The sequence below is a fragment of the Nymphaea colorata genome, chromosome 6 (genome assembly GCF_008831285.2).
Source record: "Nymphaea colorata isolate Beijing-Zhang1983 chromosome 6, ASM883128v2, whole genome shotgun sequence".
NCBI classification, from domain to species: domain Eukaryota; kingdom Viridiplantae; phylum Streptophyta; class Magnoliopsida; order Nymphaeales; family Nymphaeaceae; genus Nymphaea; species Nymphaea colorata.
Window position 1 is genome coordinate 8,173,800 of NC_045143.1, and position 72,089 is coordinate 8,245,888.

Genomic DNA, 72,089 nt, shown 5'->3' on the forward strand with positions numbered 1-72,089 from the left:
CACAAAAAAGTCGCAGAAAAAATGGGTACTTTTTATTTCTGATGTCTTTTTGGAAAAGATGCGCTTTATTGATGTTTTATACGGCTGACATGTATTTAACGTATTTGTCACATTTTTTTTTAATAAAACATGATATTTGTGACATTAGTTAAAAGGATCTTTCAAGTCTCTCTCCCTCTCTCAACCTCCCTCGTCCATTTTTCTTTTTAAGTGCTTTCATGTTCTAATTATGATTCCTCCTCTCTCCCTGCATCCCTTTGTCAATAGGGTGACACCCTAAGGTCCGCCTTCGATCTAAGGTATCCCCCTGCATTCCTTTGTCAATAGGGTGACACCCTAAGGTCCGCCTTTGATCTAAGGTGGATACAATGCAATATAACATCTTGAAGTTAGGGCATAGAATAGCTTTGATCAAGAGTGCTGAATTTTAATTTTTGGGACATCAACTTTCTGTGTTGTAAAAAGATGGCACTGTTATGTAAATTGAAATATGGTGAGAGTGTCATATCAAGGCACCAAAAGTAAGTTGAGTACCTTAGAAGGATGAATAAAATGGGTGGGAGCTTCGGCTTTCTTCTTAAGTGGTGTGATGAAATACTCATCTTGCTCACCCAAGTATTTAATACATGGCCTTGTGTTTCGACACTAGTTCTTTAGTACAATACAAAGATCTTACATTCTCAAACCTTTTCAGATGGTAAGTTATGTATCAAATGAGCCTTGGATTAGGCAAAGAACTAAAAATATGAGCCTTACAGTTTCTAAAATTTGACTAAGCTTACGCATTTTAGGGTTTTGAGTTGTATGTGTTGAACTTGATACTAACACATGCAAACAATGACGAACACGTATTTCTCGTGCAGGCTTGGTGGTGATGCTTAGGTGATAGGTCCATGCATGAGAAGAGACAAGGGATGATAATTTACATGCATTGGCTTTATATGCGGCTCACCGATTGATGCTTAGAGTTTTCACTCTAATCCCCACGCCAAAGTTTGAACGAAATTGAGGAAATAAAAGGAGAACAAAGTGAAGCAGAAATAACGACAAAGGAAAACACAAAGAAGAACTACGGTCGATTAAACTGATGGCTATGGCTGATCACAGATGAGCGCTAAGACCCTTTATATAGATTGAAAGTGGATCTAAAGACCTGTATTCAAAATAATAAAAACCAAAATTTCAGAACTTGATCTTTTCCGATTCTTCTCTGCGTCAATTTTCCTGTTTTTCAAAAAAGAACTGTCTTAACAAATCAAATCTCTTACGTTGCCAACTAATTCATTCAGGGGCAGCCTTTGGCGGATTTGGACTGGAGGAGGATCGGGTTGTATACTCCGATACCGAGGGGCTTGTGGAACTGGGGGCCCAAGACATGTACTTGTATGAGGAAGATATTGGATTTAGTATCATCTGTTTCAAACTTGGATTTGGCTTTATGTTTAGATATTGGTTTATGCAAGGATTTATGTTTGGATTTGGGTATTGACATGGACTTAAAAAATAGGAGTGAAGCGTGGATTTGGGTTTGCATTTGACTGTGGTCTTTGGTTTGGGTTTGGGTAAAAAAATAGGTCTGACCGGAATTAGGTTTAGGGTAAGGGATATTGGTTCCACCCTACGACTGCTTCGTAGGTTGAAACAACTAGCCTAGAATGGACTGCATTTACCTTTGGAAGGGGCTTGGTTCGGTTCTCGGACCAACCCGTGTCTCAGATGAGCCGAATCCGTACAAAATTTGGATTTGGATCAGTTCCAGATTGTGAATCAGATTTTGGATTCATATTCAAATATGTCTTTTGTTTGCATTCGAATCAAAATTTGAATTCGAATACATGAGTATTTGAAAAAGTATTGGAATACATAAATATTTGAAAAAGTTGATACACAATTAAGAGTATGTCTTATTTGAATAAGATCCATTGACATCCTAGCCCCCAGCACCTCCAAACCACCAGATCGGACTGTCTGCGGCAAACCTTGCTTTGGCTGCCGCTGTCCACTTCCGGTGCAAGCGTGCTGCTTACAGATGCCCGCCCTCCCAGCTGCCTCGATAGTCAGCGGTGGGCTCATCTCCCTCCACCCACCGTCTTGCTGGCCACCCGTGATGGAGATCGACCTGGTTGCCGGCCTTCTTCGTTGCTTGAATTTCCCCCCTTTACCTCAACCGGCGGTTTCAACAAGGGGTCTCTCCTACGCCCAATCGACACAAGATACTTTGGTCGCCAGAAATGGCCAGCATCCAGCTCCAGTCCCGGTCTCCGACGGCCACTGGCTATAGAAACTACCGTCTGATACCTGCCATTGGCTACCCATTATTCATCGTCCATGGCAGTTTGAAAGACAACTCCAAGCCGTCGGCATGCACGACTGGTTGCTGCAACACCGTCCATGGAACCCAACATTGGTGTCAGGTGATGTTCTGGCTTCACTTATCCGTTCACTGCACATCCTTATCTGTCTCGTGATCGAATTCATCGTTTGGTCGCACTGTCGCACAACTGAGGCAGATTCGTTGATTGTGAGATTCATGGCCTCTCTCATCTGGGATTCTGTGGGCTAGCCTGAGGGTCGGGTCGGGTCGGGCTGCCTACTGGTACCCGATATCTGGTTCGGTACGAGCCTGGGTCCGGTACGGGTATTCAGTTGATGGGCGTAAGGGAGGGGGCAGAGCTAGGATTTTTTTTAGAAAGATCTCAGGGCAGGTCGACAGTCCAACTTCTTGATCTAAGTCACGAACACACCTCATTTCGCTGGGTAAGGCCAAATTCTGGGTACAGGAACACACCTCATTTCGCCTGTTGCACCCATCTCGGCCCAGAGCTTTTGCCCCTCGCGCCCGGCCGACACGGGTTACCTGACTTGGCCCGTTTTAGATCGAAATGTAACAAATGTTAAAAACTTGACACACTATTCGCTGCTTTTGAGACATCCTAAACGGTCCACTGCGCGGCTGTACCTTGCGTACCAGCGTTACCACTTACTCATAGCATATGATATTCTATTCTATGTTTCGTTTCTCTGGTTCTTGTCTCTCTCCTCGTTTCCTTCTTTTTTTTGTTTTTATACTTGCGTTGTTCTGCTATTGATATTACCTCATGTGTTTTAAGTTTTGATCGATCTTAAGAAGAACACCCCTCAGTTTTATATTACATTATAATACACGCTAAATTCATTCATCCAAGCGTTTGTCCGTACAACAAGAGAAGTGTTCTTCGTTCCTCCCATGATGATGCTAGATCGTTTAGCAGTTAAAAAAATGGTCTGGTTGGGTCGGGTCTCGAGCATAGTTGACTAGGCCCGATATCTAGCCCGATCCAAAGTTAGGTTGTTAATGAAGTTTAGTAAATGGGTTGGGGTGACACAGCTCGATCCTGCTTGTGTTAGGATTAATAATTCGATGCCATATTATTTAGCAGTTAAAGAATGGGTCAAGCCTCAAACGTGGTTGACTACTAAGCCTGGTACCTAACCCGATCCGCGGAGTTTGTTAAATGTTCTAGAACAACCCAGCCCCATGCCCAAGCCTAATATGGGCCACATCTACTTGCATTAATGATAAATAACTATGGTGCATTTATGCATTTCTTCTACATTACTTTTTTTTTTGGATTGGATTTTCGTGACGAGGATGAAAACTGCACAACCTTATGACAAAAAGAAAATGCATAGAGGTAATAACCAAAATGCCCCTTAACTGAAAGCAAAGAAAACAAACTTCTCACAAATGTCAAAAAGGGTTATGAGAAAAGTATAATTTTTATAAAAAAAAATAATTTTATTTTTTCTTTGGTGTATATTTGTTGGATGCACCAGATATTTCACGCAACTCTATCTCAATTTTCCTTCCCTTTTTGTTCGATCACGAGGAATGAAAGAAAACTGAGCTTTGGTGTGGATTTGATTCAGTGATTAGAGTTTTCGCTTTAATCCCCGTCTTAAAGTCCCGAGGGCATGAAAGGAAAACAAAGCAAACAAAATATAACATAAATAAAGGCAAAGAAAATATAAAACACCAAAAACAATTAGGATCTTTTCCTTTATATACACTAAAAATGGACTCATGGGTTTGATAAAAAAGAAAAGAAAACAGAAAAATAAAAACCAAAATCTTATACCTGGATCTTTTCTACTTCCGCTCCATCATAATTAAATGCTCAAACAAAGTATAAACTAAGTATACTAGATCCCGCTGAATTATGCAGATGTCATTAACATATTTAAGAAAACAAATCTATCCAATTATGCAGAAGAAATAATGTTCCGATTGATACTAAATCCTATAAAATATAAGGATTTAGCATCTAACGGCTAACATCAATATGGTATCTTTTGACTTCCAATTAAATGTAGGGATTTAGCACCTAACTATACATCATGTTAAAGTTAGAGACAATTGGTGCAAAATGGTAAACCAAGTTCGAAACGTCAAGTTCAATAGCTTGTCAAAGTCACACATTAGGGGCATGTTCCGCAACCATGAACAACTTATTATTCTTTCATGAATTTACCTTAAGTATCAGATACATTTATGCTTGTTTCATGAATCAACCTTAAGTATCAGATACATTTACAAAATATTGAATTACAGTATTTCATGAATTTGCCTCAATCTTGAAGCAGTAACACCTAATATCTTTTATGAATTATTGACTACAAATTCATTCGAACAACCGGCTTGCAAACTTTATAGGTGCATGGGCATCTATAATATCTTAAGTGATGAATAAGATGAATTGTGTGAATTGAGGTGCTCACGGGTATGTCAATGAAGCGAGTTTATACTTTTTGCAACTGAAATTTGCCACAAAAGCAAGTGAGGTGCCAAAGAGACAATGGAGATTCAGTCATGACAATGTCCCACGTTCTTTGCATCAGCTATCAGTTCCATGCAAGCCCAGTACATTCAACTCATGCAAAAGACGGAAAGAAAAATCATACAAATTATCCATTTTTTTATTCTTCTTTTTCATCTCGATCGGGTTTTGTTCAAGCCATCGGAGTACCTCCGAGACAGGAATGGAGCCGCGTGTAGGTATGTGTGGGCAGTCGCCCACACAATCTTATAAAATTTATTTATTTTCATGTCGGTGGTCGCTAACAATTTATTTAATTAATATACTATATGCTTTTCAATTATTTGCTTGGTACCCCGTGATTATTTCATTAGGTCGAAGTTTTTTTTTTTTTTTGAATGGATGCTTCTCAACGAAAAACTGTCACGGTGAAAGCTGAAGATACGGCACGAGATGGATCAACACCTAAGTCTTGAACAACCAATTGCCCTTTTCAACGAGTCACAACCTGTGAAATTGAAAAGCCATTATTTTCTTAACCTGCCCAATTAGTTGCATAATTTGAACTTTGTTAGCTTAAAAGTTCCTGTCTGCAAACTTAAATAACATAGTTTGGGTGTAGTGGATCCAGATATGGGCCCGGACTTCTTAGGTCCAACCACCGAGCTGGAATTGATCGAGGTTTAAATATACACCACCAACTATATAGTTATTTGTTATTATTTTTGAAAGTTTGTTCAATTCTTCATATTTTAAGTTATATGTATCTATTTATTTTTTAATTTGTTACAAGATATGGTAGTGTTGTCACCCTATACATTACCTATTCGGCTGAATTGCTAAATCTTCCATTGGCAAGTGTTCCAATTCAGTGAATCAACAGTTCGATTGATTTTATTTGAGTTTTTGATTTGTGAAGAGGGCTGCACAACGAGTCGAGCTAACTCCAGCTCGACTTGAACTCTCTCAAAAAAATTTGACTTGAACTCGAGTTTAAATTTATACTCAAAATGTTAAACTAGCTAGTCCATTTCGAGCTATAAAAACTCAACTCCTATTTGAATTAGTTAAACGAATTAACATGTTAAAAGAAGCTAGACAAGTAAACAAAAACAAGTTAAAGGAGTTAAGCAAGTCGAGCTCGATCCCATTATATGAAGCTCAACACGAGTTCAAGCCAAGGTTGATCTTGAGTTTTTTGAGTCGAATCGATCTTTAACTTGCACTCGTGTGCGGCCCTATTTGTTAATTTAGACTTGTGGTGGAATTTGCTGTTTATCATATCCCATTTGATCACAATTTTCTTAACTAGAGTTGGTGTTCAGGTTTGGACTTAAATTTTGAGATTGGATTTTAATATGAAGAGGGCAAGATCTGACTTTTAAGACTGAAATCAGATTTCTTAATTTTTTTTATGAATTTATCCGGAAAATAAACTTTGAAAAAAAATAAAACTTATTTCATAATATCCGATACGGGACAATATGCCATGTTGTCCAAGCTTCCGATATGGGATTTTTGTTTTGAATTTTACAACTTTGCACTTATATATTAAGTGGGACGGGGAAAAAGGAAAAACCCTAAAATCTCCATTTTCTGAAGATACCAAATAGTTAAAAATATTTTAAATTGATAAAACAAATATTGACCATTATAAAAAATGTATCCAGACGATACGGACAACAGAGAATTCGAACCGTGTCAACTACGTCTGGTCTTCCCGAGCGTAGGTCGTTATATTGAAACCCGACATAAACGTCGTATATAGAACTGCTGGAACAAGGAACGGCGCGGACAAGGGGTATTTATTTTCGCCGTGTTCTCTCGGTTCCTTTGTTCGGAACAGCGGGTTCCCTCTTCTCCCTCTCGGTCTCTTCTCTGCTGCTCTCTCTCCCTATCCCTGCCCGCAGCCCTAGACATCTCCGGCGGTGCGCTTCTTCTCCGACAACCGGTCTCTCCGCTGATCCAGCCCAGGAACCACTCTCCTACTCCTCGCCCGAGCTGTCTCTCACACTTTCGCAGGTCGGCAGGACTCCTATCCCTTGCTTCTGTTATCTCTCGATTTCATTTGCTTTTATTCAACAGCGGCTACGTCGACAAGTATGATGGCGCTTCTTAACCTTTCTGCTTTTTCGACGCATGTTTTTTTTCCATCACTTATTGTCCTCGATTAGTCGTCTGTCAGTTCCACTTCTCTTGGTTGTTTTTTCGCTGGGGTAATTTAGATGCAGAACGTGAATTGTTTGAGCTATTGGGTGTTCCGCATAAAACCTCACTTTGGCCTAGTTCCGCGTGAAATCATCGTGCCTGAAATTGTTTGGTAGCACATGCCGTGTCCTGCCATTAAAAACTTCCTGCCGGCAAGAGTGATCGGGCTATATAAGAGAACCGTAAATACAGCTTTATTATCCAATCGGGTTTGATACGAGTCAGCCCAGCGGCTGAACCTGATCCGTTGATACTTTCGGGGTTTCAGGAAGTGATAGAATCTAAACTTCCCTTCTGAAAAAGATCAAAAGAGGGTTTTTCCGAGTCTGATGAAACCTTCCCTACCCACTAAGAAATGGGTCAAGCTCTCTCTCTCCCTCTCTCTCTCTCGTGTGTGCGACTCCTGTATGACGTTTTCGTTTCTTCGTCCATTTTTTTTCCCTCATCGTACTTGGGGAATTGTACCCCAGGCGTGGACGTCCTGTCCTAACAGGTTTCCTTCTCTCTCTCTCTCTCTCTCTCTCTCTCATCTGCATATTTCATTATTACATGCAAAAGACGCACATCACTAGGTCGAAATTTCTTTACCGTATGTCATCCGAATGTTTAATTCGTATAGGATTGTTTTCTTAATGTTCCACAGAACATTAAGAAATGCTCAACATTTTCTTCTGCATACACACTTTAATGTTATGACAACGAAGAGGAATAATAGACGTCTTCTAGTTCAAAATTCAGCCATCAATTTCATATATTTCAATGTTACTTTTGTGGCTGCCTTTCATGGAAATTTCTGGCGCTTAACCTTTTCACTAGTTGTATACAGTTACAACCTTACTTTACAGGGTTAACCTTCTGTCTAATAACTAGTTGTTGCATCTTGTCTTTCTTTTGCTATAATGTGCTGCAGAGTCATAGTCCTTGAAACAATGCTTATCCGTAGACCTGGTTAGACTTTGACAGAAAGACATCATGTTCTAATTGGAAATCTCTCTCTCTCTCTCTCTCTATGCATGCACACACACATATGTATGTATATTCCTTTGGTATTTGGGATATCTATACCTTTTTTGTGAATAATGATGTCTTAGTCAACTTTTCAAAGAGCAGTAGTTATATGATGATATTTCACCAAAGCGCAACTTGATGTGGCAGTTTGAAGAATGAACTGTTAAAACTGTGCTATCAAATGATTGGATTCACTGATGGACTTGAATGCTTCACCTTTACCTGAAGACGATGAAGAAGAGCAAACTCTAGAAACTCATCTTCAAGATGAAATTTATGAGGAAGAACATGTAGAAACGGCAGTGGAGACTTTGCGCAGGGTAAGTTTTAAGATTTAAATCTCAGAACTCTTGGAGATATTACCCTTTTGCATTATATGTCTTTACCATTTCTAAAGCTATGTAGTGGTACTCCTGAATGATTTGAAGTCTGAACTATTGAAAACTCACTTTGTTAATGCATTTCGTGTTTGAATTATGCTGTGGAAACTTATTGATGTGTAATTATGGTATCTGTTGGTAACATTTTGGTGTCAGTTTGGTAATATCTTTTCATTGCTACTATTGATGACATTAATTGCCAGTACTGAAGTACTTATGTTGTGAAGTAATCTCAGCTAACCCGAGGCAATAGGCCAAAAACTCTGAACGATACCCTCATGACCTAAACAGGAACAACATCACAACGAGTGCACCAAAGTACATGTGAGACACATAAGAAAAGGAACATTATTGATCGGGACTTTAGAAAAGGATGAACTTTAAGGAGAATTTATCCCTTTTCATACACACCAAGAGAGAGCTGGAATAGCTGTTGGACCAGCTCCAATCATCCAATGGCTCTAGATAGCTTTCTTGGAGCTAGCCAATGGCTAGTCAAGCTGTTAGAAAAGTCCCAATCTTGAGCAAAGAACTGACATTATGTAAATGCATATATTTGTCCATATATAAATGGAGTCACTCAACCATGGCTATTAATTTTATACACTTGTAGACATGAAACCAGGGACGTCCAGCTTGATCAGACAACCCTTTGATTTTTTATTTTTTAGCTACGCCTACATGAGAGTGTCGTGCATCATGGTGGGAAGGGGAGAGGAGCTCTTCCCTTCCCCTGCCGCCCTGACGGCGGAGCTATGAGCGCCGCCGTCCTTGGCAGTTGGCACCACCCAATGGCATGGGCGCCGCTGTCAGGCGGCGGGGGAGGGGAGGGGTTCTTCCTGAATGATGGTGGGAAGGGGAAGAGTTTCTCATCCCGCTGGCCAATGGTGGCACCCAAACTGTCGGCCGTCATGGGAGGAATCCCCTCTCCCCTTCAGCCCTTTTGAAAATATTGTGATATTAACGAAAAATGGAAAAAAAATGAAAAAGGGGGAAAATATGCTATATTTTGAAAAACAAGTTTACTGTTTATCATGTTTTTATTGCGGTTTTGTCATGGTTTTATTGTGAATTTTTTGCTATTTTTCATATATTTTGTGAAAATTTTCTTCAACTTTTTTTTATTGTTTTTTTCCCTCTTAAAACCCTGCCCTGCCTTTATTGCTGAAGAGGAGGCCCACACAGCCCTAGTTCTGGATGAACATCCTTCCAGGTATCCCTACAGACGATTGGGACTCAGGAAAATCAGGAGTAACAGGGGAGCAGAAGAAGAGTGGCTCATAGAATGGAGCCATCACAACGATATCCTTGCTACCGGGGAATGGGCTGATGACATTCATCAAAGCTTTCCAGATTTCACACCTTGAGGACAAGGTGTCGGAGAAAGGAGGACAAGTTTTAGAGCTGGACCCGAAACCCCTCGAACTGTCCTTCCCTTTTATCACATTGCTTTTGATAGAATTTCATTTTCCGTGTTTCTGTTTGGACTTGAGTCGGGTGGTTGTGACCCTGTTTAGTCAGTAGTGGGCCGGGTGAGTAGTTAGCAACTAATGAGACCCGACCTTGTTTAGGGGATATATACTGAGCTTAATGGTGATTGAAAGCCCTAAGACGAAATACAATTACTTCTCGAAGCTGGGCTTCTCCTTGGGTGTGTGAGTGGGATTAAGCATCCAAGGCCGAACTTTTGGCCTTTTCAATTTCCATTTATCCAATTTTTCACAACATTCATCCATATCCTTTTGCTTTTCCCCCCATCAAGAGTATTTTATCCCCATCAAGATCCTTTCTATGCCATTGTCAAATTTAACGACTAGTCAAGACCTTTCTCAAGGCCCTACCTTGACCAGAAAACTGAATAATAAAAAAAAAAACATGCTAAGAATCAATATCTTATGTGTATATGTGATATATATATATATATATATATATATATATATATATATATATATATATATATAAATGTGTAATACATGATTATAGTTAATATATATATGTAAGACTGAAAACCTACTGATTATTTACATACTGTGTAGGACTGATCCCAAAACCTAGATTGTTTATCTGGCCACCAACTGGGTGACTAGTCTACTAGCTGGCAAACTAGTTGCCTCAGTCAACACAGATTTCATGTAAATGGAGCTTAATGACCTTGTTTTTATGAAATTTAAGTCTGTTTCTGTTCTCCTTCTTTGCCTTTCTGGACTATTAATTTTTTTAAACCTTTTCTGTAGTGGATTTAACTGCCTTAGTTGAGGGGAAAATGGTTTCTCAACTTGGTTGCTTGATCAAAGTCAAAGCATGTTTCCTGCTGTGTACAAGCAATTTATCATTCAGTGTTCTCTTTGAACCACCATTCTTCTTGTCTCATTCTAATAGATTGTGAAGAATTTCTGTACTGCAATGCTATCTTTCTGTTGCTTAGTTACAAACTGCATTCATTCACTTAGGAGCGTGAAGAACGGCGTCAAAGATTGAAAAGAGAACATCCAGATGATTTAACAAGTCGTCCTTCTGCCAAAGTACAGAGGGGCAATATAACATTTCAATCTAGAAACAATGCGTTGAATGAAAGAAGGAAGCAGGTGCCCAGTGGTAAGGGCGTGAATCACTTGAAGTTGACAAGTAGTGTTATCTCGCATTGTAATTGTCATTTGTTTGCTGTTCCCTTACTTTATCTGTCTTCATTAATTGATCTTATTGTCGTCTTTTTCAGGTTGGCTTGACTGTCCACCATATGGCAAACATATATTTAATATTATTCCTTCTAAAGTTCCACTAAGTGAGAGTTTCAATGAGTATGTTGTGCCTGGTAAGAGATATAACATCAGAAGGGTGATTGACAAGCAGAGGATTGCAGGACGAGAGGTTTGTATGCTCTTGAGAGATTTAACATTTTGTACTACTACTTCACCAGACATGCATATCCTGTGCTCGGTCGCATGACACTGGAAGACATAATAGCACTTCATGAATACATTCAATTTTATAGCCTTTACTTTTATTTCTTTCTTGGTATCACCTTGTTGCTTATTTGGTATCCTTTTTTTCTTTCTCGAGATTTTATGATCATCTTATATTTCGATTTTCCTCTGTGCTTTCTCATAGTTAATGGCTATTTTAGGAGTCTAGACTCTAAAGTATTGCAGTTGAGATGATATTCATTTTTAGTTTCTGTAAATTGGAAATATTGAATCCAGAAAGTCATTTGCATGTTTGAAATGCATATGCAAGTGCAACTTAAAATTCTTTCCTAGTTTGGCAGTAGCCATAAGTTGTACGAAAGTATCCTACTTTCCCGGGCAAGGCAGTCTTATGAGGCTGTGGCTACTGCTTTGCTATCCTATACCCCAACCAATGGAGGAGCTTGTGGATCTGCTTGTAGATAGTGAAGTAGCGGGGTGGTCCCTACTGAGTATATCCTACTCTACCAGGCAAGGCAGTCATATGAAGCTGCGGATACTGCTTTCCTATGCTATACCTGAACCAATGGAGTAGCTTGTGGAGCTGCTTGTAGATAGTGAAGTAGCAGGGTGTTCCCTACCTGTGTTTGTGTTTCTTTGACATATGATATATGTTTGTTCTATTTCTTTTAGTGTGCAGGTCTTACTACCATATGGTAGTGATATAAGCTTATATACTGTACTAAGATAGAAGTATTGTTTTGTTTCTTCTTAGGTTCCGACTTCTTTGAGATTTCTTCTGTTTTATGATTGAAGTAATGTTGTTTGACTGATCGATTAGTTATGTTAGTTGTTGAAAACTTGAAATTATCTATGTTGTACCACATTTTCAAGAGGACACCAGAGAATTGCAACGTTGGTAAATTGCTCTCCATCTATGTCACATTGGTACGAGTACGGGAAAGTGGGTACTGGTATGGCGTTTTCACCAATCTCAGTGTGGCGGTACGGCGATAGTTACATATTTTTAATTAATTATATACATGGAATCAACAAAAAAAGTAATGTAAATATAAGAAACTGATGCCATTTTCGCCGTAGATATGTTCTATGAAGGTAAGGAAGAGGCGTAAGACGAAAATAAGTTCATTTAAAGTGACATAGGTATTATGTATGAGAAAGGAGGAGGAATTGCCGTACCTAGACATTCCACCGTACCGGTACTGCCATACTGGTATGGGTACCTGGGCCCTTCCCACGTACCATTGTGACATTGCTCTCCATGTGTGGACATCTGATACTTTGCTAGAGTAAACCTTGATTGCCACGTACGGGCATGGGTAAATGCATAATCGGCATGCTTTAAATGCATTAAAGCTCAATGTTTATATAATTGTAATCCAGTTAATGTGTTGGTATCAGTCCGTTTGATCCAACTCAAATTAGAACTGGTTCATGCGTTAGCCATTTTCGTCATGTATAGACCTGGATATGTCTATATGATGATTAACATTTTCTTTTCTCCCTTGTAACTTCTGAGAAAGCTGAATTCAATGTTAACTGTTGTCAAGTCTTGTTGTTTAATGGTTCATTCTTTGTGATGGTGTGAGGACAAAGTCTTGAGGATATTATAATTTCAAAGTTCATAACTAGGTGCTCATTTCATGTCATTTAATTCATGAATTTGACAATTAATATGCAGTAAATATTTCTAGTCACCAATTTCAATGGGTCTACACTTTATTTGCACACTCACATGCCCACATTTTTATCTCATCTGTTTTGCTGCCTTATACAATAATTTCAATCAGATTATAAATTTTATTACTTTTTGAGTACATTTTTTATTTTTTGCACAAAAGTTGGCTGGAAAAATTAAAAAAAAAGGCCTCAACATATTTGTTAGTTTTTGAAACTGGTCTTTCCAATATTGGATGGAAAATTTAGTTTATTATTACCTGAGGAGTTCTGAGTCTTCTGACTTCTGACTGCAGTAGCATTGCCGAGTTAACTGTAATCATCTCGACATTTTGAATTCTTCTTTGATATGCTTTGGTTAAGCTTGAAAGCGAAGCCTCAATTGCTTATGCTTTTCTGGATGGTTTTTAGCCTTTCACCTCATTTTCTAAGTCTGTTGTTTGCTTGCTTTTGTATCTGCTAGCTTGGATTGGTTATTGATCTGACAAATACTTCTCGCTACTATTCACCAATAGATTGGAAGAAGCAGGGTGTTAAACATTTCAAGGTGCGATTTACTTTCTTGTGCAGGAAACTTTGTTTCGTACTATCAGGAATCATCCTTTATTCTTGTGTTTCCTTTTTCCTTCCTTTTTTCTTTCAGATAGCATGCAAGGGACGTGACGAAGTGCCAGATGCTCTATCTGTGAACATTTTCTGCTATGAGGTACTATGGTCAAATCTTTATTGCTTAGGTCACTTCAGGTTCTTATCAATTACTATAAGGAGTCATAAATACAAGTAGAGAATTAGAACAAGAAGAGCTAGCCGAGACATCTGTTTCGAGCATTTTGGAATGAAAAGTTATAATTGTCAAAAAACAAAGTGATGGTGGTGGGCTTGGGAAAGCATAATCGATAAAGGGTCTAATTCAATGGTTTACCCTGTGCAAGATCATTATGATTGCAATATAATATTTCATTTACTACTAAAAGTAATAGAGGAGATGAAAGATCTCCCTATCTCAAAGCATGTTGACTCTCAAAAAATGCGGAAGACTTTATGAATAATGCCTCTTCACAATTGGTTTGCTCCAAATGGCTTTGTCATGATGGATGACGGTAGTTTAGATATGATCACAAATCTTGTTCAAATGTGGACCTGATTACTTAGTTCAAATGAGGAAGTCTCAATCAGGATCTAAATTAGGTATAGTGTGAGACAGAATTTTCTTATGATCTGATGGATAGCTGACTCAACCAGACACATGAAATTGTCAATCCAATCACATGTGAAAATTTATCAAACATTACATATGAAAATTCATCTTGTTTGCTCAAATTTGCTGAGTTCTGTGAGTCTATCCAGAGAGGAGAACGAGGAGAACAATTGTAAATTCTAATGCTTTATCCATCTATATTCTCATTATCTTGGTTCTTTTCTTGCATGCTAATATTGAATTATTCTAGGGCAGACCTATTGCAGTGGACCTTTCTTTGGTTTCTTAATGTTGTGGGACCTCCTCTAGTTGTTAACATCTCTTATCTTTTATACAAACCTTGTATTTCATAGCTCTTTTCTCTCTCAAAAACGTTGGCTGATGGAGAGAAATGCTGAAGTACTATGAATCTCACATGTTTTCTTCTTAATGGAACAACTGTGTCATTTTTCAATGTTCATTTCTTGACAGAAATATTCCTATAATTTTTTTGATATTTCAAAGGGAACCTTTATTAAAGGGAAGTTGTGAAGGATAGGTTTAATGGCTTAACCTAAATTTTTTCGCATATTGAAAGAGTGTGATGTCCAATTATTTTAAGCATAGTCACAAAAAATATTCTCGCATTTTAAATGGCAAGGTTTTTCTTGGGTATCACACGACGACCTTGAATTGCTTCCAAGAACTGTGTGTATATGTGCAGGTTGACCTTGAGATCTTATTTTTCAGTGCTTGTAAACTTATGTGACATTGTTCCCAGGTAATGCAGTTTTTCCAGCGGCAAAAATCGAAGTATATATTGGTACACTGCACTCATGGGCATAACAGAACTGGATATATGATCATTAATTTTCTTGTACGGTGTTATGGTTATTCTGTCACTGAGGTACATATTTGTGCTTTTCTCCATTCCAGGCTTTTGCTTTTGTGAAAGTCTTGTGGTGGTTGACTGATCTGTCTTGTACAGGCAATAGAAGCATTTACGGCAGCTCGCCCTCCTGGAATATATAAGTCGGACTATATTGATGCACTTTACACATTTTATCATGAGAAAAAGCCTGACTCAGTTGTATGTCCTCCAACCCCTGAATGGAAAAGGTCTTCTGAGCTTGATCTGAATGGAGATTCTCTTCCTGATATGGAGGATGATGATGGTAACAATGGGATTTCTGCTGCACTGCAAGTAGGTACTAGGTGGACCATGGAGACAGGAATTCTTGCATGCATTCACTATATTTTGAGTTGGTCAATATCTTAATTGTGTCACGTGCATGCATTTCTTACATTCTGTCTCTGCTATAAGCTCTTGAATGCCTTTTAGGCTTTAATAGTGTCTCAGTCTGTACTATACAAGGAATTTCTGTATCCAAGATGATGTTTGTTATTTAATGTTTGTTCATAACAAGAAAAAGAAAAATTTAGTGGTCAGGAAATGTTCAATTCACAATCTAACCAGTCAAATGCCTATCTGCACAAGGAAATGGATAGCCTCATACTTCTAAAATAATAACCCAATGCTGTTGGAATATAAACTATTTATCATTGTTCTCTTAGTTGTTTACAGTGAACTCACTAATTTTCGTGATCAATGATGATGATATTTAAAATATTTCGGTCTAAATGTCTTGATAAATATCTAACTTCTGGACTGGCTTTGGTTGTTGAAATGATCATAATTATGTTAGACTACCGAGGCGATGAAAACAGTGGTATACGTTATGATTGAATTCTTAACCACTTTAGCCTAGCACAAATTTAAGAAAAACCTTAGATAAAGGAGATGGGGAAAGGTTATTTCTGCCGTCTTGGATTCATACCTCGTAGTGTGACCTTGATCCTAGGGTATGATGAAGATTGTGCACGCTATTTTTTCTTTTCTTTTGGAGATGCATATGACACGAAATCAAATAGTGAATGAACAAACATTCATGATACTCTGAAGCAATGTTGTAAAAGGCGTATTGTAACGTGTATCGGTCGGGCCGACCTATACGCTGTATCGTAACGTATCGTAAATGTAGCGTAGCGTATCGTAAAATTAATTTTTTAATTAAAAAAAGAAAAAATAGAGAAAAAACATAAAAATCAGGAAAAAATGTGTTCCATATAAAAAACACATCTCACATCAAGAATGTTCACGATTCATCATTCATAAGCTATAATATGTCAAAAATACATTCAGAAATGAGAAATCATAGATTTAGAATAACACAATAAACATCAATCACAAGTCTAAAATGTTTTAGATTATATCACAAGTCCACAACATATAATTCGTTATTGCCAAGTACCAAATATCATGATTATCATCAATCAATGATAATCATCATCATCTTCGTATTCATTCTCATTTTCTTTGTTTATTGTTTTAAATTTTAAGTTTCAGTGCCTTCAAATGGAATGTCTCCACCAACATATGATTGTTTTTTTTAGAAAACTAGTAAAACTACCCCCTCCGACAGCTCTTAGAGATGTTTAGAAAGTGGAAGGCAGGAGCTATTTTAAAAAGAAGCACAAAAAACAAGGTTTTTTTTCCGTTTTGTTTCCGTATCTTACGATACGGGAGCGTATCGGCCGTATCGCACTATACAGCCCCGTATCGCACAATACGGGCGATACACCTACGATACACAGGCGCATTGTGTATCGTAGGTGTATCATATAGGTTTCTCGAACCTATACAATACGTATCGCACGATACGGGCCCGTATTGTGTGATACGGATAACACTGCTCTGAAGAGTTTCAATCTTAGATGCTATAAATTCTATGTCTTCAAAGCCATAATTTGACATTTCCCAATCATTCATGTCTATGTGGAGTTGTATTATCTTTTACGTGCTATTATGCAGGCTGAAAAACATGACTTTCTCAATAAGCAAATTGTATGGCACTAAATAGTTAAGTACATACCATGCACAGACACCTACACACTGTATGAGTATGTTGGCCTGCTTATAGTGTCCATTTCTCCTTTTTTTCATTTATTCCTATCTTATGTTGTGGTCAGCTGAAGCTTTTGAAACCAGAGTCACCCGTATCCTACGATACAGAGCCGTATCTTACAATACATATTGTATAGGTTGAAAAAACCTATATGAGACGAGCATGATACACAAAATGCATGTGTATCTTACTCTTATCTGCCGTGTCTTACGATTCTGAAAAAGTGGTTTGATGCCCCTTTTTTGTTGAGGTTTTTTTTTCAAAAGTTCCTCTCCCCTTTCATTTTCAATGCTTTTAAGAATTGTGGGAGGGTGAGTTTTTATCATTTTGAAAAAGAAATCACCAATAAATCATTGTCTTAAGGGAGAAATCACCAGCTTGAAGGGATGAGGATGAAGATGAAGAAAATAATGATTCTTGTATTGATTGATAATAATCATTATGTTATTTAATCATAAACATTATTTCAATTCTCATTTGACAGTGAGCAACTACGGATTACACGTTTTGATGTGATGTAAAATACTTTAAAATTTAGACCATTGTCATAGAAAACACGTATTAATCGAAAAAACACGTTAAATACGTGAAACATAAATCAGCCATATAAAATGGCAATTAGGCGCGTCTTTTTTTAAAAACGCCGGAAAATAAAAAGCGTGAAAAGGCGTATTATACATGTTTTTTTGCGTTTTTTTCATATTTTTTATTTTTTATAATTTTCACGATTTATTAAATGTTTAAAATTTTTTAAAAATTTGCCGAGATTTTTTTGAGATATACAACTTTGCCTTATTATACGTGAGAAATCCTTCGCCGTATAATATCCGTACACGATATATGTGACAATGGTTTAGAGCAATGTTGTAAAAAGCGTATCGTAAGGTTGTATCGGTCGGGCTTTAAGATACGCCGTATCGTAACGTATCGTAACCGTATCGTAAATTTTTAAAAAATAATAATAATAAATCAGAAAAAATTTAAAAAAATCAAAAAATTCATAAAAAATCAGAAAAAATTAAAAATAATAAATTTTTCATAGAAAACATGGTTTAGTCTTTTAGATAATGATAGACTTATTATTTTGCTAAATGCTATAAACTTACACGTTCACGGTTCATCATTCATACTTCATAGACATCAAAATTCATAACAATATCATTCTTTTTCATCTTTATCTTCATGGTTTAAAAAAAAAACCATTTCCTCTCAATGGGAATCAGCCACCCATGCACAAATCCATGGTTTAATAGATGATTTCACGGTGACAATCGATGATTTCACAGGAAATCGATGATTTCACAATGGAAATCAATGATTTCCCTCTAAAACGGTACAATCTATAGATTAGAAATGAGGAAGGGGTGGGTTTTTATAAAAAAACTCGAAAAAATGGGTTTCAAGTCTCCTTTTTAGAAATCAGCCCGTATCGTACGATACGGGCCGTATCGCACGATACGGGGGCCCGTATCGCACGTATCGTACGATACAGGTACGATACACCCCCATTTGCGATACAGGGGGTGTATCGTATCGTATTTTGCAAACGATACGATACGTATCGTACGATACGATACGTATCGTACGATACGGCCCCGTATCGTACGATACGTACAACACTGGTTTAGAGTCTTTAGACTTTATTTTATTAATGTGTTGTTAATTATGAATGATAAATTGTGAATGTTCATTATGTGTGTAATGAGTTTTTAATATATAATTTATTTTTCGTGACATCTCAAGTTTCTTCTGAATGTTCTCTATTTTTTCGTGTTTTTTGTGAATTAAAAAATGAATATATGATACACTTAAGATACATTATGATGCACATATAAGTCGGTTGGACCAATATGCGTTATAATAGGCCTTTTGTTTTCTCTGTTTGAATTGCTGGTACTCATTTCTTCATTTGCTTTACCTTGCTTTTCTGTTTTGCTCTATGCCTTTTTCATGAGCTTACATTGAAATAGTGTAACTTTGTTGCAGTTTGTTCTCTCCCTTAATGAATACTTTATCTTGATAGGAAATTGGTACAGCTAATGAAACAATGACAAATGATGACGTGTTGGGAGATGAGATATCTTATGACCATCAAGTTGAGCTGCAATGGGTCTGTTGTCGGGCGCTTGGAGTGGTGAGTTTATGAGTATCTTTTATTTCTTGTTTTTAGGTTTCTCTTTTGGACTTTTTCTGGAGAACTGGAGCAGGAGCTTTACAAATCAGATTTTCTTCCCTTTGTTTTTTCTAAAGAGCCAGTTGTGCTCTATTCATTTGACTTGTTGTTCCAGTTTTAAAGATTTATCATGATCAATACCCTCTGTGGTGCTTGGTTTATTACTATGATCTTGTGTCTGTGACTGTATTACTACCACTTTTCTTTTGACCATCGACATCATTAAAGAGCATTGGTCACTTTTGCTTTTGTTTAGTTCTCTTGAAAGCTAGGGATCTTGGGTTGTGGCGTTATGCATTTTTTTTTGTTATTCTAAATTTTGCTTGGCGGTGTGAGTGTGGAGCATGTATTTGTTGTAAGCTTCTAATCAAGTTCTGTGATCCAATTTGTATTTTGTTTTTGGTTCTCAGGCAAATGGAAGACATTTTCCAGGCTCACAACCGGTTTCCCTTGACAGGTTTATTATCTTCATTCTTCATGCTTGTTTGTTACTGCAGAAGTTTGTACTGCATTTCTTAATGAAGATATGGTTGATGGGACTAAATTCGAGATACTTAGGTCCATAGTTGACTCTCCATAAGAGCATATTTTTTCTTTTGCATGATATGAGGGTGTAATATAAGTATGAACATTTTTTTGGAAGCACAAAAAATATCTTTTCTCTCACTTCTCATTGTTTTATTGACAAAAGCAAGTTAACTACACTCGTATATGGCATTCTGCGAAATCATCTGGAGTGCTATATTAGATCGTGTTTTATTGGCATGAATTGTATAGGATTGGAGGATGACTTGTTGTTTTCCTTTTTTTTTTCTTTTTCTTTTTAATTTTGCTATGCATTCTTTTCCTGGTAATGCTGTTGCAATATTTGTCCCAAAGATTGGAAAATTTACCATCTGCTGCTTTGAGTTAAGGAGTTCAATATTGACAATTGCCTGGCTGGAAGTGAATAGTGGATAACATCATGTGCTAGGGGAAGTCAGTATTGATATTCCAAAAGGAAAATGTAGTAATATTTTTTGCTTTGCTTTTGAAGGTCACATCAAACAGGGGAACCTTGTTGTGAATAATCTGAATTAACAGTCACAAAATCTGCCCAATGACCTCTAAGACTGAGAAGGGAGATGTTATTCAAAACTCATTTCAAGGGGACACTTCCATTGATTGCATTCATTGACTCTAATCGCAAGAACAATTATCATTCTTGCCCACCTTTGTTATCTTGGTTTTTAGCAACACAGTAAAGGCGTGCAACTGAAATTAATCTTGTCTCTCTCTCTCTCTCTCTCTCTCTTTCATACACACACACACACACACACAAAAACAAAAGGGGTTTATCCTTAAAAGCCACAACTTATATTCAACTCATTTTCACTTATTTATGAAAGTCAAGTATACAGGTTCACTCTATTCTTTATTTTGTAAGAGATACTTTGTCCTGCGAAGCATTCATTTTCACATCTGGATAGGTTTTCATTAGAAATGAATATCAAAACCTAATCTTAATAAATATTATATCCTCGAAACAACCACTTTTTTATTTTTTATTTAAAAGATGGTTGATTTGCTGATTCACTTTTTAAGGATTTCTTTGCGTCTGTGAAATACCTTCTCTGTGGGGATATCCTTAGACTATCATGCCTTGATGTAGGACAAGCTTGCAACTCCTGAGGCAGCGTTATTATTATGCAACATGGAAAGCTGATGGGACGCGATATATGATGCTCATCACGTATGATGGTTGTTATTTAATTGATAGAAAATTTTGTTTCCGAAGAGTTCAAATGCGGTTTCCATTAAGATCTCCTCCTCAGGTTTGTGTGCCACCTTTTCCTTCCTCGGTGCATGTTTGGGTGTTGTAATCTCTGGAAATGTAAATTCTTTTACCATTTCCACATTGTGCTTTTCCAGGACGACAGGAACCATCATCACTTAACATTACTGGATGGTGAGATGATAATTGACACAGACCCAGGAACTGGGCAGCAGAATAGAAGATACTTAGTCTATGATCTCATGATGCTCAACCAAAAGCCAGTGATAGAGGTAAGTTTTCCTTGATTTATAGAGAACTTTTCAGCTGAAAGTCACCAATTCAGGGTGATAATTTTCTAGTATCCTGATAACATGATGGCATTGCATGTGGTTGAAACATGGCGTGACTGGTATTACCTGAGTCAGATCAGAAGTGGAATTGCAGCTATCTCTTGTTGGTCTATGCTGTTTCTTTGCACAATTAATGTCAGCCAAACGACATTGTTACACTTTTCCTGATTCTTTGCTTTGATGTTTGATATAAGCCATCAGAAAAAGAAGTTTTATTTTCCACTACCTATGTCATGCTGATGTGGGTGCAGCTATATATATGTGTGCATTTGTGTACCTAAAAGTTAACAGTAAATATAGGAGGATTTTTAAACTAAGAGGGTAAAAGTTAAAGGAAAAATTTATAAGAGTGCCTTTTGGCAAATGACAATAATGGGATAGGTTTTTTTTTTTTTTTCAAAAAAAAAAAGAAAATGCTAATCATCACTACCTTAGACCTTGCCTATCCAGCGACAGTCAGCTCTATTGGTAATGCTTTCGTCTAGATAATCTGCGTGAGCATTGCAGAATGAATGTCTATCTGGTTGGTTTTTTTCTTTTTTTGAGTTACAACAAAGTCACTCCTTTTGTAATGAGGGGAAATTAGTTATTCATTTATTATTTGTAAAGAAGGGAAACTAAGGGTATTTCCTAGGAACATGTCTTTGAAATCATCGGCACATAAAACGTGTATTATTCGAGAAAAACGTGTATAATACCTGAGAAATAAGTCAGCTGTATAAAATGGCAATTAGATGCATCTTTTTTAAAAACATGCCAGAAAATAAAAAACGTGAAAAAAACACGTATTATATGCATTTTTTTCACTTTTTTCTGTATTTATTATTATTTTTTTATAATTTTCAGTTTTGTTAAATTTTTAATTTTTTTTTAAAATTTGCTGAGATTTTCTCGAGATATACAACTTTGCTGTATTATACCCGAGAAATTCCTTGTCGGATAATACCCGTACACGATATATGTGACAATGCTTTGGACATTGTGAATGTGAAGGTGAGATAGGAAGAAATCAAAATGGGAAGTCGTAGGGATCTTATCAATATGAATGCATCTACTGCTACCAACCCTTGTATATTTTCAACTTCAAGTGCTTCCTGGTACCAAGCAAATTTGTACTGACAGATCTCTTGTTGAATAATCTATTATGCAATGATCTGGAATGAGTTAAACTAGAAACACTAGACAAGTTTGATTTCCATAATTATGGTCTCAGAGACGCAGGGCATGGAAACAATGGGAAGAGAATTGCTCTTATGGGCTTATGACATCACTTTTTTTGCACCTACCATATTTTCTAAGAAAAAGTTTTTTTTAATCCTCTGGACTAGCTACTACCCACCCTTCTCTTTGTTGTACCCATGACTCCACAAATGGGCAAGTCATGATAAAGTGTATGCGACAAGATGTGTGTTTTTATATGTATACACACACTCACACATGCTTCAATCCTGCTGGATGCTAGGTGTTGCTGGATGGCTAATTTAAACATTTGTCATTGAAAAACAGTCACTACATTGGCATTATTGACAATTTATGGGATGGTGACGGTTTATAGTAGCTATAGCAACCATTTGAGGTTCTTTAGTGAACAGTTTTTTAAGTTTTAGTCATCTAGAAACTATCCGACATCCAGCAGTATGGACTTTTCTTATATATATATATATATATATATATATATGTATATATATATGTATGTATGCATGCATGTATGTAGGCTGACCTGACCTCACCTTCGGCCTTTTGATAGTTGAGTCACGTTTTAACCAATGTTGTTAAAACGTATCGTAAGCCGTATCGGTCTGACTTTAAGCTACGCCGTATCGTAAAATATCGTAACGTATCGTAACCGTATCCTTTTTTATAAATAAACCAGAAAAAATAGGAAACAAATTCGAAAAATTCATAAAAAATCAGTAAAAATCAAGAATAATATGTTCTTCATAAAAAACATGTTTTACAGAATGACAGACTTATTATTGCTATGAAGTTATGGTTCATCATTCGTAAACATCAAAATTCGTAACAATATCAATCTAGAAAGCACAAGTCAACAATTACATAACATATATCATAATTTCATAACCATAGGTTTAAGTCATAAGGTCCATAAGTCTATGAGACACCACATCAAAAAGCAAGTTTGAAATGTTATATATTACATCACAAGATGATAATGAAATTGTAAAAATGTTCAATGTCAATGCATATAAAATGAAAGCACTCTCGACTCTCATTCATAATTTTCATCATATTCATTTTCATCCTCATATCCATCTTGTTCTTCATCTTCATCTTCATGATTTTCAAAAACCTCTTTCCTCTCAAAGGGAATCACCCACCCATGCACAAATCCATGGTTTAATCGATGATTTCACGGTGAAAATCGATGATTTCATGGTGGAAATCGATGATTTTCCACCAAGGCGGCACAATCTCTAGGTTAGAAATGAAGAAGGGGTGTTTTTTTTTAAAGAAAACTCGAAAAAGGGGGGTTTGGGCCTCCCTTTTTTGAAATCAGCCCGTATCGTACAATACGGGGGCCTATATTGTATGTATCATACGATACAACTTACAAGTACGATACACCCCTATAGGGGTGTATCGTATCGTATTTCTTAATGATACGATACGTATCGTACGATACGGCCCCGTATAGTACGATTCGTACAACACTGGTTTTAATTGAGTTGTTCATGTATGTAATATGTGTTTGAGAGATTGTGTGTGTATCTATATATATATTTATTTAATTTGGGCTGCTTGGGTCAACCTATTGAAGCTGCCCCCAGGATCCTGGACTATTATCTGGAAATATAAAAAATAAAATCCTTTAACATCAATGACAATTCAGCTTGCTACGGCACAGTCACGTCACATAGGTACGGGTATGGGTGTGGATACAGGTGTAGGTACGGGTACGACCATTTTTTGAAAAACTTGAATATAAAGATATGTCTGTATATATTTTATGATTATATATGTACACACACAAAAAAAAAAACAATTCAAACAAATGAGACAACAATTCATGATTCAAAATGTGTAGATTATGAAGAAGAAACTAATGAACAAAATATCAAATAAGAAACATACTAAAAATAAAAAAAAACAAAGAAAACCCTAATTTTTGGACAAAATAGACTTGGTCATCGAGTCCAAAAAAGGATGGGTACGGTCCTAGGTACGTTGACGGTACTTGGTACTACTTTGATCGTACCTAGGGCGTACCCACGAGCATGCCTGTACCCGTATGGTACAACTATTTTTCCATAAAAGCAGTACCCATGTTTCATAGCAGTTACCAATTGTAAACATAGAGAGCAAGTCTGATTTACAGAATAGTCTTGGTCATTGAGTCCAAAAAAGGATGGGTACAATCCTAGGTACCTTGACTGTACCCGGTACTACTTTGATACCCAGGGTGTACCCATGGGTGTACCTGTACCGTATGGTATAGGTACTGCTCCATAAAAGTAGTACTCGTGTGACATAGAAGTTACTGATTATAAACATAAAGAGCAAGTGGATCTAGTTTGACAACCCGATTTATGTTCAAGATTCAATATTTTGAAGTGGTTAAAGGGGGCATATGTTTTTGTGCTCTTTAGTCTTAGGAAAGGAACAAATCAAATTTGAAAGGTGGTGGTGGCTTTTGGAGATATGGGGAGCTACATAGAGACTAGAGGGAGCAAAAGTTTAGGTTGTGAGGAGGAGGAATAAAATGCCATCTATGACTTTGTCATCTTTCGAGGTTCAATCAAATTTAAATAATTGATGTAACTGGATTTGCAAACTGGCTATAGATGATATGCTCACCTTCTATTCCCCCCTTCCCCCCCAACCCAAAAAAAAAAAAAATCACTTGACCTCTCCATCTATCTGCGTTTTAACTCCTCTTAATCCCTGAAAATTTCTTTTTGGGTTATCGAGACACATACTTGGGAAGAGATATGCACATTTCTCTTCAGTAATTGGTTAATGGATTTTGGGTTTTGTGATTTTTATCAATGTTTGGTGTTCACTGTGTGATAGGCAAGGTTTTCTTTTTACAATTCTTATACAGCAAATTTGCTCATTTATTTATTATGTTGTATTGTTTTTGTCATCAATGCAGTTACCATTTTGTGAAAGGTGGAAACTAATTGAGAAGGAAGTGATAGAGCCACGAAATATTGAGCGTGCTGCACCAATAAATTACAGATATGAGATGGAGCCATTTCGTGTAAGCTTATAGATCTGCTTATTTTTCTGCTTCCGTTGGCTTTGTTAAGTTTGTCTCTTTCTAATAATTCTGTCATGGAATTTACATCTCTTTATTTGACAGGTCAGGAGAAAGTTATTTTGGATGCTATCGGCTGTTGGGAAACTTCTTGTGGAGTTTATCCCCAATCTTTCTCATGAAGCAGATGGTCTCATTTTTCAGGTACACTAGAGAAGAGATAAACAAGTTTTTTTAATTATTTACAATTTGTTTCAATATTCTATGTGAAACATTTTATTTATGTTATTGGAAAAAGATAGTTCTTGCAGTTAATTTTTTGATATGGGGTCAGACAGATCTTTAAGGTGATTATGCCAAGTGATGGACTCCAAAATTGAACCTTGATAGTTTGACCTCCCTTAGCTTGAATCCATTAGCAAATCTCCTACCTGGGTGAATGAGCTCCTTTTGCTAAGCATTATTGGAAAATCAGTTAGATCTTTTGTGCGTGTTACCAAACTAGTACTATATATAGCATAGTCATCTTCCTTCTAATGCTTGCCATGAGTGCCAGTGTTTCTTGAATTAATTGATAATCATCACTTTCAACATCCTCTCTCTTTCTCTCTGTTACACACACAAATAATTTTGGCATGTTTGCTCTGAAGAACTTCCATCAGTGTATTAGCTGAATGGAATACCTTTACCGTTTTCCAGACATGCTGCTAATACAATACAAGAAAGTGAGGTGTATAATGATTCTGGATTGGTAGAAAGTTGGCAGTTTGGCAAAAGTATAGCAGTGATGAAACAGTATATGGAAGCTCATGAGAAGCTTCAAAATTCAGCAGTAGGTTCACATGAACATAGAATAAAATATCACAAGGGCTCACAAGGGGCAAATCACTCTGAAACAGTCAAAAGCAGATTTTAGATGAAAGTATTTACTAATTAAAATGAATACTCAAGTTTCACAAGCTTCATTAGAAAGAGAGGCTCAACCTTAGAATATACAAGAGGAGCTATCTCCAATGGCAACTTCTGTCCCCCTTTGATTGGTTGAACAGAGGATATTAAAAGAGAGAACAAAGCAGAAAATTAAAAAACAGAAATACAATGACACAAAAATATATACATATATGTGCATATAAATTACGTAGAATGTATATGCTTGGTTACAAATATGTACATATATGTATGTGGTATTCCTGCACACACGTGTTAATATAATTTTTTTGAGAAAGTAAACGAAAAATACTCAGGAATCTGTTAAAACTTAAAAGTACAAAACATCTTAAGACATTTAGAAAAAAAAAGTTACAAGTTGAGGTGTGACACCTTGACACCCGTTGGGTTGGCCATGGAATTCAATCGGTTTGCCACTGCTTTGAATCAACAATGCTAAACGTTACATGTTTTATCAGTAACACGATTGATCTCTAGATTGTTCTTGGTAGAAAGGAGAAAAGGAGTAGGTTCTATTTTTCATATTGTCATTGTCATTTAACTTATTTTAAACTTCTGAAAGAGGTAAAGGGGTTGCTCATTAATGTTCTTTCTTTCCTTTTAAAATTGCTGCTTTCCTGCTGTTCAAAGTCATAAATTGATCATTTTTTTGCTTTACCTCAGCCTTTTAAATGGCCAGACACTTGCTTCATATTTCTCGACACCCTCATTTAGGAGATGATTCTTGATGTTTTTTTTTAGGTACATTAAGAAAAACATCTTTAGCACTCTAATTCAGGAGTTATCTTGGTGTTTATTTAGGCCCTTATTTTTCCGAGATCTCGCATCTTTCACCATATCTCTAATGAAATGCACTTGATTCACACAACTTGAAATTTGGCTTCTAAAATAATTATATTGTGCTATTTTATGACTTTGCTAGCTTCTGATAGGACTCATGAATCTGAAAGTTTTGTTTCTTTCTGTTTCTGATTTAGGGGTGATTGGTGGTAGCTAGTAAGTTCATATATTGCATTGACATTCATTAAGTTTTTATTCAGTTTGGTGGGAAATAAGTCTCTATGCCTTGCAATTGTTTATAAAAGAAACAAGAAAAATGAGCCTGGGTACTGGAGACATAAATTTTTGGATTTTGGCATGATTCTAGCATGAAAAAAAGGACGCGATTGCTTCCATAGATTAGGCGACTGAACCTTTTCCCATGTCGGATATATTTTCCATTTTTTGCCTTACTCAAAACATGCTTGTTATTTGTGCATGTACTGTAGCCTTCCAAGTTAAAATTCTAGAAATTCTGGGTATTAGTACAGGAGTTTTTCTGTGAGAAGAAGAGTTTCCAAAATAAAAATGAACAACGACAAATTGATGCAATCCATCAGTGCACTTCAGGGTTTTCCCCTGTTCTTTCCAGCCATGTGTTTGATATTTGTCTTCATGTTTTAACATTGAGTACTTGCATGGACAACTATGGCACGTTGGGCTGTTTGCCAAGATGTCAAACAGCCACTGGCAACAACACATTGCTTTGTCTCCCCACCATAGCAGATCATAATGAACTGTGTGATTTTTCTGTTTCAGATAAAAGTTTCCACCTTATCCAGTCCAAGCCACATTTACTGCCTCCTATATGGAACCTACTATGTCTGTGCGCTTTCAATGTTTATTTTCTTATCTTCTATTGGAAGGGAATACAATCAATCATTTTATTGAGATATAGCAAACAGATATATATTTATTTATCTTTATATATGCAACTGTTATGCTAATGGCATATATGTTGTGGTTTTTTTTGAACTTATCTCTCTATCTGTCAACAAAATATGATTTTATATCCGTGCCTGCAGGTGCAGCATATGTTTAATTATCAGAATCCTTGTACCTCATTGAGGGTTTATAACCTATTAGCTGCATACCGGCCCATCTATCTGTGCAAATGTATGGATGTCTGAGCTCACATTATCAGTTTCTTTTATATGTCAGGGATGGGATGATCCATATGTACCCCGTACACACGAGGGACTTCTAAAGTGGAAATATGCTCATATGAACTCTGTGGATTTCCTTTTTGAGGTACTTATTTTCTATTACCTTAATGGTTCTTATCACCTCAAGTATGTAACCTTGTTTTATTAAGTAACGGACCTAATATGTGCTGAGCATTTTCAGGTTGGAGAGGGAGATTATCATGCACTTTATCTTATAGATAAGGGGAGGAACAGACAGTTGGAAGGAGCCTATGTTGTATTTAAAGGTGACTCTTCTCTGTCTTACCTATCTAATTGTGTAACTGTGTTCGTTAGCTGTCGCTTGGTTTGAAATTCGAATAGGCTTTGTACTTTATTTAGCCTTTTGGTGTTCGGGAGCTGTCCAACTCAAGATAATATACTTTTGTTTCTTGTTGCACTCATAGGTTCCAAACTCCTAATTGAAGCTTTTATATAAAGTAGATTTTTATAAATCTGATGGTACTGGCTTGTAAAATACTGGAAAATTTGAGATTTGTTATGTGAGGTTGTCAGCACAAAGATCACATCTATGTAGTTGCCTTCGTGAAAGATGTAGAAAATGGCGCCCTATATTATTATAAACAATAACAATCACGCCCATAGTGAATCCAGTCCAATAATACTAAAAAATACATGTCTTGAGTCTTGATGTCGCCTCTTAAGTTGTGGTTGGTTTTGAACCATGGATAACTTGCATTAAAGAAACCAAAACCCGTTCTTTATAAGCCTTTTATTAAATGAATCATCAATCAACAATCTGATCATTCGAGTGGACAAAACGAAGTATAATCTCCTTATCTTCAATCTTCTGTCTAATGCAATTCTGATCAATCTCAATGTGTTTAGTTTTGCTATCTTGAATCAGATTAAGAGGTTTCAATGACACTTTAACTATTGCATAGCAATAAAAAGAGATCCATTAATTCTTGTAACTCAAGTAATGAGTATCTAACCCAAGTAACTTTTGTATTAGCAGCAGCCATCGCCTGTTTTATGCTTTTGTACTCGATCTAGCATGATCTTTTGTTTTCTGTTTTATGCTTTTGTACTCGATCTAGCATGATCTTTTGTTTTCTGCTACTTACAATACTGAGTGGCAACAAAATACCATTTCCCGATACAGATTTCTAGTCATCTGGGTTACCTCCCAATTTGTATAAGTATGGACCCCATCAAATCATGAAATCACTGTATAGACGCTCCTCAATAATAAACAAAACCATCACCAGTAGTGATTTTCAAATATCTAAGTATTCTCTTGACTGTTCCTTGTGGCTTGTTTTCAAAGTGTGCATAACTGGAGGGACTTAATTAACTACATATATAATGTCTAGACTAGTAAAGGTCAAGTACCGTATCATCCCTACGATTCCTGTTACCTCATGGGATTAAGATAATGATCTTCATCCTGTTGACTTGTACTGGGAGTAGCAAGAGACTTGCAATCCTGCACTTCAACCTTATTCAGTTGGGTACACTTGCATCTTGTGCATCCACTTCAACCTGAGGAAATATTGGAGGTTGCTCATCTTAAACCTTTGACTTCAAATGTCTTTAGTACTCTTGAACCGGATATGTGCTGAGTTACTCCCTGTAATAATAATGTCATCAAAATATATCAACAAAAATGTAAGAGTACTTCTACCTCAAAAGCTAAGTCTGAGATGGATGAAACCCATGGCTTTGAATTTCTAATGAAAAGCTTTTAGACCAAGATCTCTTCTTCAAACCATATATAGCTCTTTGCAACCTACATACATATTGGTTAGGATCTCCTTCAGAATATTTTGGAGACTGCCTCCTTTTAAGTCTCCATTGATTTAAACATTTTTAACATTTCATTGACTTATCTATCCATGACAAACAAGGCAAAGAATGCAAGTTGTGCCCATTTTTGCAGTCAGATTGAAACTTTCATCATAATCCTGTTATAAAGCCCTTAGCAACAATACAGGCTTTGTAACATTCAGTGCTTCCATCTGGCTTATATTTGACCTTAGCGACTCATCTAGAATCAACAACATTCTTATCAAGAGTGTGTGGAATATTGGTGTTCAAGTTTGATATTGATGCATCACTTCCATCTCTTCATTTGTCGCCTGAATCCACTTATTCATGGCCAAAACTTGAAAAACCAATTTTGGCTCAGTTTCCTTCTCAATTTGGGATAAACAATAGAAAATCCGTGGTAAACTTCTCATAACTAACCGATCAATCAATCTAAGTCACACAGGTATGGGTATGGGTACGATGAGTTTAGAAAATCTGAGTACATAGGTACAGCAAAAAAGTAGGTATCAAAATTCCACAATAAACAAAATTCGTACTCAGTACTTCCTACATAATCTCACAGAACATAAGTAAACCAAGAGCATCATCAGAGTTGTACCTGTATTTAGCAAATATCATCTTTGTAGCAGGAAGGAGTTGAGATAAAATATCAAAACATATGCAGAGGATCATCATATCGATTGCTAATTAGAGTTGATGAAGAATCTAACAAAAGTGTAGAAACGGCTGCCACAACAGGTACAAAACCAGGTGATTTTTCAACTTAAAAGGATGAGATATTTTTGCAAAACTAAAACCATGAAGAAACGGTTAAAACATAATGGTCATGCATTTGTAACGCTTTGCATGTTGCTTAATAGGCCCAATTCTTCTACCCTTTCCCAGTAGTCAATGGCTACTCATAGCTAGTAACTTGACACCAGAGAAGATTCAGATTCTACGTTATAAGTATATTGATCGTTCCCTAATAATCTTATTCTGTTTGATGTTCTTATCATGCTCGCATTAGGTTTTTATTTGGGATGGGGGGCACCAAGTGGTTTATGTTTATTCTTGTTATCCTTTGGGTGTTCTTTTCTTCATTATTCTTTGAAAAAAAAAAAGAGAAAAATCCAATGTGCATGCAGGTGGGGAAGATCCCATGGATTACTCTGGAAAGATTGTAGAATGCTCGTGGGATCCACATCAGATGTGCTGGGAATACATGCGCGTCAGAGTGGACAAGACAACTCCAAATGCTTGGAATACATATATAAAGGTAATCTTTTTTTCCAACTCATGTCCTTTTTTGCAATCACGGAAATGCTTTGTGACGGTTCGAACAACAGGTTAAAAAAAGCATCGACGACAACATAACACAGACTGTTTTACTTAACGAGATAGATGAGATAATAAAGCTGCCAATGTATGCTGATAGAATAGCGAAGGAGAGCCAGGTCCGTCATCACCACTCACATTCTGGCAGACGCAGGTGATTTTCGCGATGGGACAGTTTAGCGTACCGGTAGTTCTACCATGATAGCCAAAGCATTTTAGAGGAGTAACTGGGGTTTCATAGCTTCTGTGCCTTGTTGTGGGGCTTTCAGCATCTTGGTGGATGCTCTTGTTCGTTGCAGATCATTCATTTTATTGTCAATGTCAAATCTGTAGATTGTAATACATCACTAGGGAAGCTAAGGTTGCCTTGTAAATCATTCCTTGTAAATGGACAACACCTTGTAAATCGTAAATTTCTCAGTTGTAATGTAGTTTTGGTATTAAAGAGAGTGCAATCTAGCTCCAGATGTGCTCTCTCGGTATCCTCTTTTCAAGGGTCCTGCACTAATTAGGTTTAGTCCAATCGCTTGAACGTGTCAGGTGCTGGCGCTTCTTGACTGATCCGTTCATGGCAGTAAGTTGACTCGGCCTGCCTCTGGGGTCGTCAATACGTTCTTGTTCGCCAAGGGTGTTGTATGCTTAGATTGCAGAGGGCGAGCGTCATACGGCTTCCTGTCTCAAGGTCATCTACCCCTCTAATGGGATTGCTGTATAAAATAAACGGTTTTTGGTGTGCCACCATGTTTAAAAGACGCCCTCAAATCGGGCAGTGGAGTTTTATTTCGGGTCAGTGGAGATTCTCACCACTCGGCAGGCCTATTTTTGGTGCTTCGATTGTGTTGTTTCAACCGTGTGTCAGCTTGTCTGTCGATGGCTTTCTTCTTGCAACAGAGGGTTAATGTCACGAGGATTGAAATGAGAACCAATCGCCTACTGGTTTCAGCCCTGCTGTGCTGTGCTGTGCTGATCCCTTTGGAAATGATATTATTAGACTTTTATTGTCCAATCTTTTATCAATGATTCCTTACATCTTGTTTTCCGCTGCACATATCCTTTCTTTGGTAATAAAAAGTGCTGAGCTTATCTCGCAGCAATCATTTCTTGGAAACACGCCCTCAAAATCAGCAACTTTGAACTCCCTTAAGTTCCTTACACTGGGTTTTCCCTTCTCGTACGTAATGTCTGTTGGATAGTTTTTGAGCTTAATTGCACTTTCCGTTCTCGTACCTAATGTTTGTTGGATACTTTTTGAGGGCAACTAGGTCATGGCTTTCAGAGGAGATAGTGCAGAAAAAATAGGATTAAAAAATGGGCATTGAGATGGTGGACTTGGTTTTGTTGGAGCAACTGCTTCTGCGGTCAGCTCATAATTTCTTTTCCACTGTCTAAGAATGGAGTTACTGGTTGAGACATCCCAAGATTTATAACGCTGCTGGATGTCAACTATTTAAGCGACTAGCGTCTGAACAACTCGGATGCCGAGTAGGGCTTCTGTCCATTTTTGGCTTCAATGTGAACGAGATGGAGGTTGAATATCAATTTTTTTGTGGGCGACGCATGTGAAAGACTGGAAGGACATCGGACGTCTGAGGTGCGGCAGATTTGCCTGACCGTCTGCTGTGACAGACCCAAAATCACTACTACTTTTTTCCTAAGCAAAACTTAATGCCTTCTTAAAGGGCACGTTCTCATGGCTTAGGCAAGGCCTTCATTTAAAAAAAAATTGACGATTTAATAATATATTGTTGTTTGACACTCTTTCTATGTCTAAACTTCAATGTTGTCTAATTCGCATGTTTTGCGTGTAATATGTACAACTTTTTCGGGTTAATCTGGAGACAACTTTTATGGACGATTTGGTGAATAAGAGCCTCCTGAAGATTCGCAGTAAGATCCTCAGGTTGAAGTTTCTCAGGAGCTTAATAGAAGCACGAAAAAGTAAAAATGTTCGGGACCTTCAGACAAGCGGCCAAGGGTTTGATGTTGCAAATTGGACGCTTTGGTACTCATCTGTTAAAGAGTTAGTTAATGTTAAGGAGTTAGTTAACTTCACTTTGCCAATATAACAATTAACAACAACAGCTTCAAAATCAATGTTTAACATTTACAATTATTCTTGCTCCACTTTTCCTCATGTTCTCCTACTCCTGTCCCTTAAATCGGCAACATCTAACACGTATAATGTAAACGATGAGGTTCAATTACATATCATAGATTATCTAATATATGCATACATGTATGTACATAACGGATTTCCTGCTGCATTGAAATCGATTTTGGAATGATAAAAGATCATCCCTTCCCATTGTTGCTCAAATCATCTTTGCTGGAAATTCAATGCCCTAATGCAATAGCCATATACACAAGCGAAGAAGATAGCGAAGACAGCTAAAATTCCAGCTACTGGTCCCATGAAATCTCTGCTGTACCCAAAGTGATCTTGGACATACAACTTGATCATTTGACGATCTCCTCCAGGTATGATGATTTCATCTTCAAGGTCGCCATATTGGGACACAATTAAGCCATATACTGTATAAGCCATTGGACATATCCAGTAGTACCAGATCCACCACTTTGGAATCCTCTGAATAAACCATGAAAAGAAATAGTAGTTAGATGAAGAATGACTTGGTAGGATTACCCGCAAGAGAAATAAGAATGCTGAACACCACTTGCATTTTTTATTTGGAACAGAAAATATGGCCTAAACATGTCTACCAAATCAAAAGGCCAAGCTCATGGAGTCCAAATTAGTTTTTTTCCTGGACAGTCTACTCAAATGACAGAAAGAAAAGCTTAACCGGAGCTAGTACAGCCAACAGACATTGTTTTATGACATAACTACAAGCTATCTAACCATATCACGATGGCTAAAACTTACCGTTTTTGGGATGAAGAATCCAGAGAAAAGGTTGAAGAGGGCATAAAATGCAGCAGCAAAGATTGCGGCAACTTCATTGTTGGGAGTTATTGATACAGTCATCATCCCATAGTAGGTGAAGTAAAGGAAGGAGAAGAATGAGATGAAGAAAAACCAGAAGAACTTGGCGGCCGTCCACTCAAAGCTCACCATAGCATACACAATCACAGTGTAGTATGTTGTTTGGAAGAATACATATGGAATCTCTGCAATTACCTGTAAAATGAAACAGACACTCAATTTAATGAGATTTCTTGCTGGGCCATGTTTCAAATGTTTGGATGGAAAATGTAGAACCATGAAAGATGGAGCTAAACTTGCAATAACTTCCAAAGCTGAAAAAACAATGCGATGTTTTTTGTCATTTGCAAGCAAGCTACGTAGATTAGTAAATTGATTTCGTAGGACTTGCATTTTGCAGGGGTTACAAAACTTTGTTAGCATATTCTAGTAGTCTTTGGGGATTACCAAGTTATGACTACTTGGCTGCAAATAAAGTATAAACCTTTACCAATTCTACAAAGGTAATAAAAACGAATAACGTGCATTGCCTTGTATGTCGAGTAATCTACTTAGTGATACATATCAAAATAAGGCTCTGTTCTGACGCACAGAATCAAGTATCGGAAGTTGGTTTATACCTGAGCCAAAGCATATGGCGCCGCAGAGTACATCCCAGCAGCCCGTTCTCTATAGAAGACAGTCCTCTCCACATCTACGATGGGTTGTACAGATGAGCAGTTGTTGATCCCAACAAAAAGGACGGCTGCATACATCGCTCCGATGATGATGGTCAAATCAGTCGAGGTTTCTCTGCAATCAGTATCTTAGTCAGATTAATTACATTAAAGTACCATTGTAGATGCAGCTATATGTATAGGCCATGGTACCGCCACCGACATTCTAAGCTTAACCAACTTCATAAAATTACAAAATTTAAGTATTCTGAATAGAATCAGTGGCTTTCTAACCATGAATAAACTCAAAGTGGCTAATTGTGGTGCTTCTGATCACTTGAAAAAGTCAAGCAGCCAAATGACCTAGGCATGCCCAAAATTATTGTATTCACCAAGCAAATATGACCAGACTATTTCATATTAACGTTTTGACAGATTCAAACATTACCTTTTTGTCCCAACCTTCCAGAAGATGGTGCCAATCAGCAGAGCAGCAGCAAGGGTGAAGAAAAATCTAACAAGGTTGTAGTTGGGGCTTCTCCAATAAGTTAACCATTGCTTCCAAAAGCATGACTTAAATTGCCCGACCCTAGACTGTGAGAACTGCGTGGGGAAATATAGATCTTTTGATCCTGGAGGAGGAATGCTAAGTTCTTTGACGAGCTCATTGTTTCGCCTGGACACAATGGAAGTGAAACAAAGCAATAGGTGAGTTGACGTCTATAATGTTTGCCTTTTTATGAAGGGAACGCAGAACAGAGATCCACAAATGAAGATAAGTAGCGTGTGGTAGCAGAAACAAGGTCCGCAATATAGGTAAGCGCTAAATAAAGTTTCAGGCTTACTGATGGAGAGATGATGTCTTGTAACATTCAGCAAAATCAATTCCTAGGCGGACTTCGGTTGAGACTGAGCTTGCTTCCAACATCCATGTTGCCGGATTATATTTCTCTTTTATCTTCTCGACACCTGGAATAGACTGAAAAAAAAGCGGAGAGATAACGTGATGAGATGGGGACAGTAAGTCCGCAAACACTTCAACAGCTCTTGTTGCATTGATTAAACAAGTTCATGCAATTAGGCATCCTGAAGATGCCTTTAGGGTTCAACATGAAATTGAATGCAGAATGATCTTACCTCAAAGTACTCGACGACCTTTTGAGAGTTGTTTCCTAGTGGTCCACAATATATTACCTGTCCTCCCCTTTTCATAAGCAGCAACTACCAAAAAAAAAAAAAAAAAAGAAGTCGTGAAGCTTTGAACAAGAATATTGAGTTTAAATTCATATGAAGATTAGAAATGTTTTGACAAATAAAAATTCTTTTCCATGAGTCCATATCCATATCCACCGTAGAAATCCCTAAGGTTTCAGTTAAAATTTTAAAAATGAAGCACCTCGTATTCGTACCTCATCAAAGGCTTCGAAGATATCAATGCTAGGCTGATGAATTGTGCAGACGACTGTTCTTCCTGTGTCCACTGTGTTCCTTACAGTTCTCATGACGATGGCTGCAGCTCTGGCATCCAGTCCTGATGTAGGCTCGTCCATGAAAATGATGGACGGATTAGCCACGAGCTCTACGGCTATCGTTAGTCGCTTTCTCTGCTCCGTTGACAGACCAGTTACGCCTGGAAGTCCTACCAAGGCATCCTTTAGGTTGTCCAGCTCCACCAGTTCCATCACTTCATCAACAAAAGCCTGAACGGATGTTTCAATGTAGTTTTTATTCTGTCAGAGACAAATAGAGAAGGGTAAAAGGAAAAAGAGGAGTCGCAGTCCAGGAGAAAGTGGTTACCATTTTCTCTTGATGGCTGACGTCAGAAGGTAGACGAAGGAAGGCAGAGAAGATCAAGGACTCTCTAACCGTGACCTGAGGAGAATGAATATCTGTCTGCTCACAATAGCCTGAAATTCTAGCAAACGTCTCTTGAACCTTTGGGTATCCCGAGATCCTAATATCTCCTTCAATATACCCTCCCGTTTTCCTGCCAGCAAGAACGTCCATCAGCGTGGTCTTCCCTGCACCGCTGACTCCCATTAGTGCGGTGAGGATTCCAGGTCTAAATGCTCCAGTTACTCCCCTCAGCAATTGCAGTCTGTCCTCTGTAACACCCTGATCTTTCATTTCCTGCAAAACATCAAATCCCCATGTTACTGTTACCATCGTCGCTGTTGTCATTGTTCTCTCCTCTCTCTCTCTCTTTCTCTCTCTAAAACACATGCATTGGAGAAAATGGATGTTAGCATATTACAGGAAACGGATATTGGCAACAGGAAATGTAATAGATTACTGAAGACTAACCGGAGGCATGTCGACATAGTACTTGACGTCATCAAAGGTCATGGCTAGAGGAGTGAAAGGAAGAACCATTCCTCTCTTTGGGGCTACCCCTGTCGCCAGTTCTAGAATAGAATCTACATTTCTGTGGAGACCATTGCCTGCACTTCTCATTCTTCTCATTGCCATCTCCCCTGAAATACAAATTCCGCGATTAGAATCTCACAGAGAGAGAGAGAGAGAGAGAGAGAGAGAGAGAGAGAGAGAGAGAGACATCAACGTGGTCGGTAGAACGCGGGGAAGTATCTAGTTGAATCATATCTGTCAGTGGAGATGAAGATATCCCTAAGCAACATGGGCCTGAAAGGCTGAAACTATGACTTACCGCACAGAGAGATTTTTGGTTTTTGATATCACCAATTTAATTTGGGTAAATGACCAAAGACGATAAGAATATTTTCTTAAATTAGTAGGATTCGCCTTCCTCACAGGTCGAGTACTATGAAAAATAGAAAAAACGCAGAAGCCAATGCCGTCAGAAGATTCGTGCTTACTGGTGTTGTTTCCGTCGTGCTTGGACAGATTACGTCGCAGTGAATCATTTTTAGCATCCGAAGAGTCGACGTCTTCCTTGTGTTTCTTTGCAGCGTCTTCTTCAGAAATCACAGCTTGGGGCTTTCCGAGCGCTGTCAAAAAGTGGCTCAGATTCAGAGAAAGTAAACAAAAAACAGTGAAAGAAACGATGTTATACTCGTATGAGTTGTATAGATCACACAAGGGAACCACCTAATGCGTGCTACATTATCATCGAATCAGGATCTTGGTTAGATAACAATGTCCATCTATGTTACGAGACAGTATTTTGCCCGACGCAAATGACACTAGAACGTCTATATGGCGGCAGTGAGGCGTTATATGACACTTCTGACGTTTTCATGTATATATAAGCTCTGTAAGAGAATGTAGATGGCTTTCTAGCTAGCAAGGCCTGATAAAACAAAGGACGGTTCTCTGGAACACCATGTCGGGGACTAGTACTGAAACAGCTGTGTGTTGTGTGTGTGTTTGAAAGAGAAAGAGAGAGAGAGAGCATACGCTTGAGGTACATGAGAGCAACTGTGAAGAGGACATTGAACAGAATCGTGAAGCCAACCAACGCGGCAACTCCTATCCAGTACCAGTATTTAACTGGGAAGACGCCGACGAGGTCGAGCACTGAAATTCCGAGGCTCCTTATGCCATCTGCTGCCTGCAAATTACGTGTAAATTTCAAGCACACGGAAAACCGTAAAGCGAAATATTTGAGAGCAAGCATTAAGAAAATATCCATCTCTCCCTCTCTATCTCTCTCTGTGTCTCTCATTTTCCAGAGACATACACAGAGATTAGATTCTCTCATGAACACTGGGTTTAACGCACAGAAAAACGCGTGAGAATACCTTCTTGTCCATCCACCTGGGTGCAAAGAATTCGTTAACGCTGACCGCGTTAACTGCGTAAGTAAGAGGTGAGGACCAGTAGCCCCAGATCCACCACTTAGGGACATATGCTGCATTTTTAGAAAGAATCTATCAGTAATTTAACATGATTATCAGATTACATTATATCAGTAATTCAGATGTCTCTTCGATAAATTGATGTCATTCCGGTCCTAAAGTGTGGTTATCCACTAGAGGAATCGTGGTTTCAGAACTGCCTGATGCTGAGATGTTCATAGGAAATTCACAAGGTCAATTCACAGACGTTTTCACCTTAATCGGCCACATATTCATCACAAGCTTATTGATGGAATACATGGAGGCAACGGTTTTATTCCTCCACTAAGAATACTTCAGGCAGCGTCTGCGGCATTTGGTCCATAAACGCACAATAAGTTTGCCAGAGAGACGTGTCCGAGGCTTAGCTACTCAACAAGTTTTCCTACTCAATGCTTCAGATTTACAAAGCCAAAGCAGCTTGCGCTAGTTTAAAACTTGCGCACAGCAAGGCTCGGTTTTCACTCGGCATGGCTTTCTGGCAGCAACTAGTCATGTTTGTTCAACAGTAAAAGTGCTGTTGGCAATCTGATAGTTGTTCATCCACTTAGGAAGGTCGGCGCCACTCACATGAATACGTGATTATGCAGAATCATTTTGGAAAGTATTACTGCGGGGAGGGGGGGGGGGGGGAGAGAGAGAGATAGAGAGACCTCGTGGAACTATAAAGCCAGCAAGCAAGAAAATCACAAGCAGTGCGAGAGATCCTCCAGTGCTAGCAATGATCATGGTTCTGCAGGTCCCTGCTATGAGACGGAATATGGAGGAAGCCATCTGGTGTATCCAGAATATGACCAGGAATTGTTTGAAGAATCTGCATCAAACATAGAAGAAAGCATAACTACTCTGAGAATCTGTCTTGTGCGGAAAATGTTTCCAATCGTCTCCAGAAATAGATGGAAGTGCGATTCCTATTTCTGGTAAAGCTAGTTATGGAGACAGTTGTGACAACTTTCTCAAGTGGGCATCAGCTCCCTCAACTTGTCCACAACTTTGGCAAGTTTGCAAGAACCCCGAGAAATTCTTTTGCCAACAAAAAAACAGAGAAAATTCGACTTTTTCAGATGCTAGTCCCCAAGCCTCCAATCCAGAACACATTAGTTTACCTGCTTGCCTCAGGTGCGAACCCCATCGTATAGTAAGTCATCACCATCCAAACAGCAGACTCAAAGACTGAGATGGGCAGCTTGAGCAGCATATTGGGGAGGGTGAATACCCACGCAGGGTAGAAGAGGAGGTCCCTTTGCTTGAAGAAGACAGGAAGCCTCGATATAGTCATGGAAAGCTCAGAGAACCCGTTGAACATGTTGATGACCACACAGAAGACCAGGGCTCCAAAATAGAGGGCGCCATCGTTCTCCGTCCCGGTGTGCATCCTCGTCCTTACAAACACAGTGGATGCAATGGCTGCCACTATAATGATCTGGTAATTGCAGTAATCAAACATTATTAATGTTGGTCCAACGAATAAGAAAACCATATCTTTCATTAATGTTGAACCAAACGGCAAGAACAGATTTGCCCACATTTCAGAAATTAGTATAAATCTAAGACAGAAACCTTAATCAATAAAGCATTTCTTTTATAAACTTTTAACAACAACATATTTCTAGTAAAAAATATAGATTAATCAGTTTGTAGAATGTTCACCTGGACAGTTTTGAAGATGTAAACGAAGGAGTTCCTCCTGATCAGCAGCCACTCCTTCGCAAAGGAAGCCTTGAGGAGCTCCCACCTGGGCACAGCGTCCCTAGTGAAGACCAGAGCAGCCTGGTGGCTCTTGCTCCGATCGAACGGCGTAGAGAGCTCACTGTACAGTCTGAGGCCGACGTGGAACCTTCTGAATCGCTCAGCAAACTCCCGGACCGAGACGTGGCGATACGGCCTGCTCTTGTCCGCCCAATACTGCTCCTGATCCTTCTTGGACGTCACCTAGTGGTTTTGTAAGACCAGGGGCAAAAACTTATTTAGTCTTATCGCGCGGATTCAGATTATGGATCGAAATAACTAATTTATTCATTGTGTTCAACGTAACATGAGTGGTAACGACGTATGAGTCTCGTATCGGCTCTCACACATGTCTACCGCAAATTGAAACGTTTCTGGCGGATACTAATCTTAAAAGATTATTATTTTTTTATTGTATTAAATATTTGAAGTATTTATTACTTATATATTAAAAAAAGATCTCAAACGCAGTTTCAGAATTTTACCAAGCACATCCAGTAGATGGAGGAGGCTCGTTTTGCTTCCACATTAATTAATATGTTATAGATATGCAGTTAGAGGGAGGGGGAGGGTCATTACCTCTTGAAGAAAGTCTGCTGTCCCTTTCCTCTCGGGGCATTTAAATCCACAGCTCTCAAAGAATTCGACGACATGAGCTCGGGGGCCCTGATACACTATCTGCCCTTCCGATAGTAGAATTATATCATCGAAAAGTTCGAAGGTTTCAGGCGCAGGTTGAAGCAGAGACATGAAAACTGTGGCATCCATCAGATGGACAATTTGTTGCAGGCATTTCACGATTTGGAATGTGGTGGAACTGTCCAATCCAGTCGATATCTCATCCATGAACAGTGTCTTCGTCGGGCCGACGATCATTTCACCTGCAAAAAGTGTACGAGAATTTCGATCAAAGGACAGGTATGGAGCAGATCTGCCTTGGAAGCTAGCTAAGCTTACTGCAATATCCACAACTGCTATCAGTTCAATTCTTGTTGAATATTTTATGAAGGGAGTTACCGGTTGTCACTCTCTTCTTCTGCCCACCGGAAATCCCTCTCTGCATGGCATCTCCAACGATGGTGTCTTTGCAAATGTCCAGACCAAGAATCTGTTTCAAAAATTAAACTGTCAGCACCTGCCCACATTCTCAATTTTCAGGAAAAGTAATGTACAGATGAGGGTTCAATTAGAAAAAAAAAAAACACAAGGCCCAGTTTTGGGTTTATGGTTAAATCTGTAAGCCAAATGTTTTTCCATTAAAGCAAAGTTTAAGGAAAATGCGACGTTGAGAGAGACTTACTTTTAAGGTATAATCTGTCTGTAAATTGCTCTCCACTCCTTCCATAGCTGTGGCCTGAAAAGGAGAGTGACAAAAATGAGTATGATTGGATGCTGAGAGTAATATGAGAACGGCTGCTTAGCAACAGTAATAAATAAGCTGTTATTGTCTCATTAATCAGCTTTAAAGATTGGAGCATATTCATAAAACTCTATATTACCATGGTCCATGAATGCATTTTATTGATTGGGGTAAATTCATGAGACCCCAAAGTTTTAGGGTTGTCCATTCAAGTGGGTGCCATCTCCTTTTATCTATTTGCTTAGGCTGGTTAGACTATACTTCTAGTACACGGTATTATTAGGTAAGTCTGGATGTCCATAATCCAGTGTATTTACGGTCTTATTTAAAACAGTAGGACTGGTGAACCACATTATGCCCTGATTGGTTAATTGGGTCCTCACGGTCAACTTAGTAAAAGGGCCCTAAGGTGATTGGGTCAATCAGGTCCAATCTCCTAGGTACCCAGCCACGCTCAGGTCTTTTTGGTTTGGCCCTGGGTCACGCTGGGTGCACTGTTCTTTCTAGTTCATGGAACCAGATCTGCCAATTATGAACAACTTAGGTAATCAGCTTTGATCTTGTGTCTTTCCATATTAACTCAAACCTGATTCTGTAGTGCCATAAAGATCCCGACCTGTCTGAGTATTAACCTGTAAACTCTATGTGTATTTATACCCATAAAAATGTGTAACATTTCTGGGTCTTGTTTCAAAATTTATACCCATAAAAATGTGTAACATTTCTTTTGATTGTTCTTCATGTCAAACATCCCCTTAATGTGAAAATGTATAACCATAAAAATGCAAAACCAGTTTCCGTCCGGTGTAACCTGAACCCCACTGGGATACATTTTCAAAGTACAGATCAACCATGCATAAAAAGTAAAAGCAAAGGAGAGTTATGAATCGGAGGGTTTCAACCTTCATGAAAAGATCCACTTCCGCTTCCGGAAATATTCCTGCCTGTTTTTCTCTTCTCGCCAACTCGGAAAGCAACTCTGCATCAAAAGGCAATAGCAATTCATGACCATCAGCATCATCACCAAATCTCTCTTTCTTCTGTATGGTAAAAGCGGAGGAGATTGTACTTTGGAGTTTAGACTAGGAAATTAAGCTAGTTCTAATTTGACCTTTAAAATAATTTTTCTTAAAAAATTTGTCCGGTCAGCCGAGAAATAAATGACGTGTGCCGTTGAACAACCACGAATATGAATTAATTAAGAGAAAACAATGAATGAGCCCATATATTTCTATAACGAATTGAACATGCGGAGGAACAGGTTCGGCTCAGCCGGTTCGCAGCCTGGGTCGGGCCACCAAACCATAACAACTTCAATAATGAAGAAAATGAAAGGGGAACGATCATAGGTTTTGAACGATCCCAATCCCACCAAACCAAAACCAATCACCACTCTCTCCTTGTCGCCCAAAGAACGAATAAGAAAGCTTAGCCGGCCAAGAGGGCACGCCAAAACTACGTCCCGCTCTTACCATATCTGGAGCCCACGCCCTGGCAGCGGGCGGAGAAGTCGAAGGTCTCCTTCACCGTCATCTCTCCAATGTGGACGTCATGCTGACTGATATAGGCGGACGTCTTCTGCGGCACGAACTCCTTCATTTTGTGCCCGTTGTATGTAACCTCCCCCTTCACCTGCTCACATTTTGTGCAAACGGAAAACTTAGAGAAAAGTTGAATGCCAGTATTCAAGATCATGAACAGGGATGCAAAATTCCAATAAAAAAAAGACGTGCAGTGTCATTTTGAAAATCGATTCAGCTCATCTTGGTCTGGTCAATACCTAACCAACTTCAACAGTAACTCCGACCTACATTGTAACTAATGCCTACATAGTCAATGCATTTCCTGTTATTGACCGGTTGCTTGCATTCTGCAGGGAGAACAGATAAAACAGGGAGAGCCTTTTTGCTTTACCTTAAGGCTAGGGTCCAGCTTTCCAGCGAGAGCCAACAAGAGGGTCGTCTTCCCGGAAGACGGCGGGCCCAAAAGCAGCGTCATCCTGTCCACATGATCACACCTTCAGTCAACAATTGTTTGAAAATATTAAGCTTAACCGCGAACCACGCAGAGCCGATAAGGTTTGAAGGTGAAAAATGAAAATACTCAGAGACCGTCACCGTCCATTGATCCCACCTCATCGTCGTCAGCCGATTTAAGATGAGAAATGCTTGCCGATTTTCTTACCTTTGAGCCAAACCATAAACTCTCTTGCCGTTGAGAGTGAGCGAAAGTATTTTGAAGAGACGTAAAATTTAGAGAAGGCGCAAAAGAAGAGGTTAAAAAAATAAGATTATGCTCTATCAAGTTACAGGGAAACCGTGGAAAACAAAATGTTTCGTGCAGTCGATCTGAAGGATTGAATGAGAAGTGGTGACTAAAATTGACGGCCACCTCCCATCCGTTAGAGGGCGACGGAGGACCAGGAGGTGAAAGGTGTGGGTGGAGGAGGGGAAGGCGAACCTGGAGGGCCTGATGAAGCCGGAGGCGTCCTTGAGAATGGTGAGGGTGGTGGTCTTGGAGAGGCTGATCCCCACCATGCCGAGGGCGGATTCCGCCAGGTTTCTGGTGGCGTTCCACAGCGTCGGAATTGCTCTGCTCCCAACGTGGCACTCCGCCTCTATTGTGAGGTTCTCGAAGCGAACCTCCACTGTGGGAAGTTGGATACCAACCCTGCGAAACAAGTGAAAGCAAAATCATGCTTTAATTTTAACCAAAGCCAATCTCTCTGCCACTCCCTCTAACCGATTCAGTTTCTGAAAAATCTTTTACGAGGGAAGGTGAAATTTTCGCAGTGGAGCTCCGACATCTGTTTTCAGTAAATTGAAAATGAGAACTATGAACTTTTCTTAACTTTAGAAATTCTTCATTTTTGGGACTACCATGGTTAATAATTAAGAAAACTACTTTTTATAATTTTTAAATAAAAAGTACAAAAATGATTAATATTTAATGTAAAGACTCTTGTGGCTTGACAAGTGAGACTTTTCTTTTTCCGACTTTTTCAAGCCTTGTCATTTTCTTTGCCACCCTTGAACAATAATCCCATACCTACGGCCTGACCCCAAGAAGAAACGTTGAGAGCAACCAAAATAATTTTCATTTTCTTAATTTATTCTGCGTGAAGACATCTATAAAATAAAAATTTTATAATTAAGAACTAAAAATCAGTTAAAATCTTATGAATCCAGCCAGATTGGGATGTTGAAGAAATAACTTCGAGCTAACGACCGGCTTAATCTGTCGAACTTCGACGGAGAGAGGGAGAGATTGCTTACTTGTCGATCCGGTTCCTGAGCTTCCGGAGGAACTTCTCGTTGTCTTCCTCCGCCACCCTGAAGATCCGCTCGATGAACTCCTGCCTCTCTGCCACGCCCAGCTTCCGCACATCCACCTCCTTGTGCACTACCTGCTTCCCTGCTCCCACTCCGCCCTGGTGTTCCTCCACGAACGACTGGATGATGCTCGTCCTCAGCCGGTCGTACGTCGGCAGCTTCTCCAGCGCCGCCCATCGTAGCGCCTCCTCGTCCTCGTCAACGTTTCGGCTCCGCCGTGACAGGCTGGACCGAAAGTTGAAGACGTCCTCCACGGCCCAGTTCCCCCGCCGGCTGGCGCTCCCGCTCAGGCTCATCTTCCGGCTCCTCCTCCCGCCCGTGCTCCACACTCTCTCCAAACCTTCCATTTCCTAAACTTTCTCTCTGATCGTCACCTACTCTGTTCCGCACTCTGGAGAAACCGATTCGTTTCGCACCAGGAGAAACAGAGGAGAAATAAAAAATTCTAACTCGTAGATGATTTGGAGCAAAATCTCGTGAAAACGGGCTTTTGGATTTCGGATCTCCCTAGCTTCTTATATTAAGTTTCTCAACAATACAGAGAGAAGAAAAGCTTTCCTCGGAAATCTTAGCTTCTCACTTTTTCCTCTCCGGTTGAACTGAAGTTCGGGAAACTAATTGAACCAAGAACAAAAATCAAATCCGTTCTTCTTCACAGTTTCGGTTCGTGAAAACAAGAAACTCCTGCTGAAGCACACCCCCCGCGCTCCAGTACAGGAAAAGGAGAAGAATAGAAGGGAAAAAGGAGGAGAAAAGCGAGAGATTTTCCTGGACTTTGAGAGGGAGACGCTCGATCGATCTTTCCCTACTTCGAGAAGACGAGAAGGGCGTGAAGGCCAAAACAGGGACGGTTCGATCTGAAGTAGCAGCAGGAGAAGAAAAAGAAGAAGAAGGACGGGAGAAGAGGTCGGACGATTCTTCTCCAAGAAGCCAGATAGAAAGGGTCGATGGCCTCGATCCCTCGCTCTCTCGCTGTGTGGGAGAAGCGGGAGAGCAGAGTGGTTGGGGCTCCTGGGTGCCGAGGGACATATATAGGGGCGAAACCCTCTGAGTCAATCGCCGAAGAAATCTGGTGGCAAGGGAAAGGGGCGGCGGCCGGCGGGCGGAGGTGGGGACGGCCAGCTTGGAGGGGCTCGTCGGCCACCGGACTCATCCATGCACGCTCGCTAAGAGTTATGTATAGGTCATCCCATTTTCCTTTTAGGGTCACCGATGAACAACCCACCCTTCCGTGGTCTTATCTTTAAAGATATATATGATAGTTCAACTGGTTCTTTTTTCTGACATTGATGGTTTTGAAAATTCAAGATGGAAATCGTTTCTTGAAGAACAAATGGCTAAAACATGTAAACCGTGTTATTGGTCGTATTATGTTTCTTACAATATAAAACTTTATGTCAAAAAACACAGTGTCCTTTTTAACTCTATTACAGATCTATGTATGTTTGGGAGAAAATGTCGTTGCTGTCACCATGTGTCGTTGAGAGTAGACATTGGGGCCTATGATCATGTGCGTGTCACCTTTTCTTTCCAATTTTTCTTATCTTTGTTTGCTCTCATACAATCACGATTATTAAGGGTGCACATCGAGGCAGCTGTCTGGCCTCCGCCTGGATGCTATTTTGGCAGCTCGAGCTGAGGCAATTGGGCTTGGCTTCGGCCCAGTAGCAGAGATACATATATAGGCGAGCAGTCGCCCATGCTAGCAATAAAATTTGTATTTATTTTTACATATTTTTTTTAATTATTTACTTATTTATATATGTTGTGTTCCTTCAAAAATAAATTTTTTTATAATAATACCTCATAGCCAAAAAATTCTATCTCCGCCACTGGTTCAGCCTGATTAGTTTGAATGGGGCCTGGGTCTCGCCCTGCCCAACTCTGTTTTATTTAAAAAAAAATTAAAATATATGTATTATATAAAAATATATAAAATAATTAATAATATTTTTTATTAGGCCCGACCCAATTCAACCTAGAACTTCGCTCATTGAGACCCCGGCCTGATGCCAACTCTTAATTATAACCAGGGGGGGGCATGTAGGCCGTGGCCCGCTCCGAACTAGCTGGAAAAAAAAAATTTACATTAGAAAAATAAAATTTTTTTAGTTGTTCAATGTATTTTTTTTTACTTAGGTTCAGTTTGGCTTTACCCAAATTTGAGGTTGGATTATTTGGTCCCTAAACGAAATCCTGACTCCGCCCCTGATTATAACTACTATATTCAGAAAAAAGGGCCAAAGCTCTCCTTAGCTGCTCCGGACATAGCCATTTTGTTCGCAAGATAGACGAGTCCAATTTATTTTATTATCGCTATAGCTGATATCAAGTCATGTTTCCTGCTCAAATTTGGGGTCAAATAGTGCATGACCAAATATGCATGTTGTTTAAGAGGGTAATGTCCTACTATCACTCATATTAGAGTGGCCGGCTCATACATCCAGTTCCATTTTCGGGGGATTGTGATATTTATTTATATCAGTAGAGAGACAGGCGTACACAGACCCGTATAATTGGGCTTGTGTGGGCAATTGCCACACATGCTCATGTGATTGATCATCTTATTTATATATTAAACATTCCTGCATGTAATTTAGTTTATTAGGTATTGGTGCCCTCAAATTTAAGATTTTTTATATTAGTACCCCTTTGCCGCGAGTTTCTGGTTTAGTCACCAATAAGTCTCTATACAGTGATAATGTGCTGTGTTCTAATAGGAAATCATGCTAATTCTACCAGTTGAGAAATTTGTTCATAAGAAGCTAATGGAAGCATTGGTAGTGTAGGACAACCAGGGGCATAGATACATGGGGTCTCTGTGGGGGCGTATGGCTCACAGAGCACACATTTGAAAGCTTAATTTAGTCGTTGGATGTCGACTTAGGTCCAGTTACATATGACTGCCCCACCAGACCCAAGTTACTACCCTATGATTAATTAAAAATTTATTAACTATATATTTAGTTCTTCATAGAAAAAATTTCTCGCTCAGGACAACTGTGAGACAAAATGGAGTTAGCTTATCAATGGTGCAATGATATGGGGGTTCATTTAGAAGGTAGATGTAGGGAATTAGATTGACCAAGAAAGATAGGTAGTACTGTTGACATATAGGTAGGGATGTCAACCGGTCTGATTTCGGATCGGATATATTCTTAATTATGTATGTTTTTTAGATATTCACATCTTCGTATTCGAATTAGAATAAAGAAAAGTCATATCCAAATCCGAATCTAGAATCCGATTTTACAATCCAAATCCGATTTTTATATTTATATCCGATTTCGAATCCGCATTATGAACCAGATTTTGCCAATTTTCAAAATTTAAAAACATTAGATACATGATATTTGTCTAAAAAAATCTGATCCAAATTAGTGTCCAAATCCGATTGAATATTTACGTGTATCTATTCGAATCCAAGTCCGATCGGATGCCATTTATTAAATCTGTTCTAATTTCTTAATCAGATTTTCATTTTTTTTCCATATCCGATTTTTTCAGATCAGTTCGGTCGGATATCCGATTCAAATAGGATATATTGACATCCATACATATAGAGTTGACAGCTCTAAATAAAAAAGAGTTTGAAGGAAGCAACATCAGTTCTTGTGGAAAGGAATATGGCATGATACAATGATTATGTTGATTTTGGTTTTCATTGTTGTCAATGAAATGAAAACCCACATTTGCAATTAGAAGTTTACCTTGTGTTTTGATATGCTTGAAGATGTGAATAAGCAACAAAATAAAAAAAACCTCATCATCTTATATTTTGGTTGCTAGTGAAATAAAATCTCATATGGAGATTTAAAACCAAGTTGTGGGGATGGTATTATATTAGCTAAATCTCCATTTGAGTAAGGAATTAACTCTACAATGTTTTTGATGGGAGTTTGGAAGCTGGGTCGGGGTGCATGGAAGCACAATCCAATACAATCCAATGCCTCTCTGCACGATCCATGGAGGTTGTTTGACACTAATAACAAATTGTAATTCTCTAATGAAACTTCTTCAATAATTAGGGCAGATTCATGAAACCTTGTAACATAGTGTTAGATAAATATATCCCAAATTTTAGAGTAGAAACACTAGACAGCAAACTATTAAATGACCTCATAAGATGTCAAACAATTGTCTCCAGCACAATTAGTTAAATGTATGGGAAAAGGAGACTTCTCAGGAGGACCTCTTGTACACTTGTTAATATTTACTTAAAAACAATCGGCACAATAACTTAAAGGTCATACCCTTATACCTCCAAGGTTCTACCATGTCGAGGGATTGGGTGGACCTATGGTATTTCCTTTAACTCAGTTGTCATGCTAGCCACGTTAGGGTTAGACTTTCGTAAAAAATTCAAAAATTTTATTTGAATGTTACATGACCATTTGCAGAGGCGAAACCAGAAATTTTTCATGAAGAGAGCCGAATTAAAGTTTTTAAATTTTGACAAGAACTAAAATATCAGTTTTCAAAATTTTTATATACAACAAATAAACTTTTTAAAAATTTACATGTAAATTTTTATTTTTTTTTGGAGAGGGCCAGGGACCCTAGGGCCCCCTTACACTAAGAATGAAATCATGGCTCCAAATCCATTCGATTCAGATCCCATGTGTTGGATATTGTGATCTTTAAAATGGTAACATATTGTCATCTTTATTCATTGGGGCAAATTCATGGAACCTTGTAATATAGTGTTCTATGAATCTATCCCAAATTTTAGAGTAGAATCACTAGACTATAACAAAGTATTATGAATGCCAAATGACCCCATAAGATGTCAAAAAAATGGTCTCTAGTACAATTAAGGAAATGTATAGGAGAAGGTGTCTATTCATAAGGACCTCTTGTACAACTATTAATATTTACTTGTGACAAGAACTTAAAGGTCATACATTTATACTTCCAAGGTTCTCGCTTGTCAAGGGCCTGGGTGGACATATGGTATATCCCTCAACTCAAGTATATACTAGCTACTATTTGCAGCCTAAAAGAACAACATACCGAAGCATGTTAAAATGGTATTTTGAAGTTTTTTTTAATTATTTTATATTTAGAAGAAACAAGTTTAATGATGTTTTTTGTTGACTCACTAATAGAAATCCAACATCTAACAATAATAACAATAAGGTCAGAACTAGACCATGACTGCACCTGAGCTCTTGCATATTATTTGGCCACTCCATTATTGAAGTGGATCTTTCTCTTGTTGTGGGACCCCATGTTGGACGAAAGGAGGATTAGTGGATATAAGCAGTAGATCCACACTGGACGTAGCATCGGCCATGGCTACATCTCACAACCACTTGTGTGCTGAAACGAGCTGTGTGGCGGCGACTTTTTCAAGTAAAATATCAATTGAAATTGGAGCTTTCAATATAACTATATACGCTAGCAAATGTGACATGTTTTTGACTATATACGGTAGCAAATGTGACATGTTGAGGGATGCATTCCAAAAACACCCAAACTCTAAAGCAACCAAGCTAAAGCCTTAAAAACACAAAAGTATATAGCACAGTGGCATCACCACATGGTGACTCAGGGCACTTGTGCACACCAATCTTTTAAAAGTTTTTTATTTTTAAATATCAATCTTAAATATTTATCTTTATATATATAAGTGTCACACCAAATTTGAGTATTTTTAAACAAGTGTTTGCCTACACCAATCTCTTAAAAGTTCTTTATTTTAAAATGAGAATCTTAAGTATTTATCATTGTCATACCAATCATTTTTTTTTAGTTTTGCAACTCATATAGCAAAGCTATTTCACTTAAATAAACATTAAAAAAGAGCATGAGAATGCATGTAAACTTTGATTGCCCACTTACTCTAGAAGAAAATATTCCAAGATATGTTAGGTTAAAGCAACCAGAGAAACTACTGTAACGTGCAGTAGATCTGTAATATTGGAAAAGCGAACAAGGGAGAGAGAGGGTTCAATTTTCAAAGTAGTGAACCAAACTGCTGACAGAAAGAAAATGACGTATCAATAGTCCACTTGACTCCCCAAGCACCTACGACGTACCGTAATAAAACCTATTTTTTCCAACTTTTTAAAAGAAAAATCAGTTTGTCGTTTTCAGGGTTGGTCACATGCAAGCTGTTGCGGCAACTTTTTGTTTTGCGAGTTAAATTATAGTTTTAAAATTTTAACAAAAAGTTAAAATACAATTTTTTAAAATTTTTATATACGTTAAATTAAAAGTTTTAAATTTTACATGTATATTTTTTATTTTTAAAAAATCTGATGGGATGGGGCCTGGGGGTTGAGAGCATGGCTCCTGCCTCCGCCCCCACTGTTGCCAATGTCGGTGCACGAGAACTATCAAACAGACAACAGAAGATCCTAACCAGATGAACATGACTAGTCAGATGATCCAGGGTTGGAGATGAATAAATAGTTCAACCCCGCTCCTCTTAAGTACCTTTGAGGAATTCAACACCTTTTCATTTGCATGGTGGATGAAGATGGATGTACATCTTCTCTCCTCAGTAGGTGTTAAGGCAATCTTGTTTTACGTGTGTCAACCTTAATATATATATATATATATATACTTACATGAACTAAAATTTTGGGGCTATTTTGAGCTCCATCCAATCTTGACAATCTCATGCATTGCATTAAGGAGTGTACTATGAAAGACGAAAGGCAAAAAGATTTTCTCTGTATAACTAAGAAATCCACAAATCCTATATATAAGAAAGTCACAAAAGGTAAAGCGGCTTTGCGGCTGTGAATATGAGTGCATGAGATGGTCCAAACTTTAGGGAGGCAATGAAAGCGTCGTAGCTTACCAAAACAGTGACATATTCAAAGGGAAGGGCCCAGCTAGGAACTACCAACGCCACCCCTTCTCTTACTCCATTCAATTTCCTCAATGGAAGTCTCCTTCCCCGTCAAACAGTGAAGAAAAAGGAGTCTTCCTCTGCATCGTCCTATCAACCCCTGCTGACCAGAAGCGCCTTTCAATGGAACCCACCGCCAACTTTTTCCGGTTGGTGAACAATCGGCTCCTCTTGTTCGTTTCTCTTTAGGCCAACCACGTTGGTGGCTGCCACGTGGAAACCGTCTCCTACATTGACCTCGCCCGCATAGTTTTGGTGTTTTAGCTTTTTTTTTTTTTTTTTTTCCCATGGAGGTTGTTGCTTTTGCTGCAGTAAACAACAGTAACATTATTGATGACTGCATCGATGACGAAAACGTTGCCTACTTCCCAAGGGTTTGGTTATGAGTCTAAGGTCAATAAATTTGAGATTTATAACATCATATTTCATAAAGTTCAGCTGCATATCAGAGATTTTTGAAAATTTTCAAACGTTTATAAGGGGTGTGATTACTTATCATGTTCAAAGTAGAAACTGAAGTTGCTAGAGAGCAAGCTGAGATTCCTCAGCCTAGGCAAAGTATAGGAGTAGGTGAAGTTGTAAACTAGTGAAGATCTTAAATGTTGTGTTTGATTACCCACGAATCTGAGATTTGGAGTGATATCAGACCGCTGCAGATTTGAAACCCATGGTTTTTAAATCCAGCCCCACCCATCCGATTTCAATCCACACTTTACATTAAAGTGTGGATTTGAAATTTACGTTGGAGGTAGAAGCAGAAATCCACATTTCAGCTATCACGGACTTGAGATTCCGTTGAATTTGAGATCCGTGGGGGAATCAAACGCATCCTAAGAGGCCGTTTGACACCAATAACAAATTGTTACTGTTTAAAATCGTTAGATCATAACAATATGTTATGTCCTAAGTCTCCTTCCTTGTAGAAGCCATAAAAACTAGTTTATATTCCTAATCAATAATATATGGACGTCAAATGCATGAAATGTCACATCCTTGGTGATGAACATTTTTGGAGTATAGCCCTCAAAACATAACCTACTATTGCCTGTGGTTGGTATGAAGACGATTATGCACGCTGGTTTTGTCGAACTACGTGCAACATTAAGAAATTGATATTATCGGTCAATATTGCCGATAGTATATATTATTAATATATCGTTGGAATCTCCTGTTTAGAGATTGCTTACTAAAAAAGAAGAAACTGACTGTGCACAGACGAGGAAACTTCGGTCGAACATAATACTTTTATGTCGATCAAATCACGGCTCATTTTGATCCAATTAAAACTAGAAAGCGTGATTGAATATCGACCATGGAACTAGTCAACCTAGTGGCTCTTAAATCTCTTATTCAAATCTGATCGCATACTAAGATGCGTGTGGAATCTCCCTTCGCACAGAATATAGAATTCTACCAACCACTGAACATAGAATCTCGCGCAGGATGGAATCTCTCTCGCACTTATCTTTGGCCGTCGATCGGTCTCCTCTTTTGTTCTATGTGGTGCCTGCTTTTCCTTTAGTTCTTGGTCGTTTTGTATTTAATAACGGTCTATCACTGATTTTGTTGTTAATAGGTTTTAGATTTTGTCGATTATATATAAGAAAACAGGTAGTTATCAAACCCTCATATAATAAAGTAGATACAAATCATATGAGCCGACGATTTTTAAAGAGGTTAGATAGTGAATATTATTATTTTTTTAAATAGAAACCAAGTTATATTTATAAGAGACAGAAATACTCCTTATAAGATGAAACAAATAAGTTTCTTTAATCGAGTTCACTTTGAGGAATATTTCCATCTTTTGAGAGTACCAATTTGTTTCTATTTTTTTCAACTTAATTTCTACATTTTTGTATCCTTAAAATCAACAACTCATATGATTCTCATTCCAATCTAGTGTACAAGGGTTTGATAAAAAATGAACGGTGCTTATATATATAGAGTATATAAAGTATATTTAAAATACAAACCTTTAAAAACCTCTCTCTCTCTCTCTCTCCCCAATAATTAGCCGGCAAAATCGACCGTTCTCTGTTCAGAATTGGACGATTGCGTGACAATTTTGGTGGCTCTTGGTCCCAATTGTGGAATGAGGTGCCCACAATGCTCAAGTTGTGCTTTCATTGCCCATTATGAGATGAAAATGATATATATATATATATATATATATATATATGGAGAGAGAGAGAGAGATGAGATGCCAGCTAGATGGACCTTTGATCTTTTTAATGCTGATGATAAAACAACAAAGAGAAAAAGGTGATGAAATCATTTAGTATTAGTTCATACATGACATCATTTAGTATTAGTTCATACATGTTTGTCATTGTTTTTTCTTTAACCATCAATCTACAAAAGATGAATGGCTGAGTTTGTTCCTTATCGATAATATGTAAGTGTAGCACCTACCAGTTGCTTATATATATATATATATATATATATATATATATATATATATATATTGAGTGAGGGAAAGAGAGGAAAGTTGGTAAATACCAGACCAGTTAAGTAAGAGACAAAACCTAGACACATTAACATTAATTATTAATACATTTTTTTGTCAATCTAACCTTTTAGATATGATGTTATGAGTGATTTAGTATGAAATAAATATTAAGTTCGTCATTTTTTGTCTTTGATAATGTTTATTTAATAATGAAAATTGAACAGCTCTTATACTTCAAAATTTTGATAATGGAAAGATCAATTTTATTACAAAAATAACTTGAACTATGTTATTAAATTAGTATTTATAAACACATTAGGAGATTCATATTTTGTTTAAAGTACTTTTTGCTACAAATTTAAGAGGTCTAGTTTCTGTCCCCTGACCAACTGACCAAGTGTTATGGTATTTACCAATTGGTATATATATATATACATACCATTGGAACAAAGTTGTCAACATATGAAAAAAAGGATGAGAATGTGAAAAGTGTTTGAGTTGAAAGACTCAGAAGTCACAATCAACTTTTAACCCTGCTTGAATTTTCTCGTAAAGCTGCACTTTTAAGATCTGATGGTAGAAACTGACCCTGTCTTTAGGAAATGGTGCGACATTGATGAGAAAGCCACCTTGCTTTTCTTGACCCCGTGCTCCCTACAGCAGAACCTACTTTGATTTCCAGAACCGAAGTGGAAGCTGGTTCAGAATAAAAGATTCAAGCAAGAACGAAGCATGATCTCGACCACCCACCACTTTCTGTCTTTTCCTACAAAAAGAAAAGCGCTTGCCCAAGTATTTTGGAGAAAATGAAGGACCAAAGCTCTTATAATAAGCCATTGAAGGCCGAAAGTTGGTATCATTGTTTCTTTAGCATGAGCCTCGGAGAAAAAAATTTTTTTTGGAAGGAGGTAGAATTAAAGTTTCTAAATTTTGACATGAGCTGAAATATCATTTTTCAAAATTTTTATATAAAATAAGTAAAATTTTCTAAAATTTACATGTAAATTTTTTTTTTTTTTTTTTTGAAGTGGGGCCAAAGCCCTCCTTAGCATGACTTTTAGCTCAATGTGAATAGATTCAGGAGGCATTGGCTGTTTTCGAGGACATCAGAAGCCTCATATCGTTCATTGTAGTGGCGGAGGCAGGATTTTCGGCTAAGAGACACTTTGAGTCGCAAACTTGAGTCTGATGTGGGCATCGCGTGTGACTAAAACCAGGTCTAGTTTCATTGCAACTGGATTTTCAAAGGCCTGGTCCACACCCACTATAGCGGTTGTTGGTATATTGGCCTGTCTTATTAATGCGAAAAAGTTTTGAAAGTATTCTTTGGATGATTAATTTTATATGCCCACATTTGACTGGCAATGAGAATTGAATAGTTCTTTGAATATTAAAAATTTGCCTTTTTGAAATTCATGCTCGACGAATGACCAACTGAGATATGCGTTTGTTGTGTGATTGACAAATTCATCCTTGCATTTGCATGCTTAAGAAAAATTTCATCCTCTTATTATTCATTTTAAACATGGTTAGCAGTCATGCGCCATCTTTTCAAAACTCACTTGAAGAATGCGTCTTGAAACTTTGAAATAAGAGTTTTTTTTATTATCGACAGTCTTAAGGTCAAAAGCTAATAACGAAAATACAAAAAGAACTTAGTCAATAGTAATGAGGAAGGATGTCAATGGATCATATTTGAATCTGATGTAGTTTTATTACATCTGATTTATTAGATGTTCACATATTTCGATTCAAAGACGAACTCAAATATAAGTAAAGAACAATCTATGTTTATCTGAATATAGTAAAATTTGGCCGGGCATATCTATGTTCCTAGCAAGGGTAAAATGGCTTGAGCTTGACTCAATAGTACAATGTCGAGCTTGACTCGACAGCACAACATCGGGCTTGAGCTAAATTTTAAGTGTTCACTTCTACTTGTCGAGCTCGTTTAAATGAGTTCAAAAAAGATCGTTGACGGGTTAACATAGTGAAAAAAGCTGGGTTATGATTACTTTTAAGGGAAAATGGGGGAATCGGGAGTTACATGAAGGGTAAGACTAGCAAAATCGAGTTTAAACTGAATTTGAACTCGACTCGACAAAATGAACAAGTCAAACCGTCAACTCGATTTGTTTAGCAAAAGAGCTGGTTCAAGCTCGAGCCAAACTCTAACAAGCCGAGCTTGAGTTGTCCTGCTCGCTGTTTTACCTTGGGGATGTCTTTTGAAATAAAAATAAAACAACTAAAAGTAACATTTTAAAGAGAATTCTCAATGAACAAGTCAAAACATCAACTCGAGCTCAATTTGTTTACCAAAAGAGCTGGTTCAAGCTCGAGCCAAACTTGATTGCACGAGGGGCATTTTCGTCTTTTTGTATAAAACTTGTTTCCACACACGAGACAAATATAACCTGTCCGAGACAAACATAACATGAAGCTAGAAGGTGTGAAGTTGAAGGCCTCGAATTCAATCTCAACGCTGCTACCATTAGGCAAAAGCCCAACTACTTTTATCAACCTTTTTACTTTTTCTCCTATCTACCAATAAAAGGTTCCTATCATAAATAAATAAAACTAAATGCCAAATTAGTCTAAGGTGTACGTCATGAGGCCAAGGCTTTTCTCACCTTCCCCTCTTTTGGAACCCTATAATTGAATTGTGTAAAGAATGATAAACATTGGGAGGAGTGCTTTCTTGCATTTAAATTATGCAACCTAAGCCTCAAAAGCATAGCATAGCTGGTAAGGCAGACAATCGCATGTAAAGCATGTTGTCGGTTCGATTTTCGTATGTGTTATTCTCATATATTATAAACGGTGGGATCATAACAATTTACTTGGCTGGCTGGTGCATTGTACCCCACATAGAACCCGACACAACCCAGGACCTCGAAGGCAGAAAGAATAGGCGGGAGTGCGGCTTGAGATATATTTCAGGGTAGTTGGTTGTTAACCTCTCGCTCACAGAAAAATCATGCAGCCTAAGAAAAATTGGGTTTCCTTTAATTTGATGATCAGTTGAAAATTGTTACAACTTGAAATTGGTTTGAATCCGTTCGGCCGTCGATTCAGTACTGAACCAGTGGGTTCACCGATTCAATCGAATCTGTATGAAGGTGTGACTCAGCAAACATGTTCTTACATTGGATTTTTTTAAAGAATATACATGTACAAGACAAACTAAAATTAAGTAAGAAAGTTTAAAACATAACGAAAAAAAAATATTATATGAAGTCAAATTGAGTGACAACAAATTTGGTAGGAATCCGTCTATGCCGACAATATTTCTTCATAATCTGTTTCAGAGGAAATCTGCTTCTGAGAAATTATTGAGGAAGTGCGGAGGAAAAAGAAAAACTTCAGTTGAAATTACAAAGATCTTTATGAATAAGAACTTGCGCAAACCAACGAAATATTATTGTTCTATTTCCAATCCAAGTCAAAAAAGTAAATTCTGCATTGAAATTTTACAAAGTTCACGATGAACAGGGAGAAATTTAGGAGACTAAATGAAATGAGATTACATTTCAAATTATAAGTTTGGCTTTCAACTTAGCACATTAATGAGTTGATGCGATTCTTTTTTGTTCAGGACAAATACTTGGAGCAGGACCTGCAGAACGCCAGTCTAAGCCATAGTCGTAAAAATTAGCCTGAATCTGCCTATTTGGATTTAATGGGTTATATAATTCAATTTGATTCATAGGTTTATATGCATGTCATATATTTTTACCGAAATTTTCATTTTTCTCTACTGTTTTGCCCGTAACTTTAGAGAAAAGATTCCTGTTGCTATTTTCCTAACAGAAGCGACACTTTTTCATGAAAACTGCCAAATGAGGGCATGGATGAGCTTTGGTTAATTAATTTAAAAAGACATAAAACACTAATTTGCTGAACTCACTATTTTAGCTAACATTTTCTAAAATTACCGGAAAAATGGAAATAATTTTCAAATTAATAATTCTAGCTATTTTTAAAAATTTTCTTATAAATTTCTTGTTTTTGAATTACTTATACATTCTCTCGTATTATATATATATTATATATAGTACTATTTGGAGTACAGATTCAGCTGAATCAGTAAGCTTTGCTTTTAAAAGGGTTATGTTCGGTTTTGATATTTATTCAAAAGCACAATAGCAGGCAGATCACGGTGGAAAAATACGTCTCAACGTTCATTTTAATCACAGGAAAGCATGCAGGGTGTTAAACAATGCGATCATCAGCAACTTCATTGGTCTCCGTCATTCGCACCAACTTGGTGCATCTTTAGTGGAGATGTTAGGTCATTTTAGCCTTCGATTTGGGCATTAGGAATTTGATATTGATTTTGATTTCACATGCATTTAGTTGACCTGAATATGAACCATTTACATCCAAACATAATTTGACTCATTTGCTTTCTTTCTTTCTTGATATGGAGTTGTTGGGTCAATCCTTTTAGCCTGATCTTGCACTACTACTGGAGATGCCACCTAAAACTGGGTTCAGACACGAGACCATTGTCCACACTCTGGTCATGATTGGGAATGATCAACTTTGGACATTTTGTTCAGGTAACTTTCATAAGTCTAAGATCCGAGTCAAGCCGGATATACTATAGTCCACTCTAGCTGTTCAAACATTATAGGGTTTCCACACCAACTAAGTATAATCAGAAGCAAATTTCCCTATTGGTCGTTCACAAGCGGTGAAACTACTATCTTCCTTTCCCCTGCCTTTGGGGTTTAGTACTGCTTTGAGACCTGGATGATGTATGGTATGTCATTCAACTCGAGTGCCACACAATCACCATTTACAGTCCAAATGAGTAGCACTCACAATAATCGAACTCAGGACGTATTGTCAGTGTATCCATTGAGCCGACTAGCTACGCTAACATCCCTCTGGACTGCAAATTTCCCTATTGAATCCAGCTATTTGAATAAAGTTGTAAGTCAGGTTAACCATTCAAACCATGCATTAACATTATTAAAGATAATTAGTGGCAGAGACCGAATTTAGTGGATGAGGGGCTCCAATAAGTAAATAACTAAATGACTAGGCAAATGATTATGGGAGAGCGACTTCCTTGTTATGAGAGTGCACTATGACATGCAGCCCATTGTGCCGTGCTCCATAGCGGGAAAGGGGTGGCCCTTCATGTTCCACCATGCAATCTCATAGGGGTGGAGCCAAGGTAGGGCTTGCATGGACCTGACCTCATATCAAATTTTTTCTTTTTAAAAATTTACATGTAAATTTTAGAAAATTTTTTTTGTTTTATATATAAATTTTAAAAAATGATATTTTGGCCCTAGTCAAAATTTAAAAACTTTAATTCAGCCCCCCTCATGAAAAATTTTCAACTTCGCCCCTACAATCTCATAAAAAATAACCTACTTTGATGATTATGAACACAAATTTGTGAATAAATAGTTGATGTGAATCTGTATAAAAAATTGCCGGTATGAAGACAAACGTGCCTCCCCCCACACCGCACATACCCATTACTTGGAAGAAGCACCTGGTCCAGGTCCCTTCATTCCAAATTTAACTTTTTCCGCTGACCCACGTCAGGGGCGGAGCCACATGTGGGCTTGTGCGGGCAGTTGCTACACAAATCTACACAAACCCATCAAATGAATTTATTTATATATTGGTTGCCTCCAACTATTTAGTTCTTAATATATTAGTGCCCTTGCAATCATTTGCTTATTAATATATTGGTGACCCAAAATTATTCTACACGGTTCTAAAATTTTCTTGAATTAGCGGTGCCGAAGTGACAGTGATGCAGACAAGATATTCGAATCAACCGTGATCCAAAGTTGCATTGTATTATTTATTGCCTTGGTCCCTAGCTTAGCTCACCCAGACCGCAGCCAAAGCGGACCGGCCGGCCAACCTTGTATTGATCACGTTTTTGTTTCACTTGGAGGTGCAGTGACCACCGGCTCTCCGGTCAATCCAACCCAGCTGGCTTGGCTCCTTCCTACTCCAACAACTGGGATGACAAGAGTGGCTGCTTGACTGACCCTTTCAATTCGGTCAATCCGGACCTGCTGGATCTGGCCCATTCCCTGGACCCACTTGGATCCGACAAGAAAGGTTCCCTTGGAATCATAGGCTGCTCGATGACAAGATCTGAATATGTCCGATTCGACATCTGTTTAGCTAGAAATTTCGGACTAAAAAGCATTAATATTATAAATATTAAGCTTTAAGACTAACTATATATAAAAAATAACGAGACATCAATGTGTAAATAAAGTATATTTCACATATCCACGCCCGCCAATAAGTAACGTCCTAAATAGTGATCCCCTCACATATAAATCTGAATCCAAACCCGGGACCTGAGAAGAGATAAGCAAAACTTCTTTAAATATAACTCTATAATTGGCCGGGGAAGCGAAGACTTAGTTTGTGATCAAAGCAAATTTCCTTTCAAACAATATGGGGCATACTTGTATAAAGTTTTTGTGCCGCTGTACCTTTTTGAAAGTCATATTTTTTAAGTTGGTCTCTGAAACATTATGATATACAATGCCAAAACTTAGACAATTGATTAATCAATTATTTGTGACGTATGAATAAGTGTTTCGTACTACCACTTTGCATCATCAATCTGGTTCCCACAAATTCGTCGTCAGGAAAATATAAAAGAATATACAAATTAATGAGCAACGACCATAGACTACAGTCTCTTTCAATATTCTGAGAGAAATTTCTGTTTAGGGGCCTGGCTTTTGACTGTAATGGCTAATACGGGAACCTGGCTTTTCTGGTTTTCCTCATCTGATTTTTTCTTTTTGCTGGCAAGTGCCATGAAAAAAACACATCGACTTAGATGCAAATGGCATATTACAACGTGTAAAGCTTTACGTTTTTCAACTTTGTCTTCCAAGATATAAAAAAAAAAAAAAGAAGCTCTTCGTAGTTCAACCCTTTCCTTTTATAAAAAAAAATTGTTCTTTTAATTCCATTTTTGTCCTTTTAAAAGGATCTTATGGTTGATAATAAAACATGTTTTTTGTCATTTTCCAGCCCTTTCTTGTGAGTAGAGAAAACCCACACGCAAAAACCCGTTATCCAACATCTTATTTCTTTTTAAGATACAGAGTCTCTGCTTTCAGTACCGCTGGTCATTTTGGAGAGTTGATATTTTGAGGATTTGAAACAGAAACTGACCGCCTCGGCCTAGTCCATTCAGTCAATCTCTATAGATGGTCATTGACCAACCCTTAAGAAACACTCTCTTGTTAGCGGTTAAAGATGTAACTTGCTCTGCTGTTTGATCTTGTGAGCAAAACTCAAAACATATATGTGGAAAATAAAAAAAAGGAATGTGTGCAACGACGGCCAAATAAATGTCACTTGAAAGGAAGTTTCCTTTTATTTCATGTCAACTTGCCCAAGGGAGATGGCTATAAGGTTGGGACTTCAATGATAGGCCTCCAACCCACCAGACCAAGTTGCCAACCCCCTCACCGGGATGCACCAAGTCGATGATTATTCTGAAAACTCTTGGAATTTAGATGACTTCTTGAGCTGAGCTCTGAGCTGGCTGGTGATAAGTTGGTTGGGTCAAATCTAGGTCAGTCTGCTTATAGATGTAAACAGTTGGGTTCGAGTCGGGTTCAGCCTCTACATGATCAAGTTCCAATTTCTCAAACAGCCATGTAATGTTCATCAACCCAACTTAATTTGCTCTCAGTCGTCAAATGCAGCAGGCATGGCATTGTAACAGCAAATTAACAATAATAAATTAAACAAGAGAAATAGCTACGATAATTATTATTACCATTAACTGGCCTTGTGGTTCCTGCCTCGCTAGATCTACAAAAAAAATGGTGTCTTGTGCTTCTGCAAGTCTCCCTTTTATTTTGTATCATGTTCATGATGAAGACGGCTGTGGTGGTAGTTTAGATTTTTCGATGATAAATCGGCAGTGGTATTTAGAAAGAAAAATGTAGATCGTAGGTTATTGGCATGAGCTACCCACACCGGCAATGAATCCAGCAAGAACAGAAAGAAAAAGGAAAATTGCCGGCAACATCGGCAGCTAAGCATTACCAGAAAAAGAGAGATAGAGAGAGAGAGAGGTGTTTGCCGCCACCGAAAAGGGATTTGAATGCCATCGAAAACAAGAGATCTGAATGCCAATGAAAGATTTCCTGCCACTTTCCTCCTCATTCGCAGGACTAATGTGTTTGCCGCCGGAAGGGGTTTTTCTTGTATGCACAGCTTCTATGGAGTTTCGACTTCCTCCTTTTTTTTTTTTTCTCGATCTTCCGCCTCTGTAATTTCCTTTTTCGTGTCCATCTCGATCTTTTGCCATTTCTAGTCTCTTGCTTCTGTTCACAGTCTCCATTGAAGAAGCCAGGGGAGAGGTGGGGATGAGCAGGTCAGTGTTCGCTTCTTTCTTTCGTGTTTTCTCTTTTGGAAAGCATGCGTGCATCATCCGATGGAGTTATTTCTCTGTTTTATGTTATGAAACTCCACTCGGTTTGCTTGTTTTTTAGACATCCGAAATTGTATGCTTTTTCTTCCCCTTTCAGCTGTGAATAATCTTATTGAGATTGAAGCCCTTCCTCCTGTCGTCTCCCCTCTCAATCGTGGAAACTAGTAGAGTTTAACCAATGGCTATTTGGATGAAGCCTCCACCTAGAGAGTTACTGTGGAGGGTTAGTTTTTGGCTGTTATTGATGGTTTGATTCTCATAAGCATCACCTAGATGGTTGATCCAAAGATAGTTCAGGCCCTGCTTTCCCTTTCGTTCACTTGAATAAGAGAATGAAACTGAACTGCAAACACAAACAGTTGTTGAAGAAATCACCATACTGTAGGTTGTTTTAGTAGACCAATATAAATTTTGGTTTTCGACTAGCAGCTTCAGAGGGAAAGCCTGCAGCCACACTGTTTCCAGTTGGCTGCGCCATTGCAGAAACACCTGGCAGCTCGTTCACTATACAGAACTCATCGACGTGGTGAAAGTAGTCCATTTCATGGTAGCGAGAGAGCAGTGTAAATTAATTACAATACCAAGGGAGACACTTAATTTATTGAGTTTAAGTATTTTTTCATATTTTTGTCAAGGGTAATAATGTTTTTTATAAAAGGAAATTATTTTTATCTTTACAAGGGGATTCTTTTGCCCTCCTTATTAAATTAGTCTAATCCAATGCAGTGTGAGATAAATCTTCTTTGTCTAAAGAAAGTGCTGCTGGAATATATATATATACGTATATATATAACGACAAGTTATTTAAATTGCGTCTAAATTAATCTCTTTTAAGTTATTTTTTGAGTCGCAACCTGTGTAGAGAGGATCATCTTGCGCAGACGCAGGGACATGGGATCTCTACTCAAACGCCTCGTCGGTATATGCTGCACCTTCGTCGACACATTTTCTAGTGTTCCCATGATGCAGAACTCAATAAGAGCCCACACACCCTTTTAGAACCTATGCCCCCATTCCTTGCATGAGGCTGTCAGCACCACATAGACTATTTCGGATCAGCTTAATTCACTCAACAGGATTGCTGCAATATATATATATCTATTTAATCTATAATGACAAGTTATTTAAATTCTGTCTAAATTCATCTCTTTTCAAGTTATTTTTCTTGTTTGTTAGCCGCTACCCATTTCAGCTTGCACCACATGCCAGCTTCATAGCAAACACGTAGGAGGATGCCGTGCAGGGTTCTGCTGCCACTTTTCTCTTCTTGACAATAACACTTCCGACGATGCCCTCTCCCTTCAAATTGAAGGTTGGGGCTCAACCATCGTCTTAATTTTTAATAAGCCTCGGCATCGAGTCAGTCAGATAAGAAATCAAGCTCGGACCAACCTAACACTCGAAACTCGAACTCGGGTCCAACCCAACACTTAAAACCCAGTCAGAGCCTGGTCCGGGCTCAGCTGATAGAGAACACTTTCAGGTGGGGTGGTCGGCCAAATCTTGATGAGTGATAATCATCTTATTGTGCTCAGTCCTTTTCTGAGTTGCAATTTCTAGTGTATCATCTTGTGTGAACGGAGAAACACGAGATATGTATGATTCACTTCGAATTTGCTTACAATCTCCCCGCAAAATGATTTGGACGTGAAGGCCTTTTAGCTATTTTTGACATATAAAAACGTACATACAAATCTTACACACTCTTGATAAGATGTATTGAATTGTGACATTCACTATATATATATATATATATAAAAAACCGAATTCACTGACACGTGGAGACGTGGATGTCGGTAAAAGCTCATTTCTATCGATGTCCAGGTCGCAATGTCGGCGAAGATGGCATTTCACCATCGTTCAGAGACAAGCATTGCTGCCAATAAGCCTTCTCCGACACGTGCCGCGAAAATGTAGTTGAAATTCAGGTTTTACCACTGACCAATGTGTCAAGTGTGAAAAAAATTGAACTTTCAGTGACACAAGTTCATTCTCAAGTGAATGAAAGTGTTTTCCGGCGAAGAATTACGGACGTCCAAATGCCTCATGCGCATATGCTCCACCTTCAGTGCCGCATTTTTTAGGGACGTCGTGATGGCAAACCTCAATAAGGGCCTGCATTTGATAAAGATACACTGTAGATTCTTTGCAGGAGGTTGTCAGTGCCACTTAGACTATTTTGGACCAGCTTAATTCAGTTATAGGTGTACAAAATATTTATATTTATTAAATTATAATGACAAGTTATTTAAATCATTTTTTTAAAAACTTATAAAAAACTTATAAATGTGTTATTAAATAAATAATTATCCTGATTTCTAACCTTTTTAGAGTTGAAGCCATAACTCATAAAAAAGTTGAAGCCAAAACTGATAAAAAGTGAGTTGAAATCCACCCAACCATACGCTAGCTTTATGGCAAACATCGGTCAAGATACGGCATGGAAAATTTGTGTTGCTCTATATGTAGCCGATAGTTTTTTGAGCATGTAGGTTTCTGCCGTCTTCATAAGGTTGTCACCTCCGGCGATACATCAGATCCATCGAATTCAAATCTCAAGTGAACTGTACTTCAAAGGGGCATTTTGATCTGATATGACTTGCTTTTGTTGATTGATGTGGTTAAAGGTCCACAGTAAAGACTATCGTTCATCAAACAAAGGATATTAGATAACCTAAGATCCACATTTGGAATCTTTATTTTTTCTTTTTGTATTGAAAAAAAAAAAGTTAGATTTAAGATGAGAGGGAAGGGGGAATTTGATCTTAAATCGAGGGTTCTCAAATCTTGAGGACTTCAGATTAGGGGCAATCAAACGCACCCTGAGACAAAAAAGTGCCCCGACCATCAAGCCTTATGGGGACAAGGCCATGAGAACTTAGCTCAGGTTGCAAAGTAACATAGTTGGAGGTCTGCATGACAAGCATGGCCACATTAAACCTGCTTATTATTCTTGTCACATGGACAAGAATTTCATAGTACATTGCTTTTGGGATCCGAAACATGACATATACTCAAATGCAAAAGAAAAAGAAAAAAAATCTAAACCATATCTGGAACCTGACTTTTAAATTTGAAATCCAAATCTGACCCGAATCTTTTTAACCCAATCTGAAAGGCATAATGATGTTAAGAACGGACCATCAATGTGTATGGTTATTGAATATAAAAAAGAAGTTAACTGGACATGTTGATGCTTATTTTCACATTAGATATTCATTTAGACCCAAATCTGATTCTGATGATATCTTTGAACACAATCTGATTTCCCAATTGAATGTTAAATTTTTTTCGATGTCCTGCTTCTTTGAAACAGCTCAGTTGGATATCCAATTTGAATAAGATTCATTGACGTAGAAGGGAAAATGAAAATAATTAAATGTGATGGCTGGTTGCCCACAGCTGGTGAAAAACTAAAGCATTGGGTATTGATAATTAAATGAATTATATCAGACTCTTAATTGTTAATTAATGCTATTTGGTCAAATATTTCCTCAGAGTTGTAAGTATGCAGAGAAATTCATATCATTTTCATGTAAAATATGAAAGACCCATTGTCTTTTCTAAAAGGTGTGAAGGCCTCACCATCAACCATGTGGCCACTGCCCTAATGGCCAAAAAGAGAGAGGAATAATGAACACTTATGGACCATATCTTGTTGGACCCATACTCTGATCTGAAATATAAGATCCAGATTCCAATACGATCTGTTATTCTAGAGTAAGGCCCGGGAAGCATAAGGTAAACAATCTTTTCAATCTATAGAATCTCATTTTCATGAGATCAAACTCACCAAGGTTTCTTCCAAAATATGTGAATCAAGGTCTCGAAATTCCATTCAGCATATCCAAATCCAAAATGAATTCAAATTTGGATCTTATTGCAAATTGTCCTGAATATATGTTTTTCTATTCTCATCCTCTAAAAATGAAATCGAACGCACCAAGGTTTCTTCTAAAATATGTGAATGGAGGTTTCGAAATGACATTCAGCATATCCAAATCCAAAACTGAATTCAAATTTGGATCTTACTGCAAATGTCCTGGATATATGTTGTTCTATTCTCATCCTCTAAAAATGAGATCGAGCTCACCAAGGTTTCTTCCAAAATATGTGAATCAAGGCCTCCAAATGCCGTTCAGCATATCCAAATCCAAAATGAATTCAGATTTGGATCTTACTGCAAATGTCCTGGATATAAGTATTCTCATCCTGTAATGCCTAAAGCATTTATCATCTTCATTGACTCCTCGTTAAAGGTGCTGAAGCGAGGCATTAAGCCAATCATGATGCGAAGCATAAGCCTCGAGGCGCTAAAGGGTGAGCTTGATGATTAAATTTGTAAAATATATAATATTCGCAGAAATAATGAAACATTTAGACAAACAGACTACATACTAGTTTTGATGACATACAAATCATGATAAATAGCTGGTTCTGTTTCGTTAACTATAGAAAAAGCCTGCAACTCCTTGTGCAATAAGCCGTCGTCCAAAACTACCTTGTTTTGTCTCTCTAAACATCTCAAGAGCAATACAAGCGAAGGATGTCCAACATTTGATCTACAAAACCGTCACCTTTCTTTCTGGACGAAGAGTTGCAGGCTTTTTTTTCTTCTGTTGTTAATGAAACAGAACCAACTATTTGTAAAATATTTTTATGTAATCGAAAACATTTTATAATATGTTTATCGAGCCTCCTATGTTGGCTAACGTTAAAAAGTGAAATCATCTACCATCAGGAGCGGAACTAGAATTTTTTTTATGAGGGGGTCTGAATTAAAGTTTTTAAGTTTTGACACGGGCTGAAAGATCATTTTTCAAAATTTTTATATAAAACAAGTGAAATTTACATGTAATTTTTTAATTTTTTTTGAGGTGGTGCCGGGGCCCACTCGGCCCCACATGGGCTCTGCGGCTGTCTTCCATCATGTTCAAATGATCAATGAGCATCTCGCACTCTTCCTCCTCTTCTTGAACACCCTTCTCATTTTTCAACTCCTTCTCATCACCTTCATCTTTACTCACTTTTTGAATATCTTTCTCATGGTCTTCCTCGTTTCCCAGTTTAGGAGTGGTTCGTTACCTTCCTTGCCATGGGAAGATTCAGTAGCTTTTAGGAGCCCTTCTTTCTCTCCAATTGTATTCTAGTCACAGATGCCCGTATGGGCAGAGGCAGGTGGGGTCTCCGTTGGGTGTGCGGTACTCTTTGAAACATTAATTTAGTGTTGAAACTTGGGTTAACTTGAATTCAGTTATATGCAATAGCCCTACGAGATGTGAATCAATCGAAAATTTGTTAACCATATATTTAGTGTTTCATGAAAAAAAAAATTCTAGCTCCGCCCCTGAATGTCTGGCTTTGGATTTGAGGTGTCCAAAAGCTTGGATTCCCAGGGATGATGATGATGATGTTGAAGGCAATAAAATCACCTTAGATCCCCTTTTAAGACGTCCTTGGTTAACAACTTAACTAATGCAAATTTGCTTGTGCTTCAATGAAAAGATTGAAAATAGAAACAAGAAAAGATAAATTTCACTAGGTGGTAGATTTACATGACAAAGGGAAAAAGTGGACTTTCATTTTGTACCTTGGTCTTGATGTCAAACTGGCTATTTGGGAATTTTCTTGCACGTTTATATATATTTCGACATTGTTAATCATTGTTCTAATCTCTAGCTAGTGCGTAAAAAAAAATTTCGAAGAACGACACCGGAAGCACTCACCCATAACATGGACCCAACTTTCAACGTCAACCCTTCAGTCTGACGACCAAACTGATCTTTTAAGAAATTGGAAGAAGAGAAGTTGTGGTTCACCAATTAGACTGGGCCTTGGTCCCATGAGTTTTTTTTTATACGTATGTGTGTATGTGTATGTGTATGTGTATACAAAAGCCCCAAATGTGGGTTTAGATGCAATCAGTTCTAGAAGTTGATTCTTGCCTTGTTCCAAGACTATAATCTAAGCCATACCAAAGGTTATGGGTGAACACGAGCCGAGTTGAACCCAAATTCAGTCAGCTCAAGCTCAACTCTGGAGTTACATGTTGAGCTCGAGCACAACTTGATTAAGGCTCGACAAACTCGTTTGAGTAGAATTGATATTCATTGTTACGTGTTGAGCTCGTTGTCGACTCGATTAAAGCTCGACAACCTCGTTTGAATAGAATTGATATTCATCGTGATGTGTTGAGCTCAAACTCAACTCAATTATTTGAACGAGTCAATTCACCCCTACTAAAGATGGATTATTAGCTATGCATGTTCTGCTTTTTCGGATGTTCACATGTTCAGATTTGAATACGAACATTATCTGAATCCAAATCCAAATGTAAGGGTATTGGATACATGATACTTCTTTAAATTAAATCCAATCGGAATGTCATTAATTAGATATTAATTGCTATGATTTTTTGCGAATGGTTTGATCATATCGGATCCCAATATAATATATTGACATCCCTGGTTAGCTTGGACATAGATCGTAGTCAATTCGGTTGAATGTTGGTTGCCAAAGTTAGGTATCAGTGTAACCCCGTATCTGATTTTTTTATAAATGAAAATTTTCATCTGTCTAGAATAAAGCCTGATTCAAACTTAACAAAATCTGAACGTATATAAACGATTGCAACTTGTGATTTTAAATTAGTTCAATTTCATAGTGTTGTATATCAAAGTCTGGGTCTGGCCAACTTGGATCAATTGGGTCCCAGATATCCAAACCGAAACCTTGGTTCGACCCGTTTATGTATACACCAAGATTCCAGTTTGGCCAGCCTGACTTTACAAGGGGCCACCATCCTGCGAGTTGGCAAAGATTGCGAATGAATAAAAGAAGAAGAGAGCCATCGAAAGCTTCTTCTTTCTCTATGACGCTCATCATATCACTCCACCCCACACCCTCTTTTCTTCCGCCTTCTTTCATGTGCCTAAAGTTTACAAAAGCAAAAGAACCAGCAACCGATCTTCCATCACTTCCTCTTCTTCTTCGCCTTCGTTCCCTCCTCCTTCTTCTTGCTCTTCATCCGATCAAATGGCCGCAAAGCCAGTAAAGCGCGTCGAGTTCCGTGCACCACCCCCTTCTCCGATCGCCGCGTTCAAGATTGGGTTGGAAAACGAAGCGTCGCTCGATGAGTTTCTACGTCGATCGGTCCGCGTGCCGGAACTGATCCTGCCGTACCATCTATTTCCAACGGAAGAATTCGGGGGCGACCCGCCGGAGATCGACTTCTCGGCGTTGGCTGCGTCGGAAGATAGGTCGGTGGCGGAACTGCTGAGTTCCGCAGAGGCGAAGGGATGCTTTCAGTTGGTGAACCATGGTGTTCCCAAGGAGACGGTGGGCGCGATCAGGGAAGCGATCACCGAGTTCTTCAACCTGCCATCAGAGCAGAAATTGGTGCTGTCGCGAAACCCCGCATCGAAATCCGGTTATGAGGAAATTTCCGGCGATGGGTTTCCGATAACCGAGGAGCTTCTCTGGTGTGGAGACGAGAAGAAGATCATGTCGCCGGCCATGAGCAGCGTGTGGCCACAAGGATCGCACGGATACAAGAACTTCAGGTAATTTGCAGCAAGGTAGGGCTGTTAACGGGCTGTGTTTGACCAGATGAGGTCCGACTAACCAGGTCAGCTGGGTCCTGAAACTGGGGGTGTCTATGACTTATTTCGGGCTTGAAAGTTAGCTCGAGCCTGTTCGTTAAAACTCATTCCTGTTGAATTTTAGGTTTTTTAGTCAAGCCACATCCAATGGAACTTTTTGTTTACCCTAGCCACATCCAATGGAACTTTTTGTTTAAGGGTAAGTAGTTCATTCCATGAAAGTCACTCGCTTCCCTTGTGGTTGTCCCATTGGGTTTATGCTTTAGAATCTTTTACGACATAGAGGTACAGCACACTAGAACGTGACCCCTTCAAGATTCAAACACGAGTTCTTAAAATAGGTTGTGAATAGTTGTCCCATTGGGTTTATGCTTTAGAATCTTTTACGACATAGATGTACAGCACACTAGAACGTGACCCCTTCAAGATTCAAACACGAGTTCTTAAAATAGGTTGTGAATAGCTCGTGTTTATGCTACAAACCACCCTGTATACTACCGCCCCTCAGGATAATATGGAACTCAAATTTAGGTCGTGTTTAGGCCTAATAGTTAAGTTTGTGAATGTAAAAAAAACATGAGTTAAAAGAACTAACTTGGCAGCATATTGAAAAACTTAGAAATTTTAGGTTGGGGGGCAATAATTTAAAAGTTTATAAATAGAAAAATAGTCGAGAGCATCCATGTGTTTAAAAAAAGAGACCGTGTGGGCAAATGCCCACTCAAACCACGCGGTTCTGCCACTGGCATGCAGTCCGTTTTTGCCAGCCTAGACTTGGGTCCTCAACGAACCAGGCCTGGAACATGGAGGCATGTACTCGACCCAGATTTTGGTCAGCCCAGACCCGGACTGGTACTCGGCACCGCCTATGCTATGGGCAGTGTGCTCACACCTGGACTGGACATGAGAAGAGCACATGCATGCAAAAGATGTTAGCCATGTGACTGCACTTTGTCTGCTTTATTTAGACCAGGACCATCAGCTTTATTAAGGCCAGAGCTACCAGTTCAAAAGAAACGCAGTCCTGGATCATTCTGCACAAGATGCTCTTGAAAGTCCGTTTTATTTTAATACGATATGAGTTTTCAGTTTTGTCTTTTTAATTTATAGGAAAACTAGATCATAACCAATGAGTTTTGCTTATTTCTCTCCACATATTCAAAGAATGTAATCCAATCAAAAGGTTGAACT

The 72,089-nt window shown here is 38.2% G+C and overlaps 3 protein-coding genes across 3 annotated transcripts in view; 2 read left to right on the top strand and 1 right to left on the bottom strand.

Moving 5' to 3' along the window:
• The first annotated feature begins 6,608 nt into the window (after nucleotides 1-6,608).
• Nucleotides 6,609-32,151, top strand: LOC116256094 (uncharacterized). The gene is made up of 18 exons (XM_031632274.2): nucleotides 6,609-6,818; nucleotides 8,160-8,332; nucleotides 10,843-10,987; nucleotides 11,109-11,260; nucleotides 13,457-13,540; nucleotides 13,637-13,699; nucleotides 14,952-15,077; nucleotides 15,159-15,374; nucleotides 19,160-19,270; nucleotides 19,720-19,766; nucleotides 20,961-21,123; nucleotides 21,221-21,355; nucleotides 25,530-25,637; nucleotides 25,740-25,838; nucleotides 28,563-28,652; nucleotides 28,749-28,833; nucleotides 31,507-31,637; nucleotides 31,708-32,151. The coding sequence occupies exons 2-18, from the start codon at nucleotides 8,210-8,212 to the stop codon at nucleotides 31,852-31,854; spliced, it is 2,025 nt and encodes a 674-aa protein (XP_031488134.1). The 5' UTR covers nucleotides 6,609-6,818; nucleotides 8,160-8,209; the 3' UTR covers nucleotides 31,855-32,151.
• Nucleotides 32,152-33,759: 1,608 nt separating this feature from the next.
• Nucleotides 33,760-46,733, bottom strand: LOC116255480 (ABC transporter G family member 42-like). Its single transcript, XM_031631318.2, has 23 exons — nucleotides 45,475-46,733; nucleotides 44,660-44,869; nucleotides 44,114-44,198; nucleotides 43,672-43,831; nucleotides 43,102-43,178; nucleotides 42,140-42,193; nucleotides 41,857-41,947; nucleotides 41,419-41,720; nucleotides 40,762-41,043; nucleotides 40,218-40,534; nucleotides 39,765-39,925; nucleotides 39,016-39,125; nucleotides 38,672-38,825; nucleotides 38,131-38,262; nucleotides 37,601-37,770; nucleotides 37,094-37,426; nucleotides 36,706-36,996; nucleotides 36,434-36,517; nucleotides 36,142-36,275; nucleotides 35,745-35,972; nucleotides 35,261-35,432; nucleotides 34,581-34,835; nucleotides 33,760-34,283 (listed from the first exon to the last, which is right to left on the bottom strand). The coding sequence occupies exons 1-23, from the start codon at nucleotides 45,876-45,878 to the stop codon at nucleotides 34,014-34,016; spliced, it is 4,476 nt and encodes a 1,491-aa protein (XP_031487178.1). The 5' UTR covers nucleotides 45,879-46,733; the 3' UTR covers nucleotides 33,760-34,013.
• A 23,332-nt stretch (nucleotides 46,734-70,065) lies between these two features.
• Nucleotides 70,066-72,089, top strand: part of LOC116256361 (flavonol synthase/flavanone 3-hydroxylase) — a 4,565-nt gene continuing 2,541 nt past the window's right edge. Inside the window, exon 1 of the mRNA XM_031632714.2 lies at nucleotides 70,066-70,859. Within this exon, the coding sequence (XP_031488574.1) occupies nucleotides 70,333-70,859 (527 nt within the window). The 5' untranslated portion in view covers nucleotides 70,066-70,332. The remainder of the gene's footprint in view (nucleotides 70,860-72,089) is intronic.

Excerpts from the sequence above, each read along its gene's own strand:
- LOC116256094 (XM_031632274.2), top strand. The coding sequence starts at position 8,210 with ATGGACTTGAATGCTTCACCTTTACCTGAAGACGATGAAGAAGAGCAA. Across the intron at positions 8,333-10,842 it reads CAGTGGAGACTTTGCGCAGG|GAGCGTGAAGAACGGCGTCA; the intron begins GTAAGTTTTAAG and ends TCATTCACTTAG. Across the intron at positions 21,356-25,529 it reads ACCAAAAGCCAGTGATAGAG|TTACCATTTTGTGAAAGGTG; the intron begins GTAAGTTTTCCT and ends TCATCAATGCAG.
- LOC116255480 (XM_031631318.2), bottom strand. The coding sequence starts at position 45,878 with ATGGAAGGTTTGGAGAGAGTGTGGAGCACGGGCGGGAGGAGGAGCCGG. Across the intron at positions 44,199-44,659 it reads GGCTTCATCAGGCCCTCCAG|GATGACGCTGCTTTTGGGCC; the intron begins GTTCGCCTTCCC and ends TCATGTGGACAG. Across the intron at positions 36,997-37,093 it reads TCAGCCATCAAGAGAAAATG|GCTTTTGTTGATGAAGTGAT; the intron begins GTAACCACTTTC and ends ACATCCGTTCAG.